Below are 72,089 nucleotides of genomic sequence, written 5' to 3' on the forward strand. Positions count from 1 at the left end.
ACATTGTTGGAAGATTGTAGTGATTTGGGACAAGAGCGCAATGCAGGCAACATTTTTCGTGGAATTTCTTCTTCTAAGTTGGTGTTGTCGACAATATTGCAACAAATGAGTACCATCAATTCATTCGAATGGTCTGAGGTTTCGGAAAACTCAAACTTCAGCACTTCCATATTCATATCATTTCGCTGAGAAGCTACAAACGTAGCTGTGAATAAATAATAAAATACAAAATAGCATTTCATAGAAATTTCCATGTTGAATGACAAATATTAACAATCCTCTTACACCGCATACCTTACTCCTCTTTACACCGCACAGCAATTGTTGTCCAATCAAATAGAATAGAGAGTGAAAATCTAATTTGTTACATCGATATAACTAAAATTTTGGATGAGACTTTTTGGAATATCGTATTTTTGGATTGATTGAATGATTGACTGGGATATTAAACTTTCAAATTGAATTATACCTTCACAATGGAATGACAAACGAATGAAGCATAGACAATGAAACAATTTACACTCAATTATATTTAAAGCTTATTTTTGGGGTGGGGGGGAGGGTGATATTCCATCCATGGACGCTTTATTTTCTACTAGTTGTTAAGAATTTGATGACAACAACTTGGTATTGGTTTGATTTCAATCAATGTAAATTCCATTTCATATGGAATTGAATCAAAAATTGAACAGTTAATTTTCATATTTCAAATATCCGACACATTTCAATATAAATACGGTAAGAAAATATACGTCATGTCATGTTTCCTTAAAACTATTAGTTACGATTAGGATAGTGATAGCCCAATATTTCAACCTCAATTAAATTAGATCAATCTATTCTGATACCACAGTGGTGAACTTCTCTCTTGTCAATGGGAGCTGCCCGATTCGATGGTTATCAAAACACCTCTTTTTTGGTGTTTGTCACAACTGGGTTTGAACCCATCACCTTTGTATGCAAGGTAGGTACGATAACTATTGCACCATAGGTTAGGTTAGGTGACAGCCCGATGTATCAGACTCACTTAGACTATTCAGTCCATTGTGATACCACATTGGTGAACTTCTCTCTTATTGCACCATGGTTACCACCTATAATGTTACAATTTTTGAACAATTGTTATACTAACGGCGATTTCGTTGCAGTGAAAAAGGGTGGCACTCACGGTTGCCACAGTTGGTACAATTTTACCAAAAATTTTAGATTTTTGGCTGTTTGGTAGATTTGAAGAATTCTTGATGTGTTGGTAGATTTTTCAGAAATTTTGACAATATTTTCTATAGAAATATAATAAAATTTTCCATAGAAATTATATTTTGACAAAATCTTCTATCGAAATAAATTTTTTACACAATTTTTCTATAAAATAAAATTTTGACAAAATTTTCTATACAAATAAAACTTAAAAAAAAGAAATTCAATACCAATCAATTTGAAAAAAATATTTTCTATAGAAATAAAATTTTGACAGAATTTTCTATAGAAATAGAAGGTTGACAACATTTTTTATATAAATAAAATGTTGGACAAATTTTCTATAGAAATAAAATGTTGAAAACATTTTCTGTAGAAATAAATGTTGACAAAATTTTCTATAGAAATAAGAATATAGAATTTTTTTGACAAAATCTTCAATATATATAAAATTTAAAAAAAATCTATGGGAATAAAATTTTTACAAAATTTTCTATAGATATAAAATTTTGACAAAAAAAATAATATTTTGACAAAATCTTCTATAGAAATAAATAATATATTGACAAAATATTCTATAGAAATAAACTTTTGGAAAAAAAAAAACAATTCTATAGAAATAAAATTTCAACAAAATTTTCTATACAGATACAATTTTGAAAAAAGAAATTCTATCGTAATAAATTTGTAAAAAACCATTTTTATTGAAATAAAATTTTGACAAAATTTTCTATAGAAATAAAATGTTGACAACATTTTCTGAAGAAATAAATCTTGACAAAATTTTTTATAGAAACAAATTTTTGACAAAATTTTCTGTAGAAATAAAATTTTGACAATATTTTCTATAGAAATAAAATTTTAACAAAATTTTCTATAGAAATAAAATTTTGACAAAATTGTCTATAGAAATAAAATTTTTACAAAATTTTCTATAGAAATAAAATTTTGAACATTTTGATAAAATTTTCTATAGAAATAAAATTAAAAAAAAAAATATTTTCTAAAGAAATAAAAGTTTGCCAAAGTTTCTATCGAAACACATTTTTGACAAAGTTTTCTACACTGAAAAAAATATTGTCGTGAGGTCAAAGATTTCATGTCTTTAAAATACGAATACAAATTTTGCTTAGCATAGAAGACGCATTTCTCTAAAATAAAGTTATTTTCCTTGTCCAAAAGTCGATAAACTTTTCAATGAAGTCGTATTGTCCTTACAATTAAGTGATTTGACTTACAAATGGGTATCTTAACATGAAAGAAAAAATTTATAAGGCTAAGGTCAACTTGACTTTAATAATTCAGAAAAATTCTTTAAATTTAATGAAATTGTCTTTAAATTTGTTGTCTTTTTGCATCTTGACAACAAAGCAAAAAATTCAAATATAGGACATGTTTTTCAAAACTTTATTTTAAAAAAGTTTTTTACTTCAAACATATCATAATTTCTACTGGAAGTCGAGTCCTAATTTGGAAAATAAAGTTGCCGTTAACTCGTTTTTAAAGGACTTTGATAGCATATGAAGAAAAAAAGCTGAGAAAGCGAAAAATTAAAATTGGCTTCCTAGAAGCAAGTATACAAAACCTAAATTTAAAAGAGAATTGTGTCTTAAAAGTATCCTTACTTGTATTCTCCGCTTCTTTGGCTCGGAATCAATACCAAATTTTTTAAAGTAAAGACAAAATCTTTGGAACCGAGTATGCTTTTCTTTCAGTGTATAGAAATAAAATTTTGAAAAAAAAGTCTATAGAAATTAAATTTTAACAAAATTTCCTATAGAAACAAGTTTAAACAAGTATATACGGCCGTAAGTTCGACCAGGCCGAAGCTCATGTATCCTCCACCATGGATTGCGTAGAAACTTCTTCTAAACACTGCCATCCACAATCGAATTACTTGAGTTGCGGTAACGCTTGCCGATGACAAGGTATCTTAGAACCTCCTAACACCGTCTTCTAAATTGTAAGTAAGTCCATACGTTGTCCATCAAATATTACCGATTAAATACATTTATAATTCAGTTTGACAACATTTTCTATAGAAATTAAATGTTGAGAAAATTTTCTATAAAAATAAAATTTTTGTAGATTATTTTTGGCTCGAGCGGCAACCATGATACGAACTGATATGGACCAATTTCTATGTGATTGGGGATCGGCTATATATAACTATAGACCGATATGGACCAATTCTGGCATGGTTATTAGCGGCCATATACTAACACCACGTACCAAATTTTAACCGGATAGGATGAATTTTGCTCCTCCAAAAGGCTCCGGAGGACAAATCTGGGGAGTGGTTTATATGGGGGCTATATATAAATATGGACAGATGTGGATTAATTTTTGCACGGTTGTTAGATACCATATACTAACACCATGTACCAAATTTCAGCCGGATCGGATGAAATTTGATTCTCTTAGAGGCTCCGCAACCCAAATCGGGGGATCGGTTTATATGGGGGCTATATGTAATTATGGACCGATGTGGACCATTTTTTGCATGGTTGTTAGAGACCATATACTTATACCATGTACCAAATTTCAGCCGGATCGGATGAAATTTGCTTCTCTTAGAGCAATCGCAAGCCAAATTTGGGGGTCCGTTTATATGGGAACTATACGTAAAAGTGGACCGATATGGCCCATTTGCAATACCGTCCGGCCTACATCAATAACAACTACTTGTGCCAAGTTTCAAGCCGATAGCTTGTTTCGTTCGGAAGTTATCGTGATTTCAACAGACGGACGGACGGACATGCTCAGATCGACTCAGAATTTCACCATGACCCAGAATATATATACTTTATGGGGTCTTTTAGAGCAATACTTTGATGTGTTACAAATGAAATGACAAAGTTAATATGGGGGTATGGTGGAGGGTATAAAAAAATCTATAGGAAAACAATTTTGACAAAATTTTCTATAGAAATATAATTTTAACTAAATCTTCTATAGAAATAAAATTTTGACAAAATCCTCTATAGAAATAAAATTTTAACAAAATTTTCTATAGATATAAAATTTTAAAAAAATTTTCTATAAAAATAAAATTTTGATAACATTTCCTATAGAAATAAAATTTTGACAAAATTTTGGTATAATTCTTGATGTTTTGGTACATTTTCAGAAATTTTTGACAATATTTTCTATAGAAATAAAATTTGACAAAATTTTTTATAGAAATATCAACAACATCTTCTATCGAAACAAATTTTGACAAAATTTTCTATAGAAATAAAACTTTGCAAAAGAAACAATTCTATAGAAATAGAATTTCGACAATATTTTCTATATGAATAAAATTTCGAAAAACTTCTATAGCAATAAAGTTTTCAAAAAATATTTTCTAAATATTGGCAAAATTTTCTACAGAAATAAAATGTTGACAAAATTTTCTGTAGAAATACGATTTTGAAAAAAAAATCTATAGAAATAAAATTTCGACAACATTTTCTATAGAAATAAACTGGTAACAATATTTTGTATAGAAACAAATTTTTGACAAAATTTTCTGTAGAAATAAAATGTTGACAAAATTTTCTATAGAAATAAAATTTTAACAAAATCTTCTATAGAAATAAAATTTTGAAAAAAAAAATCTGTAGGAATAAAATGTTGACAAAATTGTCTATATTAATAAAATTTTGACAAAAATTTCTGTAGTAATAAATTTTAACAAAATTTTCCATAGAAACAAATTTTTGAAAAAAAAAAATCTATAGGTATAAAATTTTGATAAAATGTTCTATAGAAATAAAATTTTGACAAAGTTTTCTATAGAATTAAAATTAAATTTTAACACGTTTTGCTTTTCAAACTAGCAAAATTAAAACTTATCTGATTAAATTTTAATATACTTCACCCGAGCGCAGTACTGAACTTGACTAAGAAAAATGGCATTTGATAATAATACTATGTCATGAATACATAACTCTTGTTAAAAAAAAAACGAAGTAATATATATATATATATAAAAAATCAATTATCATTCACAGATTTCATTATGTATTTCAATAACACCATCAAAATATGTTTGCGTAATGGCATAATATTAATAGTGCTGATTTTATTTATAAATTGGTTTATTATAATCAGCCACAATATCCCATCAGCTGCACTGCAGCATGAGCGCATATTGGTTTTTATTCGTAATTTGTTTTCGATATAATTTTGTCATTGATCCCATTATAGAAATCTCGACTGTTCCAACCATAACCATAATATTATCAAGCTTTTTGGTTTCAATCTTATTTAAAGCCTATTTAATATTTCAGTATATATTTGCAATTTTTATTTGTTGATATTAAACGAAAGCCTACTAAAGTGATGCACAGTGGAGGAATGAATGCTTTAGCATTTTCAAAGGTACAATTGAAAATTTTATGCTGAAAATTACATCTTGAATGACTATGCCATATGCCATTTACAAAAGTTTAGTGTTTTTTTTTTGTGCTTTTCTCTTGAACTGGCCCAGAAAGCTATGGGGACAATAAGTTTTAAATGAACCTCGAAGGCGATAATAGTTTGAAATAATTTAATTTAAGACAATTATATTGTTGGAAAGATCGTATGATTTATTCGTCATAATGGTTCTTATTCCCACCACTATTGTAACGCATCGAAATATTAGCCTCAGACCAATGTCCGTCCGACCATTCGGATAGCTTATCTAGTTCGGAACTTAGCATGATTTCAATATGTGGACTGGCGGAGATAGCTAGTTTTGACATATTTCGATTTTTATCGAAGAAACTTCTCAGAAATTCTCAGAAATCATAAACAAAATGTTCAATTAATAATTTCTAATTGGTTTCGATAATTTGAATTATTATTTCCATGATTAAAACAATTCCTATTAAAAACTCACTGTTATTGAAACTAAACAATATTTTTTTCTTCTCTTTTGATGGTGCGAGGGCTTATTAGGTTTGAGAAGTAGTGATCGACATCGCTTCGCCAATTAAAGCAAAACCACGGCTAATTATTCAAATAAATATATCACTTTTTTAGTGTAGTGTAGTTTATTTTATTTTTTTATTAGAATCGCATTCAAATAATATTTAATTCCAGCTCAATAATGGCCACAATATAAATATCGCACATTTGCTTTTAACACATGCACCCATAAATGTGGTTGTGACCGGGCATTTGTCTGTGACAAATTATTACACATTTAGTGGATAAACATTTCATTCGTATACGAGGATTTGAGAATATGAATGGATGTATTAACATCCATATGCATATATCACATTCAAATGCAATGTTTAATAAGCTGCACAGTATGTAACGTGGCATGAAAATAACTTAAAAACAGAGTAGAAATTAAAAAAATGCTAAATCCATTCTAGAAAATTTTTTTCAATATTTGAGGTCAACGGTTTTAGACAAGCATTAAAAATTATAGAAATTATTTATTTGACAAAATACGACATAATTTTTTAATTCACACTGAATTCGGATCACACATTAAGAAGTTTTGCAAATTCAGTGCAGCAGCTGTTGAAATGGTGGACATCCATCCTTTTACTTTTTTGGCTACGCTTTTTTTGTTGGCTAAATGTGAAAAAAATTTTACCAAGACATTACCCAATAAAAAATTTTATTTTTCTGTGTTTGTTAAATTTTTTGTGCTAATTATAAAAAAAATGTTTCTTCACAAGAATTGATTTATTCTTTTAGTTTAAAAGTTTATTTATAATTTTTGATTTGAGTGTAATTCGACTTGAAGTGTAAATTTGACGAAGATTTTTAATCTGCAGCATGAAGAGAAATTTACTATGTCTACAAAAGGGACATTTTGTAGTATGGCTTAAAACAAAAATTAAAATTGTTAATGATATTGACTTTGTACCAAATTTAGTAAAAAATTTATTTCTATAGAAATTGTTGTCAAAATTTCGATTCTATAGAAAAATTTCTCTTCTACAGAAAATGTTGTCACATTTTTCTATAGAAAATTTTGTTAAAATTCTTTTCTATAGATAATTTTCTCAAAATTTTATTTCTATAGAGAATTTTCTCAAAATTTTATTTCCATACAAAATTTTCTCAGAATTTTATTTCTATAGAAAATATTTTTTAAAATTTTAATTCTATGGAAAGTTTTGACAAAATTCTATTTCTATTAAAAATTTTATTTTTATAGAAAATTGTGTCAAAATTTTGTTTCTATAGAAAATATTTTTTTAAATTTTATTTCTATAGAAAAATTTTTTCAAAATTTTAATTCTATAAAAATTTTTCTCAAATTTTATTTCTATAGAAAATTTTTTTAAAATATTATTTCTTTCGAAAATTTTCTTAAAAATGTCTTTCTATAGAAAATATTCTCAAATTTTATTTCTATAGAAATTTTTCTGAAAGTTTTATTACTATCTTGTCAAAATTTTTTGTTCAAATTCTTCTCTATAGAAAATTTTCTCAAAATTTTATTTCTATAGAGAATTTTCTCAACATTTTATTTCCATAGAAAATTTTCTCAGAATTTTATTTCTATAGAAAATGTTGTCAACATTTTATTTCTATATAAAAGTTTTGTCAAAATTTTATTTCTATAGTTAATTTTCTCAAAATTTTTATTTCTATAGAAAATTTTGTCAAAATATTATTTCTTAAGAAATTTTTCTGAAGGTTTTATTACTATTTTGTCAAAATTTTTTGTTAAAATTCTTCTCTATAGAAAATTATCTCAAAATTTTATTTCCATAGAAAATTTTGTCAATATTTTATTTCCATAGAATTTTTTTTTAAAGTTTTATTTCTATAGAAAATTTTGTCAAAGTTTTATATCAATAGAAAATTTTGTCAAAATTTTATTTCTATAGAAAATTTTCTAAAAATTTTATTTCTATAAAAAAAATTATCAAAATTTTATTTCTATAGAAAATTTTGTCAAAATTTTATTTCTTTAGAAAATTTTGTAAAATTTTATTTCTATAGAAAATTTTGTTAAAATTCTTTTCTATAGAAAATGTTCTCAAAATTTTATTTCCATAGATTTTTTCAAAATTTTATTTCTGTAGAAAATTTTCTCAAAATTTTATTTCTATAGAAAATTTTGTCAAAATTTTATTTCTATAGAAAATTTTGTGAAAATTTTATTTCTATAGAAAATTTTCTCAAAATTTTATTTCTATAGAAAATGTTCTCAAAATTTTATTTCAAAAAAAAAATTCTCAAAATTTGATTTCTATCGAAAATTTTATTTCCATAGAAAATTTTGTCAATATTTATTTTTTTTCAAACTTTTATTTCTGTAGAAAATTTTTTCAGTATTTTATTGCCATAGAAAATTTTGTCAATATTTTATTTCTATAGAAAATTTTCCCAAAATTTTATTTCCATAGATTTTTTTCAAAATTTTATTTCTATAAAAAAAATTCTCAAAATTGTATTTCTATAGAAAATATTATTTCCATAGAAAATTTTGTCAATATTTTATTTCTATAGAAAATTTTCTGAAAATTTTATTGCTATAGAAAATTTTCTCAAAATTTTATTTCTATAAAAAATTTTCTCAAAATTTTATTTCTATAGAAAATTTTATTTCCACAGAAAATTTTGTCAATATTTTATTTCTACAGATTTTTTTTTAAAGTTTTATTTCTATAGAAAATTTTGTCAAAGTTTTATTTCTATAGAAAGTTTTGTCACAATTTTTTTTCTATAGAAAATATTCTCAAAAGTGACTTTCTATAGAAAATTTTGTCAAAATTTTAGTTCTTAAGAAAATATTAGTTCCATAGAAAATTTTTTCAATATTTTATTTGTATAGAATTTTTTTTCAACATTTTATTTTTGTAGAAAATTTTGTCAGTATTTTACTTCCATCAAAAATATTTTATTTGTATAGAATTTTTTTTCAACATTTTATTTTTGTAGAAAATTTTGTCAGTATTTTACTTCCATCAAAAATTTTGTCAAAATTTTATTTCTATAGAAAATGTTCTCAAAATTTTATTTCTATAGAAAATTTTGTCAAAACTTTATTTCTATAGAAAATTTTGTCAAAATTTTATTTCTATAGAAAATTTTGTCAAAATTTTATTTCTATAGAAAATTTTCTCAAAATTTAATTTCCATCGAAAATTTTATTTCCATGGAAAATGTTGTCAGTATTTTATTTCTATAGATTTTTTTTTTTTTTTTGAAATTCTATTTCTATAGAAAATTTTCTCAAAATTTTATTTCTATAGAAAATTTTCTCAAAATTTTATTTCTATAAAAAATTTCTCAAAATTTTATTTCTATACAAAATTTTATTTCCATAGAAAATTTTGTCAATATTTTATTTCTATAGATTTTTTTTTTTGAAAGTTTTATTTCTATAGAAAATTTTGCCAAAGTTTTATTTCAATAGAAAATTTTTTCAAAATTTTATTTCCATAGAAAATTTTCTCAAATTTTTATTTCTATAGAAAATTTTGTCGAGATTCTATTTCTATAATTTTTTTTTTTGAAATTCAATCTCTATAGAAAATTTTGTTAAAACTTTATTTATATAGAAAATTTTCTCAAAATTTTGTCAGTATTTTATTTCCATAGAAATATTTGTCAATATTTTATTTGTGTAGAAAATTTTGTCAAATTTCTTTGGAAAATTTGTCCAAATTTCTTCAAGAAATTTGTGAAGTACCTCTTAGTGGGTAAGAATATGTTGCAATATCTACCAAAACATCAAGATTTGTACCAATCTACCAAAAAGTAAAAGGCTACAATTTTTGATAGAATTCTAACAACTGTGGCATTTGTGCTGTGCGGAGGGCGTATGTTTGTTATAAATTGTTTATCTCGTATACGCACCAAGGTACGGCCTTAGAAAAAAGAGAATATATTTCATTAAAATTTCTAAAACAAAGTGATCACTGGAATTCATTGTTAAAACGCGGTATCAGCTGTCAGATTGTTCGAAGAATACGACCAAATACGTTTATAAGCATATGTAGGTTACAGTTCCCTATAAGGTGAATATTAGCTAGTTCGGTCATCCATTTTTTGTTTTTGCAGCTACCTATTCCATTTTTACATTTATAGGAACAATTAGGGCTATAATATAATATTCGAAGAGAATTCATACATATGTTATATTCAGATGACGTACCTATGTCCTATTTTATTTAGCACACTGTGCTTCTCAATATGAACATTTGGAGATGGACATATTGGATTAGAGCGTAATAAATTTTATTGAAAATTAAATTATTGCTTTATCGCTTCATAGCTTAAAAACCATGGTGAATATACAATGGTGTATTATTTTGAAATCTGTGCAAAAGTATGCAGCAGTCATTATGGTGTATTAACTCAATTGCCATATAAAATGCTGGTTGATATTTTCAAAACTATGTCAATGTTTGCAATAATTATCAAAACATAAAATGCATACGTATATATGTGCATAATGTATATTATTATTTCTGTCAAAATGATATCAACGAATCGAATATGAGGGACAGATTTGTTGAAAGGTTTTAGGGACATTATCAATTAAGACATGCGATATTGTAGAATTTAATAAGTTCACGATTTACGAGTAAATTAAATTCTCATGAATTTTTGAGCAGAAATTTTGCATAAATTCGTCTTTGGTGCAATGGACGAAATTTCGCCGATATATTCGGCTCGAATATCGTTTATTATTATTTTCTATAAAAATAAAATTTAAAAAAAAATCTATAAAAATAAAATTTTGGCAAAATTTTCTTTAGAAAAAAAAATTTTGACAAAAATTGTTACAGAAGTAAAATTTTGACAAAAATTTTTTATAGAAATAAAATTTTGATAAAATTTTCTATAGAAATAAAATTTTGAGAAAAATTTTTTATAGAAATAAAATTTTGACCAAATTTTCTATAGAAATAAAATTTTAACAAAATTTTCTATAGAAATAAAATTTTGACAAAGTTTTCTATAGAAATAAAATGTTGACAAAATTTTCTATAGAAATAAAATTTTAGCAACATTTTCAATAGAAATAAAATTTTGACAAAATTTTCTATAGAAATAAAATTTTGACAAAATTTTCTATTAAAATAGAATTTTGACAAAATTGTCTATAGAAATAAAATTTTGACAACATTTTCTACAGAAATAGAATTTTGACAATAAAATATTGACAAATTTTTCTTTAGAAATAAAATTTTGATAAAATTTTCAATAGAAATGAAATTTTGATAAAATTTTCTATAGAAATAAAATTTCAACAAAATTTTCTATATAAATAAAATTTTGACAAAATTTTGTATAGAAATAAAATTTTGACAAAATTTTCTATAGAAATAAAATTTTAACAAAATTTTCTGTAGAAATAGAATTCTGACAAAATTTTCTATATAAATAAAATTTAGACAAAATTTTCTGTAGAAATAAAATTCTGACAAAATTTTCTATAGAAATTATATTTTGACAAAATTTCGTAAAGACATAAAATGTTGACGAAATTTTCTATAGAAATATAAAATTTTGACAACATTTTCTATGGCAATAAAATTTTGGTAGATTGTTTTTTGGCTCGAGTGGCAATCGTGATTTTTCTGTTATTGGGTGTCGGTTTATTTAGGGGCTATATACACAGTCTTACACAAGTTTACATACGGTTTAAGAAATTGTATTTTATTTAATTAAAAAAATATAATAAAATATGCATATATATATGCTTTAGATTTTGTAAATTAATTTGAAAAACAAAGTATTTGTCCATTTTCAAGAAGATGTTTTTAGTCTGGATTATAAACAACAACAAGAAACATGTTTAGTTATAAGGTAAAAACCTCAAGGGTATGTAAACTTATGTGAGACTGTGTACAATATAGATCGATATGGACTAATTTGGGCATGGCTGTTATCGGACATACACTAGCAAAGTGTACCAAATTTCAACTGGATTAGATGAGTTGTGCTCCTTCAAGAGGCTCCGGAGGTCAAATATGGGGATCGGTCTATTTGGGAGCTATATATAATTATGGACCGGTAAGGACCAATTCTGGCATGGTTGTTAGATACCATATACTAACACCACGTACCAAATTTCAGCCGGATTGAATGAAATTTGCTTCTGTTAGAGGCTCCGCAAGCCAATTCTGGGGAACGGTTTATATGGGGGCTATATATAGTTATGAACCGATGTGGACCAATTTTTGCATGGTTGTTAGGGACAAATCTGGGGATCGGTTTATATGGGGGCTATATATAATTATGAACCGATATGGACCAATTTTTGCATGGTTGTTAGAGACCATATACTAACACTATGTACCAAGTTTCAGCCAGATCGGATGAATTTTGCTCCTCCAAGATGCTCAGGAGGTCAAATATGGGAATCGGTTTATATGAGGGCTATATATAATACGGACCGATATGGAGCAATTTTTGCATGATTGCTAGAGACTATATACCAAAACTATGTACAAAATTTCAGCCAGATCGGATGAAATATGCTTCTCTTAGAGGTACCGCAAGTCAAATCTGGGGAACGGTTTATATGTGGCTATATATAATTATGAACCGATGTGGGCCAATTTTAGCATGGTTGTTAGAGACCAAATACTAACACCATGTACTAAGTTTCAGCCAGATCGGATAAAATATGCTTCTCTTAGAGGTACCGCAAGTCAAATCTGGGGGCCCGGTTATATGGGGGCTATACGTAAAAGTGGCCCGATATGGCCCATTTGCAATACCATCCTACCTACATCAATAGCAACTACTTGTGCCAAGTTTCAAGACGATAGCTTGTTTCGTTCGGAAGTTAGCGTGATTTCAACAGACGGACGGACGGACTGACATACTTAGATCGACTCATAATTTCACCACGACCCAAAATATATAGTTTATATGGTCTTAGAGCAATATTTCGATGTGTTACAAAGGAAATGGCAAAGTTAATACGCCCCCATATAAATTTTGACAAAATTTTCTATAGTAATAAAATTTTGGTAGATTATTTTTGGGGATTGGCTATATACGTGTATATACTTTATGGGTCTTAGAGCAATATTTCGATATATTACAAACGGAATGACAAAGTTAATATACCCCCATCCTATGGTGGAGGGTATAAAAATTACTTAACCTTTTAGAAAAGACAATTATACCAATAAATAATTAAATATTTTACACTTTACTTTATAGTTCATAATAGTATTAATATTTTACGCTTTATTGCATACAAAAATAATATTAACATATAATTATTATTTGCTCCCATTTAATATACCTAAAAATAATTTTAAATTATTCAACCAACTAATTAGCATATTCAAATTAGCTGCTACTAGTAAAACAGTTTTGGTGAGAAACCTTTAAAAAACCTATCCACTAGTAATAAATTATATTATTACTCTATCAAGTTAACAAAAAAAAAACAAGAACTACTATATTTATGGAAATGACAAATCAATTAGTTTTATATATGTATATATAATTTTTTTTGCACTAAATTAGATTCCAACACTTACTAACAACAATGTCATAATTTTTTTTTCTATTTTTTTTTTTTTTGTTGCACAAAAAATTATCTTTTATTTTCACACAAATTTATTTAATTGCCACAATATAGTCTAGCTAATTCCATTAAATGCAATTTATTCTATTGTTATTTATGTATTAATATCAACAGAAATTTGTAAATTTATAAACCGATTATCAAGTCAGCAAACATGTTTAGCTCATATTGGATATATGACATCACGATAAGAGCATTTTCGAATATAGTCCTGGAAAAAAGTTTGACATTCAAATATTTGCCTAGTGTGACCATACCCTTAGAAAATACATATTATAAATAAATATAATATTTATTGATAAAATTTAAGAGAAAGAAATATTATTGCCAGAAACTTCAAACAGGCCAGGGAAGATGTAATTAACTAGAATCAAATGTAGAGCTAATCCTTTTTGCTATACTAATAGTTTTTTTGCCAAACGTTTTTTCATTGGGTTTTGCTGGTATATAAACCGATCCATCGGTTCATATTTTTTGATGATATAGAAGTTTTCACATATGTTACGTTGCATCGGTGATTCTTACCACAAGGCAAATAGCTATTGTTATTAGTCCAGCCTAATTTCCCACAGTGTATACTGCCACTGGTTAGCCTACTCTGCAAAAACATCCTAGACCCTATCCCAATAGACTACCATACCAGCACAACTAATACTATTATCAGTGTGCATAATGCCATATATCAAATTTCCAATAAATTTTTGTTATATAAATACAAATTCATACAATATTTGTAGATAGAAAGGCCAATATGAGTTGATCCTAAATGAGGGCAATGGCTTTATCTCAATAATAAACAGATGAATGCACATACAAACGAAGTTGGCAATATGGACTCAATTTGTGTCCTGGATGATGGTGGCCATAATTGTGTTCGAAGTATTAGCCTATTTTAAGATTACTTTATGCGAAATGGCTTTACTATTGGGTCAAATATGCTTACTTAACATATACCCTGCGCCACACTTTGGGACAGGGTATTACAAGTTAGTGCATATGTTTGCAACACCCAGAAGGAGACGATATAGACACATAGTATCTTTGGCAATAATGCTCAGGGTTGGTCCCTGAGTCGATCTAGCCATGTCCGTCTGTCCGTCCGTCCGTCTGTCTGTGAACACATTTTTGTGATCAAAGTCTAGGTCGCAGTTTAAGTCCAATCGCCTTCAAATTTGGCACAAGTTATTATTTTGGGTCAGAATAGGACCCTATTGATTTTTGAAGAAATCGGTTCAGATTTAGATATAGTTCCCATATATATATTTCGCCCGATATGCACTTATATGGACCCAGAAGCCAGAGTTTTACCCTGATTTGCTTGAAATTTTGCACAAATATAACATTTGGTCGTATAGTTAAGTATGCAAAATTTTATTGAAATCGGTTCAGATTTAGATATAGCTCCCATATATATATCTTTCGCCCGATATGGACTTATATGGACCCAGAAGCCAGAGTTTTAGCCCAATTTGGTTGAAATTTTGCACTAGGAGTACAATTAGTAGTGTAGTCAAATGTGCTAAATTTTACTGAAATCGATTCAGATTTAGATATAGCTCCCATATATATCTTTCGCCCGATTTTCCGTCATGTCACCACAGAGTTCAAAGTTGTAGCCCGACTTACGTGAAATTTTGCACAGGGAGTAGAATTAAAATACTAAGTATGCATGTCAAATTTGGTTAAAATCGGTTCAAATTTCTATATAGCTTTCATATATATGCTTTTCCGATTTGGGCAAAAATTACCAAAATACTCACATTTTCCTTATAAAATCGCCACTGCTAAATCGAAAACTTGTAAAATTGACTCAACTTTTCCAAATTGCCACAAAATTGGTTCTGATTAAAATGTTTCCCATATTTTTTTACAAACATAGTGTACCATCCCAGGGCATTAGACGACTTAAAAACAAAACATTGTTTTCTTGCTAATTGCATTTTCCCTCACATCCACGAGGTTTTTTAGTTCTTAACACCTTTTCCTGTAATACCAACAATGTAGAAGAAATTATACGATTTTATAAATTTTTACAATTTTTTTACCTTTCGCCTGGACGGAGAATCGAACCGCGGACCATGTACCTGTTATGGTTATCAATAGATAAATATCCATATAAGTTATATTTATATAGCATAGCTTGCGGCGCCCACGAACCGAATAAATAAAGTTTATTTAATAGAAACAAACATTTGGTTTGGCACCGTGGAGCAGTGGTTGCTACGTCCGACTTGCATGCCAAAGGTCGTGGGTTCGATCCCTGCTTTTGTTTTGTTTTACATATATTCCAGATATGTTCGGAAGATTCCGAAAAAATGTTCAACATTACATTGTAGTATATTAAATTTTGAACTGTAAAATGTGTTTTATTAAAGACCTAAAGTCAGAAAAGAACAGTGTTTGATATAAACGAAATGGACTGTGTTGTTATTTCAACAATAAGTTTTTTTATTGAAAAAATAAAAATCTTGTAACAAACGAATTTTTTTGGTGAAAAAAGTTTAAAATTTTCGAAGTAATTCAAAAAACTCTAACAAAAGAAAAACGTTTTCGGTACACGTTTTCCAAACGTTTTTGTTTTTCTTTGCGTGTATAGATTATACATTTCGTTCAGGTGAAGTCAGATTTAAATGTATGTATTTGGGACAAACCTTTATATATAGCACCCAACACATATGACGGATGTGAAATTGTATCGAAAATTTAGAAGTGGTGCAGGGTATAATATAGTCGGCCCCACCGACTTTAGAATTTCCTTACTTGTTGTTAGATGATATTTTGCAAGTTTGGTTGATATTACAGAAGATTACCTTGTGCTAAGTTTTAGTAAGATCGGCTAAGAAATGAGGGAATTATGGTCAAAAATTACCAAAATACTCACATTTTCCTTATAAAATCGCCACTGCTAAATCGAAAACTTGTAAAATTGACTCAACTTTTCCAAATTGCCACAAAATTGGTTCTGATTAAAATGTTTCCCATATTTTTTTACAAACATAGTGTACCATCCCAGGGCATTAGCCGACTTAAAAACAAAACATTGTTTTCTTGCTAATTGCATTTTCCCTCACATCCACGAGGTTTTTTAGTTCTTAACACCTTTTCCTGTAATACCAATAATGTAGAAGAAATTATACGATTTTATAAATTTTTAAAATTTTTTTTACCTTTCGCCTGGACGGAGAATCGAACCGCGGACCATGCACTTTGTAAGCCAGCACACTAATCACTGAGCTATGTACCTGTTATGGTTATCAATAGATAAATATCCATATAAGTTATATTTATATAGCATAGCTTGCGGCGCCCACGAACCGAATAAACAAAGTTTATTTAACAGAAACAAACATTTAGTTTGGCACCGTGGAGCAGTGGTTGCTACGTCCGATCCCTGCTTTTGTTTTGTTTTTTTTTGTTTTACATATATTCCAGATATGTTCGGAAGATTCCGAAAAAATGTTCAACATTACATTATATTAAATTTTGAACTGTAAAATGTGTTTTATTAAAGACCTAAAGTCAGAAAAGAACAGTGTTTGATATAAACGAAATGGACTGTGTTGTTATTTCAAAAATAACTTTTTTTATTGAAAAAATAAAAATCTTGTAACAAACGAATTTTTTTGGTGAAAAAAGTTTAAAATTTTCGAAGCAATTCAAAAAACTCTCACAAAAGAAAAACGTTTTCGGTACACGTTTTCCAAACGTTTTTGTTTTTCTTTGCGTGTATAGATTATACATTTCGTTCAGGTGAAGTCAGATTTAAATGTATGTATTTGGGACAAACCTTTATATATAGCACCCAACACATATGACGGATGTGACATGGTATCGAAAATTTAGAAGTGGTGCAGGGTATAATATAGTCGGCCCCACCCGACTTTAGAATTTCCTTACTTGTTGTTAGATGATATTTTGCAAGTTTGGTTGATATTACAGAAGATTACCTTGTGCTAAGTTTTTGTAAGATCGGCTAAGAAATGAGGGAATTATGGTCAAAAATAAGAATATTAGGGCGAAATATGTAAAAATCTGGCGATACATATATATGGGAGATATATCTAAATCTGAACCGATTTAGATGATATTTGGTAGGTTTATTTGACACAAGAGAAGGTTGCCTTGTGCAAATTTGAGTAAGCTTGGTCAATAAATAGGGCTATTATGGCCAATTTTTATACCCTCCACCATAGGATGTGGGGTATATTAACTTTGTCATTCCGTTTGTATCACATCGAAATATTGCTCTAAGAACCCATAAAGTATATATATTCTGGGTCGTGGTAAAATTCTGAGTCGATCTAAGCATGTCCGTCCGTCCGTCTGTTGAAATCACGCTAACTTCCGAACGACACAAGTTATCGACTTGAAACTTAGCACAAGTAGTTGTTATTGATGTAGGTCGGATGGTATTGCAAATGCGCCATATCGGATCACTTTGGCTTGCGGAGCCTCTTAGACAAGTAAATTTCATCCGATCCGGTTGAAATTTTGTACGTGGTATTAGTATTTAGTCTCTAACTACCATGCAAAAATTGGCCCATAACGGTCCATAATTATATATAGCCCCATATAAACCGACTCCCAGATTTGGTTTGCAGAGCTTCTTGGAGTTCTTGGAGTGGTGTTAGTATATGGTATATAATAACCACGCAAAACTGGGTCCGTATCGGTCCATAATTATATATAGCCCCCATATAAACCGATCCGAAGATTTGACCTCCAGAACCTCTTGGAGGAGCAAAATTCATCCGATTCGGTTGAAATTTGGTACATTGCGCTAATATATGGCAGCTAACAACCATGCACAAATTTGTCCCTATCGGTCTATAGTTATATATAGCCGATCCCCAATCACACAAAAATTGGTCCATATTGCCAAAAAAATCTACCAAACTTTTATTTCTATAGAAAATTTTATGAAAATTTTATTACTATAGAAAATTTTTTCAAAATTGTATTTGTATAAAAAATTTTGTCAACATTTTATTTCTATAGAAAATTTTGTCAAAATTTTATTTGTGTAGAAAATTTTGTCACAATTTTATTTCTATAGAAAATTTTGTCAAAATTTTATTTCTGTAGAAAATTTTGTCACAATTTTATATTCGTAGATAATTTTGTCAAAATTTTATATGTATAGAAAATTTCAAAATTTTATTTGTATAGAAAATTTTGTCAAAATTTTATATTTGTAGAAAATTTTGTCAAAATTTAATTTCTATAGAAAATGTTGTCAAAATATTATTTCTATAGAAAATTTTGTCAAACTGAATTATATACCCTCCACCATACACTGAAAAAATATTGTCGTGAGGTCAAAGATTTCATGTATTTAAAATACGAATGCAAATTTTGCTTAGCATAGAAGACGCATTTCTCTAATATAATGTTTTTTCCTTGTCCAAAAGTCAATAAACTTTTCAATGAAGTCGTGTTGTCTTTATAATTAAGTGATTTCACTTAAAAATGGGTATAAAAACATGAAAGAAAAAATTTAAGGTCAACTTGACTTTAATACTTCTGAAAAAATCATTAAAATTAATGAAATTGTCTTTCAATTTTTTGCCTTTTTGCATCATGACTACAAAGTAAAAAATCATTCAAATATAGGACATGTTTTTCAACACTTTATTTTAAAGACGTTTTTTACTTGAAACATAGCATAATGTCTACTAGAAGTCGAATCTGAATTTGGAAAATAAAGTCGTTGTTAACTCGTTTTTAAAGGACTTTGATAGCATATGAAGAAAAAAAGCTGAAAAAACGAAAACTTAAAAGTTGCTTCCTAGAAACAAGTACACAAAACCCAAATTTAAAAGAGAATTGTGTCTTAAAGTACTTGTATTCTCCGCTTCTTTGGCTCGTAATCAATAGCAACATTTTTAAAGTAAAGACAAAATCTTTGGAACCGGGCATGCTTTTTTCGGTGTAAGATGGGGGGTATATTAACTTTGTCATTCCATAAAGTATATAAATTCTAGGTCGTGATGAAATTCCGAGTCGATCTAAGCATGTCCTTCCGTCCGTCTGTTGAAATCACACTAACTTTTGAACGAAACAAGCTATCGACTTGAAACTTAGCATAAATAGTTGCTATTAACGTAGGTGGGATAGTATTGCAAATGGGCCATATTGGACCACTTTTACGTATAGCCCCCATATACACCGACCCCCAGATTTGGCTTGCGGAGGCTCCTAGGGAAGCAAATTTCACCCGATCCGGGTGAAATGTGGTACGTGGTGTTAGTATATGGTCTATAATAACCACGCAAAAATTGGTCCATCGGTCCATAATTATATATAGCTCCCATATAAACCGATCCCCAGATTTGATCTCCGGAGCCTCTTGGAGGAGCAAAATTCATCCGATCCGGTTGACAATTGGTGCGTGGAGTTAATATATTGCCTCAAACACCCATGTAAAAATTGGTCGAAATCGGTCCATAATTACATATATAGTCCCCATATAAACCGATCCCCAGATTTGAGCTCCGCAGCCTCTTGGATGAGCAAACTTCATCCGAACCGGTTGAAGTTTGGTACACTACGCTAGTATATGGCCGCTAATAACCATGCAAAAATTGGTTCATATCGGTCCATAATTATATATAACCCCCATATAAACCGATCCCCAGATTTGATCTCCGGAGCCTCTTGGAGGAGAAAAATTCATCCGATTCGGTTGAAATGTGGTACATTGCGCTAGTATATGACCGCTAACAACCATGCTTAAATTAGTCCATATCGGTCCATAGTTATATATAGCCGATACCCAATCACACAAAAATTGGTCCATATCGCCAAAAATTATCTACCAAACTTTTATTTCTATAGAAAATTTTGTCAAAATTTTATTTCTATATAAAATTTTGTCTAGATTTTATTTCTATAGGAAATTTTGTCAAGATTTTATTTCTATAGAAAAATTTGTCAAAATTTTATTTGCTTTCTGTAGAAAATGTTGTCAAAATTTTATTTTATTTCTGTTGAAAATTTTGTCAAAATTTTATTTCTATAGAAAATTTTGTCAACATTTTATTTGTATAGAAAATTTTGTCAAACTGAATTATATACGCATTTAATCGGTTTTGGTTTTTTTGTTTATAATATACCATGTATGGACTAACTTACAATTTAGAAGACGGCGTTAAGAAGTTTTAATATACCTTGCCATCGGCAAGTGTTACCGCAACCCAAGTAATTCGATTGTGGATATTTATTTTTCTTCATTTTTCAATGACGTTGTAAAATCACCCTATTAGCCGGATTTGGCTCAATGTAAATTCTTTGGTAATACATTCTGAATCAATTTGAAACCCGTTTTGAATGACATTATTCGTGAATCGAAGACTATACCCAAACAGAATTTACCAACTGTTACAAGAATTGAAAAAAACTTTATCATAAGTATATTGAGGCCGGGGGATTACTTTGGGGTTGCTGAAATATATTTACCAGAAAATATAAGAAATTGGAAATCTATTTAGAAATAAATGCTTATTATTTTTTTACCACAGTAATACATATTATGTAAACTATTTTCAGTTGATATGAAACATTCAATAAATCACTGCTCAAGCTCATATCTATCTAGGCAATAACATTTAATTACAATCTGATGAAAGATATGCTTATGGAAAAACAATTAAACCAATATATTGTCTCTTGCAACTACAGTATACTTTTAAATGTTCTTATATTTTCTACCATTAACTGCTGTTCAATATCATTTGCCCTTGTTGGAAAATAATATCCCATTTTTCTCATTTATTTATTTGCATAGATAGATCGAGGGTTATAAGCTATTTTTTACGATTACAAATGTTCTGTAAATAGAACATGCCATTGTTCCATTGTACGATTTGTCCTTCCATTTCCTTCCGTCCATATTGGAATATGCATTAACAATAAAATCCTCGTATATCATATACATACTGGGGGTATGTTTGAGAGTGTGCGTAAATTGCCCCAGTATAATAATCGTGCGTTTGTATTTGCTAAAGAATGCTGCCACAGGGTAACAAATGGACAATTGCATTGTAATATGTCTCCTTGTCCTGTTGGCATTATTGTAGTAGTACATGTGTTAGTGGTGGGGTTTAAATGCAATCTCAATATGCATGTGGCTTTTTTGGTTTTGTTTCAGATTGCAATAATTTCAAGAAAATGGATATAAATATTGACTAAGAGTATTCCATTATGAGATACTGCGTGAGTGGCCCGAGAACACTCAATATGTAGGTTATGGAAGAAACGAAAATTTTTTTTGTGCACTATTGCTTTTTTATGGTTATTTTACCATAGCCTTTCAAAGTATTTTCGGAAATAGGATAGAGCAATCTATTTTAAAAATCAACACCATAGGCTTGATTGATAGGAATACTAGAGTAAAAAATTTCCGACTTCCAAACTGTGCTATTTTTATAAAAAAAAGTAAAAAGATCCATATTAATTTTTGCGAAATATTTTGACCCGCAGACTTATATCCCAGCAAAAAAATAATGGAAGTTGTTCGAAAGGCACAACTTTAAAAGCACTTCCGAAAATATCCTCCCAAAGATGTTCTTTGTTTAACTACACAGGCAGTTCTTTTAATTCAATTTTTTATAACTCGCTTTTGATACCCTCCACCATAGGATAGGAGGTATATTAACTTTGTCATTCCGTTTGCAACACATCGAAATATTGCTCTTAGACCCCATAAAGTATATATATTTTGGGCCGTGGTGAAATTCTGAGTCGATCTAAGCATGCCCGTTCGTCTGTTGAAATCACGCTTCCGAACGAAACAAGCTATCGACTTGATACATGGCATAATTAGTTGTTATGGATGTACGTCGGGCCATATTGGACCACTTTTACGTATAACCCCCATTAAAACCCACCCTCAGATTTGGCTTGCGGAGCCTCTTAGAGAAGTAAATTTCATCCGATCCGGTTGAAATTTGGTACATAGTGTTAGTATATGGTCTCTAACAACCATGCAAAAATTGGTCCACATCGGTCCATAATTATATATAGTCCCCATATAAACCAACCCCCAGATTTGACTTTCGGACACTCTTAGAGAGGAAAATTTCATACAATCCGGTTAAAATTGAGTACGTGTTGTTATAACATAGTCTCTAACAACCATGCAAAAATTGGTTCATATCGGTTCATAATTATATATAGCGGTTCATAATTATATATAAATCGATCCCCAGATTTGAAGTCGGTAGCCTCTTGGAGGAGCAAAATTCATCCGATCCGATTGAAATTTGGTACATTACGCTAGTATATGGCCGCTAACAACCATGTCAAAATTGGTCTATATCGGTGCATAAATATATATAGCCCCATATAAATCGATTCCCAAATTTGACCTCCGGAACCTCTTGGAGGAGCAAAATTCATCCGATTCGGTTGAAACTTGGTACATTACGCTAGTATATGGCCGCTAACAACCATGCCAAAATTGGTCCATATCGGTCTATAGTTATATATAGCCGATCCCCAATCACACAAAAATTGGTCCATATCGCCAAAAATAATCTAACAACATTTTTTATCTATAGAAAATTTTGTCAAAATTTTATTTCTATACAAAATTTTGTCAAAATTTTATTTCTATACAAAATTTTGTCAAAATTTTATTTTTATAGAAAATTTTGTCAAAATAATATTTCTATAGAAAATTTTGTTAAAATTTTATTTCTATTAAAAATTTTGCAAAATTTTATTTTTATAAACAATTTTGTCAAAATGTTTTTTCTATGGAAAATTTTGTCAACATTTTATTACTATAAAAATATCAAAATTTTAATTCTATACAAATTTTTAAGATTTAAGATTTTATTTCTATAGAAAATTTTGTCAAAATTTTATTTCTATAGAAAGTTTTGTGAAAAATTTATTTCTATAAAAATTTTTGTCAAAATTTTATTTCTATAGAAAATTTTGTCAAAATTTTATTTCTATAAAAAATTTTGTCAAAATTTTAGTTTTATAGAAAATTTTGTCAAAATGATATTTCTATAGAAAATTTTGTCAAAATGATATTTCTATAGAAAATTTTGTCAAAATGTTATTACTATAAAAAAGTTGTCAAAATTTTAATTCTATAGAAAATTTTTTCAAAATTTTATTACTATAAAAAATGTTGTCAAAATTTTAATTCTATAGAAAATTTTTTCAAAATTTTATTTCTATAAAAAATGTTGTCAAAATTTTATTGTTATAGAAAATTTTGTCACAATGTTATTTCTGTAGAAAATTTTGTCAACATTTTATTACTATAAAAAATGTTGTCAAAATTTTAATTCTATACAAATTTCTAAGATTTAAGATTTTATTTCTATAGAAAATTTTGTCAAAATTTTATTTCTATAGAAAATTTTATTTCTATAGAAAGTTTTGTGAAAAATGTATTTCTATAAAAAATTTTGTCAACATTTTATTTCTATAGAAAGTTTTGTCAACATTTTATTTATATAGAAAATTTTGTCAAAATTTTATTTCTATAGAAATAAAATTTTGACAAAATTTTATTTTTATTGAAAATTTTGTCACAATGTTATTTCTATAGAAAATTTTGTCAAAATTGTATAAAATTTTGTGAAAAATGTTGTAAAAATTGTAATTCTATATAAATTTTTAAGATTTAAGACTTTATTTCTATAGAAAATTTTGTCAACATTTTATTTCTATAGAAAGTTTTGTGAAAATTTTATTTCTATAAAAATTTTTGTCAAAATTTTATTACTATAAAAAATGTTGTCAAAATTTTAATTCTATACAATTTTTTAAGGTTTAAGATTTTATTTCTATAGAAAATTTTGTCAAAATTTTATTTCTATAGGAAATTTTGTGAAAATTTTAATTTCTATAAAAAATTTTGTCAATTTTTTTTTTATAAAATTTTTGTGAATTTTTTTTTTATAAAAAATGTTGTCAAAATTTTAGTTCCATAGAAAATTTTGTCAAAATTTTATTACTATAAAAAATGTTGTCAAAATTTTAATTCAATACAAATTTTTATCAAGATTTTATTCCTATAGAAAATTTTGTCAAAATTTTATTTCTATAGAAGCTTTTATTTCTATAGAAAATTTTGTCAAAATTTTATTTCTATAGAAAATTTTATCAAAATTTTATTTCTATAGAAAATTTTGTCAAAAGTTTATTTCTATAGAAAATTTTGTCTAAATTTTTTTCTATATAAAAATTTGTCAAAATTTTATTTCTATATAAAATTTTGTCAAAATTTTATTCCTATAAAAAATTTTGTCAAAATTTTATTTCTATAGAAAATTTTGTCAAGATTTTATTTCTATAGAAAATTTTGTCAAAATTTTATTTCTATAGAAAATTTTGTTAAAATTTTATTTCTATAGAAAATTTTGTCAAAATTTTATTTCTATAGAAAATTTTTTCAAAATTTTATTTCTAAAGAAAATTTTGTAAAAAGATGAAAAGATGATGTACAGTGGGAGAAAAGATGATTCAATTTGTAAGAGGAAATTTCCCAAATGTTTTCTCCATAAGGAGTTAGCATAAAGGGCCCAAAATTGAGTCATCTCTCCCAGCCAGATCTATACTAAAGGCTGTGGAAAGGTTCATTCGCCCGAACCGAAACATGTACAGTCCAGGCGTGTATAGATTTGTATCTGGCGTTTTCTTTTCAATGGCTCTATTAACCATGTTCCTTAATCTATATCTGTCCATAAAGCTCGAAAAATAATTGTATAATTAGATATAATGCATTTGGACGTCAATTGCCTGTTTCGGTATCAGGCTAACATGTAATATAATTTTGTAAAAACTTTTTTGTTTATAAAAAATTTTGTCAAAATTTTATTTCCATAGAAAGTTTTGTCAACATTTTATTTCTATATAAAAATGTTGTCAAAACTTTATTTCTATAGAAAGTTTTGTCAAAATTTTATTTCTATAGAAAATTTTGTCAAAAATTTATTTCTATAGAAAATTTTGTCAAAATTTTATTTCTATAGAAAATTTTGTCAAAATTTTGTTTCTATAGAAAATTTTGCCAAAATTTTGTTTCTATAGAAAATTTTGCCAAAATTTTAATTCTATACAAATTGTTTTATTTTTATAGAACATTTTGTCAAACTGAATTATAGAATTTAATCAGCCTTTTTTCCATGGTGGTCGACCATTACCCAGAGTTCCACAGCTTGTTAAATATCCATCTAAAGAAATTATTACAATAATTCATTCAGTTATTTGTTTCTCTGTAAATGCATAGGCTATCCCTCTACAATGCATATGTATACATGTTTCAAATATTGTATATTTTCTGGTTGAATGCCAACAGTGGTTATCCAAAGAAAAGTCATATAATGTGTTGCTGTTACTGTGTCTGCATATCTATTTCACAAATGAAGAAATTCTTATTATAAATTCCTCCCATTCATTTTATAACTACAAGTGGTTGTAAATCCTTAGAATTCTTGGCATAAATCAATGAAAGTTCAATGGCATTTATTAAGTGCTATTGTGGAGTATACTCCACAATGGATATGTATGAAATGTTGCACTTGCAATACCCACAGATGATGGCAATCTTGGGTATGGAATCATTTGGCAAAGAAAATATATTGTTAAGAAAATGAGTATCTCTCTTATTCTCAAGCGAAAATGAAAAGAAGATTTTTAAGCATATGTTTTAAACAGCAAGAATTTTATTTTCAAAGAAGTTCCATAGAATTTGAATTGTTTTGGTAAAAAAATACTCTTATAAAAATGTATGCTACCATGCCAGAATAAAAACGGAAAGAAATTTTGGTAAAGTCAAGTTATCATCTTGAGTTTGCATTTCAAAGTGACTTAATCAAATGCTGAGAATGCAGCATTGAATTAAAAGCCCTTCTTGATAATATTTCAAAATATTTTAAATACGCAGAAGCAAGAAATTTTCTATCCATGTACTCAGAAGCAGGATGGAAAGTTTTGGGTAATTTTTAGAAAAATTTAATTAAACTTTATTAGAAATGCAGATGTCACGCCGATTTCACAAAAACAAGTAAATATTTTTTGACATATTTAAACAAATTTATTAGACATAATTATTTTTTCACTTGTATAAGAAAATTTTGTATTGTGAGGGAAAAAATTGGAGTTCAAAATGCAACACGTATATACGGCCGTAAGTTCGACCATGGATTGCATAGAAAGTTCTACTAAAGACTGTCACCCATAATCGAATTACTTGGGTTGCGGTAACACTTGCCGATGGCAAAGTATCTTAAAACTTCTTAACACCGTCTCCTAGATTGTAAGTTAGCTCATATGGGGTATATATTAAACAAAAAATGCCGATTAGATACGTATATAATTCAGTTTGACGAAATTTTCTATAGAAATAACATTTTGACAAAATTTTCTATAGAAACAATATTTTGACAAAATTTTCTATAAAAATGAAATTTTGATAAAATTTTCTATAGAAATAAAATTTTGATAAAATTTTCTATAGAAATAAAATTTTGACAAAATTTTCAATAGAAATTAAATTTTGACAACATTTTCATGTTGACGAAATTTTCTATATAAATAAAATTTTGTCAAAATTTTCTATAGAAATAAAATTTTGACAAAATTTTCTATAGAAATATGTTTATACCCTCCACCATAGGATGGGGGGTATATTAACTTTGTCATTCCGTTTGTAACACATCGAAATATTGCTCTAAGACCCCATAAAGTATATATATTCTGGGTCATGGTGAAATTCTGAGTCGATCAGAGCATGTCCGTCCGTCCGTCTGTTGAAATCACGCTAACTTCCGAACGAAACAAGCTATCGACTTGAAACTTGGCACAAGTAGTTGTTATTGATGTAGGTCGGATGGTATTGCAAATGGGCCATATCGGTCTACTTTTACGTATAGCCCCCATATAAACGGACCCCCAAATTTGGCTTGTGAGGCCTCTAAGAGAAGCAAATTTCATCCGATCCGGCTGAAATTTGGTACATGGTGTTAGTATATAGTCTCTAACAACCATGCAAAAATTGGTCCACATCGGTCTATAATTATATATAGCCCCCATATAAACCGATCCCCCGATTTGGCTCGCGAGGCCTCTAAGAGAAGCAAATTTCATCCGATCCGGCTGAAATTTGGTACTTGGTGTTAGTATATGGTCTCTAACAACCATGCAAAAATTGGTCCAAATCGGTCCATAATTATATATAGCCCCCATATAAACCGATCACCAGATTTGACCTCCTGAGCCTCTTGGAAGACCAAAATTCATCTGATTCAGTTGAAATTTGGTACGTGGTATTAATATATGGCCTCAAACACCCATGCAAAAATTGGCCGAAATCGGTCCATAATTATATATAGCCCCCATATAAACCGATTCACAGATTTGACCTCCGGTGCCTTTTGGAGAAGCAAAATTCATCCGATCTAGTTGAAATTTGGTACGTGGTCCATATCAGTCCATAATAATATATAGCCTCCATATAAACCGATCCCGAGATTTAGTTTTGGAACCTCTTGGAGGAGCAAATTTCATCCGAGTCAGGTGAAATTTGGTACATTGTGCTAGTATATGGCCGTTAACAACCATTCTTAAATTTCATCCGATCCGGCTGAAATTTGGTACATGGTGTTAGTATATAGTCTCTAACAACCATGCAAAAATTGGTCCACATCGGTCTATAATTATATATAGCCCCCATATAAACCGATCCCCCGATTTGGCTCGCGAGGCCTCTAAGAGAAGCAAATTTCATCCGATCCGGCTGAAATTTGGTACTTGGTGTTAGTATATGGTCTCTAACAACCATGCAAAAATTGGTCCAAATCGGTCCATAATTATATATAGCCCCCATATAAACCGATCACCAGATTTGACCTCCTGAGCCTCTTGGAAGACCAAAATTCATCTGATTCAGTTGAAATTTGGTACGTGGTATTAATATATGGCCTCAAACACCCATGCAAAAATTGGCCGAAATCGGTCCATAATTATATATAGCCCCCATATAAACCGATTCACAGATTTGACCTCCGGTGCCTTTTGGAGAAGTAAAATTCATCCGATCTAGTTGAAATTTGGTACGTGGTCCATATCAGTCCATAATAATATATAGCCTCCATATAAACCGATCCCGAGATTTAGTTTTGGAACCTCTTGGAGGAGCAAATTTCATCCGAGTCAGGTGAAATTTGGTACATTGTGCTAGTATATGGCCGTTAACAACCATTCTTAGGCATGGTTCCCAATCACCCAAAAATTGGTCCATATCAAGTTTATAATTGCATATAGCCCCCATATAAGCGACCCCCATATTTCAATTCTGGCTCTCTACCATGTATGGACTAAGTCGCAATTTAGAAAACGATGTTAAGAAGTTTTGAGATACCACAACCCAATTAATTCGATTGTGGATGACAGTCTTTCGTAGAAGTTTCTACGCAATCCATGGTGGAGGGTACATAAGATTCGGCCTGGCCGAACTTACGGCCGTATATACTTGTTTTCTGTTTTGATCTCAGCTTTAAAACCATTGTGTTGACTAAACTACAAGAGTAGCTTAACCAACAGAGGAAAATAATGTTTGTCAAATTTATTTGGACAAAGCCCCATAGACTGCAAGATGGTTGGATGGACGCACGTTTCGGAATTACCACATTCCTCATCAGCATCCTCTACTTGCAGCAAAACTATCAACCAATTATCAGAATAAATTCAGGCAGTTTATTAAACACAACAATGAACTACACTTGAACCCTCCGAAAAAAGGTTTTGTATGATAGCCGGCTTATGCCGAAATAAATTCAAAACAAACATATCTCTTTTCCTATGCCACTGACAAAATTTTCTATAGAAATAAAATTTTGACGAAATTTTCTATAGGAATAAAATTTTAACAAAATTTTGACAAAATTTTCTATAGAAATAAAATTTTGGCAAAATTTTCTATAGTAATAAAATTTTGACAAAATTTTCTGTAGTAATAAAATTTTGACAAAATTTTCTATAGAAATATAATTTTCGTAGATTATTTTTGGAGATATGGATCAAGTTTTGTGTGATTGGGGTCGACTATATATATCCATGGGATGGTAGTTAGCATATAGCAGCGCAATATACCAAATTTCGACCTAATCGTATCAATTTTGCTCCTGCAAGAGGTTCAGGAGGCCAAATCTGGGGATCGATTTATATGGGAGATATGTATAATTATGGCCCGATATGGAGCAATTTTTGTATGGTTCTTAGAGACCATATACTAACACCACGTACAAAATTTCAACCGGATCGGATGAAATTTGCTTCTCTAAGAGGCTCCGGAGTTCAAATGCGGGGATTATATGGAGGCTATATATAATTATGGCCCGATATGGACCAATTTTTGCATGGTTGTCAGAGACCATATACTAACGCCACGTATCAAATTTCAACCGGATCGGATGAAATTTGCTTCTCTAAGAGGCTCCGCAAGCCAAATCTGGGGACCGGTTTATATAGGGGCTATACGTAAAAGTGGTCCCATATGACCCATTTGCAATGCCATCCGACCTACATCAATAACAACTACTTATGCCAAATTTTATTTGGCTTAATGAATAATAAATTGGCTTTAATGGAATATGGGGTTCACTTTTTTAAGTGTGTATAAAATTTACATGGAAAGTAAGTAATTAAACTAACGAAATTAATTTCCTCTTATTTAAAAAAAAATGACTAACCTATTTCAAATATATTATTTTGTCTTCAGTATTGTACGTTGAAATATTGTATTTGAGTTAAGGTAAATTATATGTTCTTGCTCTTGAGTAACAAACGGACACTGAATTAATAGATCAGGAGGTTAACAATGCTTAAACATGCTACACTATCAGTGTATTAACATCCTACCTTTGGCAATGGAAAAATCTAATAAAACAAGAAGAATTATTTCCATTCCGACAAGTTGTTAATAAATTAAAGGCTATATTCTCACAAATATATAACAAAAAGAGCAATGTGTGCCTATCTACACCTAATACAAATGTGTACAACTTTTCCTTATATGTGTACCAGGTTCTTTCATTGAGTGGTACTTTATGGTTTTTGTCAAGAATAAGGGTTCTGATGACAGTGTTCAATGACCTTTGAATGAGTTTATTGCAATACACAAAAAAAATAAACACATAGTCACAATAGCCTTAATAAAACAACAAATTTATATCCTTCAATAAATCGTATAAATTTTCACATTTATGTCGAATTTCCGAGCACAACTAAGGATTAGGCAAAACTAACAGGGCCATAGCTATGGTTATTTAACATGAACGGGAAAACATGATAAACTCGCCGTATATAAACCAAACGACATCCATATTCTACACAACCTGAAGAAGAAGTTTCCACACAATACGTTGAATGTATATATATAGGTAAGCATAAACCTGTAAAGTTATACCATTTCATTAAATATAATCTATAAATATCAGGTACAAGTACAATGACAGGACAAAGGACACAAATAAAATGACCATAACTATAATTGAAGGTATTTCAGCGTGGTCGTACAATAAGTACACTTCAAAATCTATATTGGCTCGAACTTTATATTGAAAAGTTAAGCATTTTCCAAGGCTCATGAATAAAGTATCCCAGCAAAAACTAGGTAACCCCATCTCATTACAAGTTACATTACCAGGAGTAAAGCTGTCATTACACATTGCATTACATTGCGGTGAGTTATAATGACTAAATTGTAATGGCAATAATAAATACTTCTCGGTAGTTTTTGAATTGATATTCTCAAAATGTAATGCATTTGGCCGTTAATGACTTAATAAAATATAATAAATGACGGTGCCATTAGGTATAATTATTCACATAATTGAGCATTTACTTAAAAAAAAACTCAAAAAGAATATGTTATGTAACGGTAATTCTGAAGATTTTTCCGTTAAGGAATATTCTTCACGAATATTTCATAATAATTGTGTTTTAAATTAATGATATTACCATTTTAAATAAATGCTTTATTCTCACATTACACTAAATGCCTCATTCACATTACACTTTCAAAATCGACTTCACACTTTCAAAATCGACTTCAACTGTCATTTGCTTTATAAAAAAGGATATATGAAATCCACTTTTAGTAGATTTCGAACATAATGTGAATCTAACTCCCGACAACGACAACATTTATGTATATTTAGACTGTGAAAATAATTTGCCTGTAATCTTATTTAGATGATTTGTAACATTTTTGTTATAGGATGGGTGTATATTAACTTTGTCATTCCGTTTGTAACACATCGAAATATTGTTCTAAGACCCCATAAAGTATATATATTTTGGATCGTGGTGCGACTCTGAGTCGATTTGAGCATGTGCGTCCGTCCGTCCGTCTGTTGAAATCACGCAAACTTCCGAACGAAACAAGCTATCGACTTGAAACTTGGCACAAGTAGTTGTTATTGATGTAGGTCGGATGGTATTGTAAATGGGTCATATTGGCCCACTTTTACGTATAGCCCCCATATAAACGGACCCCCAAATTTGGTTTGCGGGGACTCTAAGAGAAGGAAATTTTATCCAATCCGGCTGAAATTTGGTACATGGTGTCAGCATATGACCTCTAATAACCATGCAAAAATTGGTCCACATCGGTCCATAATTATATATAGTTCCCATATAAACCGATCCTCAGATTTGGCTTGCGGAGCCTCCAAGAGAAGCAAATTTCATCCGATCCGGCTGAAATTTGGTACATGGTGTTAGTGTATGGTCTCTAATAACCATGCAAAAATTGGTCGAAATCGGCCCATATAAACCGATCTCCCGATTTGGCTTGCGGAGCCTCTAAGAGAAGCAAATTTCATCCGATCCGGCTGAAATTTGGTACATGGTGTTAGTATATGGTCTCTAATAACCATGCAAAAATTGGTCGAAATCGGTCCATAATTATATATAGCCCCCATATAAACCGGTTACCAGATTTGACCTCCGGAGCCTCTTGGAAGACCAAAATTCATCCGATTCGGTTGAAATTTGGTACATGGTGTTAGTATGTGGTCTTTAACAACCATGCAAAAATTGGTCCATATCGGTCCATAATTATATATAGTCCCCATATAAACCGGTGCCCAGATTTGGCTTGCGGAGAATCTAAGAGAAGCAAATTTCATCCGATCCGGCTGAAATTTGGTACATGGTGTTAGTATATGGTCTCTAATAACGATGCAAAAATTGGTCGAAATCGGTCCATAATTATATATAGCCCCCATATAAACCGGTTACTAGATTTGACCTCCGGAGCCTCTTGGAAGACCAAAATTCATCCGATTCGGTTGAAATTTGGTACGTGATGTTAGTATATGTTATCCAACAACCATGCAAGAATTGGTTCATATCAGTCCATAATTAGATATAGTCCCCATATAAACCGATCCCCAGATTTGACCTCCGGTGCCTTTTGGAGAAACAAAATTCATCCGATCTGGTTGAAATTTGGTACGTGGTGGTAGTATATGATATTTAACAGCCATGCCAAAAGTGGTCCATATCAGTCCATAATCATATATAGCCTCGATCCCGAGATTTGGTTTTGGAGCCTCATGGAGGAGCAAATTGCATCCGAGTCAGATGAAATTTGGTACATTGTGCTAGTATATGTCCGTTAACAACCATGCCTAACTAGGTCCATATCGGTCTATAGTTATATATAGCCCTCAGGTAAATCGATCCCCAATCACAAAAAATTGGTCCATATCAAGTTCATAATTGTATATAGCCCCCATATTTCAATTCTGGTTCTCTACCACGTATGGACTAATTCACAATTTAGAAAACGATGTTAAGAAGTTTTAAGATACCACAACCCAAGTAATTCGCTTGTGGATGACAGTCTTTCGTAGAAGTTTCTACGCAATCCATCGTGGAGGGTACATAAGATTCGGCTTGGCCGAACTTACGGCCGTATATACTTGTTTATTTCTACAATATTCGTTTCTATTCACGTAATGTTCATATTACAGCATTACTCGCCATATTTTGATCCATTGTAATCGGCTAGAGAAGTCAATATTTTCGAGATTTGGTTGCCTGAGACAATAAGTGGTTATTTTGTAAACTTTGGTATATCAACGAATAAGTGATTACATATTAGGTGATTATATGCTTTAAAAGCACTAATTATTTCATGGTCAAAGGTATGCCTGGGGAGAAGTACTTTCCTCCTAGGACATGCGTATGTAAATGTAATCCGGAGCGATGACAATTAATAAGTGGTTATTAATTTTTAAACAGGATTACCTAAAAGATTACCGGGTAATGAGAGTTTTTGCTGGGATTTAATTGAAATTATAGATATTTTCCGATAATCACAATCGTAAAAATTTGATTTTACAATTTTTTACAAACCACAAATGTTTTAATATATCATTATCATTACACTTCTAAAATCCACTTTAACTAGATTTCAATTGTAATTTAGCTTATAAAAAGGAATTCAAAACACAATTGCTACTCGAGCCAAAAATTTTTACCAAAAAAAAAAAAAAAAACTACCAAACAAATAAAATTTTATTTTTATAGAAAATTTTGTCAAAATTTTATTTCTATAGAAAATGTTGTCAAAATTTTATTTCTATAGAAAATTTTATCAAAATTTTATTTCTATAGAATATTTTATCAAAATTTTATTTCTATAGAAAATTTGGTCAAAATTTTATGTCTATAGAAATTTTGGTCAAAATTTTATGTCTATAGAAATTTTGGTCAAAATTTTATTTCTATAACAAATTTTGTCAAAATTTTATTTCTTTAATTTAGATTGTTGAAATATATAAATTTTATTTCTATAGGAAATTTTGTCAAAATTTTATTTCTATAGAATTTTTTTTTCAAATTTTTACTTCTATAGAAAATTTTTTTCTACAGAAAAATTTTTACAAATTTTATATCTGTAGAAAATTTTGTCAAAATTGTATTTCAATAGAAAATTTCGTCAAAATTTTATTTATATAGGAAAGTTTGACAAAATTTTATTTCTATAGAAAATTTTTACAAAATTTTATTTCTATAGAAAATTTTGTCAAACTTTTATTTCTATAGAAAATTTTGTCAAAATTTTATTTCTGTATAAAAGCTTGTCAAAATTTTATTTCTATAGAAAATTTGGTCAAAATATAATTTTTATAGAAAATTTTGCAAAAATTTTATTTTTATAAAAAATTTACCCAAAATATTATTTCTATGAAAATGTTGTCAAAATTTTATATCTATAAAAATTTACCCACAATTATATTTCTATAGAATGTTTTATCAAAATTTTATTTCTATAGAAAATTGTCTCAAAATTTTATTTCTATAGAAAATTTACTAACAATTTTATTTCTAATAAAAATTTTGTCAATATTTTATATCTGTAGAAAATTTTGACAAAATTTTATATCTGTAGAAAATTTTGTCAAAATTTTATTTTATAGAAAATTTTTAAAAATTTTTTTGCTATAGAAAATTTTGTCAAGATTTTATTTTTATTAAAAATTTTGTCAAAATTTTATTTCTATAGAAAATTTTTTAAAATTGAATTTCTATAGAAAATTTTTTAAAATTTGATTTCTATAGAAAATTTGTTAAAATTTTATTTCTATAGAAAATTTTGTCAACATATTATTTCTATAGAAAGTTTAGTCAATATATACCGAGCAGATATGACTTCTAGACCAAATTTCATCCGATCCAGTTAAAATTGAATACGTGATGTCGGTTCTCCATGTTAAAAATCGATCCATAATTGTATATCTATATATATAAAGTTCAATCTATGTTTGTTTGTTTGTTTGTTTGTATGTTCCGAGTTGGCCCCGAAACGGCTGAACCGATTTACTTGAAACTTTCAGAGATCGTAGGGGGCGTTCATGTGGTGAAAATAGGGTACCTCATTTTTGGACACCTGGTCGCGGAGGGGGACTTTGTCGGACTTTTTGAAAATTGAACCAAAGTTGACCGATTTGCTTGAAATTTTCATTGAATGTTGGGGTTTGCATCTAGACAAAGATCCGCTACTTTTTATTTCGATATTTGGTGGCGGAGGGGGGCTTCCCCTTTGTTCGACTTTTTTTTTAAGTACAGTGAAAAAACTAAAATTCTCTAACTTATTTGAGATTTACAGAGAACATGCGGTGAGGTTATGGAATTAATATGGGGTACCTGATGATTTCATATGTGGACGGGGAGGGGGACTTCCCCCTTGCCCTACTTTTTGAAACTTGGAACAAAATTATGCGATTTGCTTGAAATTTTCATTGAATGTTGGGGTTGCCATCTAGACAAAAATCCGCTACATTATTTTTCGATATTTGGTCGGGGAGGGGGACCACCCCTTTGCCCGAATTTTTTTGTTTGAAAGTACAAACAAAACTAAACTCCCCCAACTGAAATTTTACGGAAAAAATGGGTTATGAAATGTATATCAGGTTCTTGATTTTTTAATAAAAATAAAAGGGCATAGGGAGACATCCGCTTCTCTTAAGTACATACAGAGAAACAATTAAACTTTTACCGAGTTACTTGAAATTTACAGAGGACTGGGGAGAGGTTACGATATTAATAGTTGATACCTGGATGTGATATTTGGACGGAAGAGAGGCCGCCCTTTTAGGCGTATAATTTGCTTGATATTTTCTGGGACGTTTACAAAAGATACGCTACGTCACTTTTCGATATTTAGTCGGGGAGGAGGTCCTCCTCTAAAACTGAAAAAAAACAATTCTTAAGTTTTCTTGAAATTTACATAGGCAGTGGGGGAAGGTTATGAACGAAGAGGACACTTCCTTCCCCCCCCCACACTTGAAGGAAAGTTTCAAGAATTTTCAGGGAAGGTTAGGGGTGCTACTCACTACGGTGTTTGTCGATATTGTATCGGGGAAAGTGACGTCCCTTTAAAACAATAGAGGACAATTTAAACATCTTCGATCTACTTGAAATTTACAGGGAACGTGGGAGGAGGTGATTAAATTTATACATGATTTTTAAATTAGCATATGATTTTTCGATATCTGGTTGGGGAAGGGGAAAAGTGAAATAAATTTTGTTGATTTACTTCTATAGAATTTATAGGGACCATTGAGTAGTTTTTGAAATTAATATAGGGTATGTGATAGTCCGATATCAGGTCGCAGTGGAGCGAAGGTGGGGAGAGGGTTCCCTTTTGTTCGTTTTTTTGTTTTTCTTAAATTGAAAGTAGAGGGTTGTCCGTAAATGGGAACTCGGTACATAATTTTATGATTTTTGCACAGGCTTCTGCCAGACTTCTTTTTAGTAAAGAACTTAAATTTACATGAAATTGGCAGCCAACGTAGAGGGTGCATCATTTTCCAACATTTTAGCAAATGTTAATGTGGTAAAATTTTTTACTACTTTTGCTTTTTCCGATTTATTGGATGGGGAACAGTAATTTTTTTATGTTATTATAATATAGTGGTTAATTTTCAGATATGTTGAGGAGAAGGATACCTTTCCTTGACAATCCACACTTAAAATTCACAAGAAATATAGAAGAAGGTACACCCTCTCCCGCCGTATTTGTACCTATAAACGAAAAATCAAGTAGTCCGATTTGTTTAAAAGAATTCAAATCTTTTGTTTTCAGCACGAAGGATATAGTTGACTAAGTTAATGCAAAATGTCTCTCCAAATACGCTTCGGAAGGCGCAGCGAAGCGGGCCGGGTTACGCTAGTAGCTATATATAAATCGACCCCAGTTTTAATTTTGGGTGCTTCTTGGAGGAGAAAATTTCATCCGATCCGGTTCAAATATGGTAATTGATTTCAGTATATACTCTGGAGGAGTGGAGATTAGGTTAGGTATAGGGGCACCCCATTATTTCAGACCCATTAAGACTATTCAGTAGTGAACTTTTCTCACTGAGTGCTGCCCCATTCCATGTTTAACTCAATGACAAGGGACCTCCTGTTTTTAGCCGAGTACCAACGGCTCCGCTACAAAAACGTTTTTGGTTTTGGTTCATTAATCGATTTATAATTTGATCACTATCTAAAGTAAATAAGCTTCATACCAGAAAATTGTTACAAATTGTTTAAGTTCAAATTCGTAAGGTCAAAATTTATTCGTTAGATGGGGACTGAAAATCTTGTAAAATGACAATTTCCCACTCGTTAGAAAATGTACCCTAAGCTCTGGATGCAGCTCTGTGCTTTCAGCACAATTCGTTACATTTTTCTAACGAGTCGCGCCATCACTGTCTTGCGGCGTCTAAGCTTTTGTTATTATTCGTTACTGGATTTCGTCCGTCCAACGATTGTTTTGTAAAAGGTAAATTAATCTCCCAAAAAAATTCAATAAAATTACGTTTTATTGAAACATTATTGAAAAGAAAAACTAAATCCTTGTGTTTTTATTTATTTTATTTCTCGGTGCTACGCATTCATTGGTCCAATCGAGCCGGATACTTGCTTACAGCAATTAATAAAGGATTTTGTTTTGTCTTTTTTTCAAAGGAAAGTGCTGATATTGTGAAGCAACAACAAAAAAGCAGCCACTTTGCAGCCATATTTGTGGAAGATTTCATTTGAAAAATTATTTAAATAATTATTTATCAACACACAGGTGCGTATGTCAGTGTTTTATTAAAATAATTGAGCAAATCGCGAGTGTTTTTAAATTTAAACCGCGGTCGTTTTACAACATCGATACAATTATTTCGTTTTGCCGACGGCAAATTGCATTTCAAAAAACACACATTCGTTGCTACATACGTACGTACATTTCTTTCGTTTGTTTAATTTCGTTTTGTTAAATGATATTCAAGTGAAAGAATAATCAAAATAAAAAGTGAAAAATCTATTGTATATATTGGTGTTGTGTGGTGAATTTAAACGTTGACAGTGCTTATTTACTTCAAAACATTATTTGCAATTACGTTGCCTTTAACTTGAAGTAAATAAAACAATAACAAAATACACGCAGACTCTAAAGGCTCTGTTGGTCGTATTACCATTGTAAACAAAGATCAATCGTCACTGCAGTCAACGTTTGAATTACATACCTACGTATGATCAGTGATACACACACGTATATACATACATATTTTTTTTGAGCTGTGTTTCTTTGGTTTATTTGTTAACCCTCACGGGGCCGCGAGTTGTAAATATTTTGAAGAAAATTATAAAAATTTTTGAAATTGAGTTTTTTGGGTTATCGTGTTGTATGACCCATTAGCGTTACGCGCATTAGTAAAAATTATCGTTTTGGTCACTGTGCACCCTACAGGCGGTCCGGTACGATCGTATAATTTTTATTTTATCATATATATTACGTATATATTTTTATTTCTATATCTTTTATTATTTGCGATATTTGATTTTTTTTTGGGGAGATTATTTGGCGTGGAAGTGTAGAGGTGTATTTTACAGTCCGTGCACCCTACATTTGGTCTTACAGACATTTTTTTATAATTTCTTATAATTTGTTGAATTTTTTGATCATCTGGTTTTCGTGTGTGAAGTTTTGATACAGCGGCAGTATTCTTCGATACACTGAGCGTAATTTTCGTAAATTCATTCATACACTGAGAGAAATAGTTCGAAGATTTTAGTAGAATTTTGAGATTTTTAGAATTTGACTTGAATAATTTGCCCATTTTTTTGTACACGGGGAAAATATGTTGTGATTCGGTACACTGAACGAAAATTAATTGTTTCTACACTGAGAGAAAAATAGTCCAATAGTTTACAAATTGTTTGAAATTTTTGATTTTAAGTTTTGAAGTGGTTGTTTTACGAACAATTGTTTACACTTCAAGAAATTTTGTGGTAATTTCGGTGCAGTGTGAGAATTTGATACACTGAAAGAAAAATTTTGTAAATTTTTGTTTTTGCATTTTTGGGCATTTTGTGCAAATTTATTGATTTTTCGGCCAGTTTTCGCTGTCGATAAGTGCGTGTTCACATACTTTACGAGTTTTTGTGAATTTTTGTGACGCTAAATTATTTTCAATATGCCAGTTAATACATTCGCGCGATTCATTAGAGCCGCTGATGCGGTTGTGAAGTTTGGGACACGGGTTAGCTCTTTGAAGGAGGAGAATTTAGATGTTTATTCTCTAAGGGCTCAGGTCGAAGAGGCGAAATCACTCTGGGAGAAAGTGAAAGAGAGGTATGAGGAGTGTTTAGACGATCTTCAGGAGGATTCAGATAAGGGAAAGGTAGAATCTGCTGACGGCAAGTATGAGGCAACTTATGATGCCTATATTCGTATTGTTTCCTCTATCGAAAGGAAAATAGACGGTCTAAAAGCCGTTCCTAGGGCGTCAACTCCTATACAGCAGGCCGATGTGGCGGATATTTCTGCTCGTTCTGGTAATGTGGATGTATCGGGAAATTCTCTTTTGTTAGGTGTTGACCATGGTGCGGTCCATAGTTTGGCTTTACCACCATGCGATATTGAGGTTTTCGATGGTGACTTTCAGTCTTGGCCAACATTTAGGGATTTGTTTACTGCTGTTTATGTAAAAAATTCCCGTCTGAGTGATATTGAGCGCTTGTGTCATTTGCTCAAAAAGACTAGTGGCGACGCCCGTGAAGTTGTAAGAAGACTTCCTCTCACTGATAGGAGTTTCGAGTTAGCTTGGAGGACGTTAAAGGAAACTTATGACAACTTGAGAATTTTAGTCAGCAATCAGTTGAAGCTTCTTTTTGACCTTCCGGTCTTAGACACCGAGACAAGTTCTGGGTTGAAGAACTTGCAGCGTGGTATAAATGCATGTATTTCGGCGATGGCTGTGAATAACGTTCCTACGAACGATTGGGATCCGATTTTGATATATTTGTGTGTGCAACGTCTACCGAAAATTAGTGTTACTTTGTGGGAACAGGGTATAAGTGATAAGTCTGCGTTGTCGTCTTGGGTGGACATGGATCGTTTTCTTACGGAAAGGATTCAGACACTCACGTGTCTCCGCGATTTGAAGGGTATCGATGCTTCGAAGAAAACTGATGGCAGGAAACTGCGAACGCATTTTACGAATGCAGCTCCGAAATCTTCGCCATCTAGGTCGCGTAATTCGCAATACACTTCTCATTCTTCTAGAGATTCCGTCGATAAGATGTGTATTCTTTGTCCACGACAAAGCCATCATCTTCGTGTTTGTCCGAGATTTAGGAATCTTTCTGTGAATGATCGGTTGACTGCTGTGAAACGGTACCGCTGTTGTTTCAATTGTCTATCTCGTAGACATGACGTTAACAACTGTGCTACATCTCGCAGTTGTGAGAAGTGTCAAGGAAGGCATCATACTTTGCTTCATCGCGATTCTTCCCGTTCTACGAATGTGGCGACTACGTCCTCGACAGTTTCGGCCGCTCGTCCTACGGATTCTAGCGGTTTGATTGACCCGCAGCCTTCCACTTCGTCTGGAATCGTGTCTGGTACTTCGGCCAGGCAAGTGTTTCATGTTTCCCAGAACAGGTCGGTACTATTAGGGACGGCTATGGTGAACATCGTTCATCAGGGTATGACGTACCCAGCTCGGGCTCTTATTGACCCAGCATCGGAAGCCTCCTTTATTACCGAAAAGATGCAAAAGTTGCTTAGAATTTCGACAACGAGTGCGGTGTCTTCAATATCGGGCGTGAATCAATCGGTTTCGATAACTTCTCGCGGTATTTGCCCTCTGAGTATAGGGTCACCCATAGATGGATCGGTCTTGGTAGAGGCGACTGCGTTGGTCCTGCCTAAGATTTCTGGGAATTTACCGTCTTTCCAAGTGAGTCGGAATTATATGTCACGTTTGCCTAATTTACGTTTAGCTGATCCTAATCTGTTCGATAGTCGTCCGGTTGATCTATTGTTGGGGGCAGACGTGTATCCCAGAATTATATTACAGGGGGTTCGGTCTGGTATTTTAGGATCGTTGATTGCTCAACAGACAGTCTTCGGTTGGCTCATTACTGGTTCAATTCCCACTTCTAATGTGACGGTTTTTTCAACGACTGTTGAATTTATGGAAGAAGATGGTCTTGACAAGACTCTTCTTCGGTTTTGGGAATTAGAGGACTTACCAAGACGGGCAATTTGTTCTCCCGCAGATAAATTTTGTGAAGAAAATTTTAAGAATACCACATATAGGGATTCCGATGGAAGATACGTAGTGACTCTTCCGATAAAACCCGAATTAAAGGGACAAGTTTTGCTTGGACATTCGCGGACAAGTTGTTTGAAGCAGTTTATTCGTGGTGAGGCTTCGCTTTTACGAAAGCCTGAAACAAAATTAATGTATGACGGGGTGATTAAAGAATATTTGGACTTGCAACATATGAGACCAGTGTCGTCGACTTCTCCTGCAGATCAAACTGTGTGTTATTTGCCACACCACCCGGTAATCAATCCGGACAAATTGACGTCCAAACTTCGAGTTGTCTTTAATGCTTCGCATAAGACCTCAAATGGTAAAAGTCTGAACGACATTCTTTATGTGGGACCCACATTACAATTGGAATTGGTTCATTTGATTTTGAGGTGGAGATTTTTCAGATATGTTTTTAATTGCGACATCACACAGATGTACCGCCAAATTAGGGTAAATTCGGCCCATACTTCTCTGCAGCGAATTGTCTTTAGGGACTCCCCACAAAAAGATGTACAAGACTATGAGCTGCAGACCGTGACATTTGGAGTGAATTGTGCTCCCTATTTAGCCATACGGACGTTATTGCAATTGGCCGATGACTCCGAAGATGAATATCCCCACGCGGCACATATTCTACGAAGGTGCATGTACGTGGATGATGTTTTGACAGGGTACCATAACGTGGATACTGCTGTTGAATCTAGGGATCAATTGATTAGGGTATTATCATCGGCAAAGTTCGAACTGAGGAAGTGGACTTCTAATGAGCTAGCCATTTTGGAATCGCTTCCGGCTGACCATTTGGTTGACGCCAAATTACTGGCATTTGTTGAGGCCAGTAGTTCGAAACCGTTGGGTATTAGGTGGAATGCGCAGTTGGACTTATTTTATTTTGAGATGAAACCGATTGAGCGAAAATCTCGGTTTACGAAGAGAGAGGTTTTATCGGCTATAGCTAGGCTATTTGACCCTGTTGGCTGGCTGGGGCCAGTTATTATAGTGGCGAAGATAATTATGCAACAGGTTTGGTTGGATAAGATAGGATGGGACGAGTCTCTTCCGTTACAAACTGAGCGACAATGGCGAAAGTTTGTCGAGACCTATCAGGATGTGAATCACGTTCGTATTCCTCGATGGGTCAATTACTCCACAGACTGTGAAGTAGAATTACATGTTTTTTCCGACGCCTCGGAAAAAGCATACGCGGGGGTAGTATATGTTCGTGTGGTTACGCCGCAGGGACAAATCTTCACCCATTTGCTATCTTGTAAGACTAAGGTAGCCCCCATCAAATCTATATCTTTGCCACGATTGGAGCTTTGTGGGGCAGTTTTGGCCTCCGAACTTTACAAGTCTATAGCCAGGGAGCTAGATATTGAGTTTCGCCGTGTTTATTGTTGGACGGATTCTACGATCGTCCGCTCTTGGCTTCGAAAGACGCCATCTACGTGGTCTACTTTCGTTGCGAATCGCGTATGTAGGATTCAGGAGAATACTGGGGGACAGAATTGGTACCATGTTCGCTCTGAGGACAATCCGGCCGACTTGGGAAGTCGCGGAGTGTCGCCTGCAGAGTTGGCGGTTTCGTCGCTTTGGTGGCATGGACCAGAGTGGCTCTGCTCAGATAGTTCTCAGTGGGATATAAATGATTTCACCCCTCTTGAGACTGACGTTGAGGTACGGGCGGTCAAGACTCACGCATCGTTTTTTACGAACTATGAGGACATTTTAGAGAGATTTTCTTCGTTAGATAGGGCTCTACGAGTCATCGCATATATATTTAGCTTTTATCAAAGGACCCATTATTCACATGCTAGTCGAAATGTGTATCACGGCACGACGTTGACGGCAACCGAATTAAAGGCAGTGAGATTACGTCTAGCTGTTCTTTCTCAAAGGGCTCATTATCCAGATGAGTACGGTTGTTTGATGGAAAAGAAACCGTTACGTTCCAGGAGTTCCTTGTTGTCATTGAATCCATTCCTGGATGAGGAGGGGGTTATGAGGTTGAATGGTCGTTTGAGTAGGTGTCCTACCCTGTCGTATAGTGAGCGACATCCAATTATAGTGCCGTATAATAGTAGATTCGCTAGGTTACTAGTGAAATATGTTCACGACATATCTATTCACGGAGGGAACCAGTTGGTTCTACGTCTTATTCGGATTGAGTATTGGATTCCTCGTTTAACATCTTTGATTAGATCGACTATTAACCGGTGTAAACGGTGTCTGTTGGATAGGAAGAAGTCTTGTACGCAGATCATGGCGGCTCTCCCACCGGAGAGAACTGTACTTACCAGACCGTTTACTACGACTGGCGTTGATTTTGCGGGGCCTTTCGAAATTAAGTCATTTATAGGGCGCGCATGTAAGATAACAAAGGGTTATGTTTGCGTGTTTGTATGCTTTTCGACGAAGGCCATACACTTGGAAGCCACATCAGACTTGTCTACGACAACGTTTCTGGCCGCTTTTCACAGATTTATATCTCGACGCGGTTGTCCCAAGACCATTTTTTCGGATAATGGTACAAATTTTGTAGGCGCTTCACGCGAAATGGAAAAGGATTTGAGATGTGTTTTTAAAGAAGGATGTGATAAGGTGTGTTCCGCATACCAGTTTCAGCAGCTTTCCTGGCAGTTTATCCCTGCCGGGGCGCCACATATGGGTGGTCTCTGGGAAGCTGCTGTCAAAAGCTTCAAGACGCATTTTAGGAAGCATGCATCAGGATTCAAATTTACATTTGAAGAGTTTTCGACTGTTCTTTCGAGAATTGAGGCTTGTTTAAATTCTAGGCCGTTGTGCCCAATGAGTGAACGTTCTCAAGAATTGGTAGCACTTACGCCTGGCCATTTTTTGGTAGGATCTCCGATCTTGGCGCCTCCTGAACAGTTAGAGGAGGAATCACCACTTCATTTGGTGCATCGATTTAGGAAAATGAAGGCGCTGTCGCAACAGTTCTGCTTACGGTGGAAAGAGGAATATTTGAAAAGCTTACAGAAAAGATATAAATGGAAATTTCCGCAGCGTGATATCGGAGTAGGGGACTTGGTAGTAATTCGTGATGAACAATTGCCTCCTACATCGTGGAAATTAGGTCGTGTGGATGACGTCCACCCGGGATCTGACGGTCGCGTTAGAGTTGCAGACGTGAGAACGGCAAACGGTGTTGTAAGACGACCGGTGGTAAAATTGGTCATACTGACCGAATAGTTTTCGATCGTTCATATAGTAAGCGTCATCTTTCTTTTCGCAGTACAATGGAAAATATGAGGGAAATTGTTAAGACTCTCCCTGACTACGAGGATGACGTCCCGATGTCCGATGAGGAAAAAGAGATTTTAGAAAATAATGTTGCACCGGTTCTTCGCGAGCCGTTACCAGCCATCGAGCAGGTCCCTGACGTCGGGATGACCCCAGTCGTCGCCTCTTCACCAGGGGTAGTACCGACGCAGAAAGTTGTCCCTCCGTCGGGGGCTGATACGGCTCCTGCTGACGTATCCGCAACCAACGTAGCCAAACCATCGTCATCCCCTACGGGGACTGCCCAAAAGAATTCAGGTGTGAATAAAAGAGGGCACTCGAATGTCTGTGTGTTGTGTATGCGAAGTCACAATCTACGGTCATGTCGCAAATTTTTGAACATGCGTTTGGAGCAACGATTGCGCACTGTAGTGTTGCATCGGGTATGTTCAAACTGTCTGGGCAGGTCTCACATGCGATCGACCTGCAATAGTCGCGAGAGGTGCCGCGAATGTGGAGATAGCCACCATACGCTGCTACATTCATTTGACCAGCAACAACGTCCATCCGCTCAAACCTTGTCGACGAGAAAGTCCAAGTCAAGTTCGTCCGTTAACTCGTCCGCGTACTGTATCACGAATACCGCTCCCATATCTGGTCCGATGTTGGTTCTACAACCAACCGTCACGCTTGGTCCCACTATAGTCCTCTTGCTTGTCTTGTCCGATCGTCGAATTCCTGTCCGAGCTGTCCTCGACCCGTGTGCGGGGTACAGTATGATTTGTAGCAGTTTAGCTCTCAGCCTACGGCTTATCTCAGCGATGACGTCGCATGACGCATTTTGTCCGCTTGTTGCTGTCTCCCGACACAATGCAGAAAGTAAATTGGTTTTTTCTGCCCGGGTAACAGACCTGACCCGTGTTGTCACCCCATCGTCGTCGGCTCCAGATACGATACGGGAACATTTCGAGTGTCTTCAGCTGGCCGACCCAAGGTTTTACCGTCCTTCCGGGGTGGGGTTGGTTCTAGGGCCCGATGTCTACGCACGGGTTCTAAAGACACAAATATTTTCGAGTCCTGGATTCCCATTGGCGCAGCTAACGATGTTTGGCTGGATAGTGTCAGGTCAATGCCAACCATAAGTGTCGTAGGTCATCCTGGCCAATAACCCAGACACTGCAGACCCTCCGGGTCAACGGCTCTACGAGCATTTAGTTAAGAAAGAATGAAGTTGGAAAAGATGAATACATGAACTAATAAAAAAAAAAAATTGCTCAATTTGAAAATGAAACTGACATCGCATTTTATATTTATTTTGATATTAAAATATTGTATGTAATGTCTATGTATTAATGAATTTCAATTACAACATAGCTGGATGTTGCAAGGCGGGCGGAATGTTTAAGTTCAAATTCGTAAGGTCAAAATTTATTCGTTAGATGGGGACTGAAAATCTTGTAAAATGACAATTTCCCACTCGTTAGAAAATGTACCCTAAGCTCTGGATGCAGCTCTGTGCTTTCAGCACAATTCGTTACATTTTTCTAACGAGTCGCGCCATCACTGTCTTGCGGCGTCTAAGCTTTTGTTATTATTCGTTACTGGATTTCGTCCGTCCAACGATTGTTTTGTAAAAGGTAAATTAATCTCCCAAAAAATTCAATAAAATTACGTTTTATTGAAACATTATTGAAAAGAAAAACTAAATCCTTGTGTTTTTATTTATTTTATTTCTCGGTGCTACGCATTCACAAATGTTATAACGAATTTACCATACCCCTTCATTTAAAATAGTATTCATTACCAACAAAAGAGTAACATTCCACACATATTTATATTTAAAATGTTTGGTTATTGCTACAGGCATAGTGGGGTGAACGTTCAGTATTACACTTCTTGCAAAGCACTGAAGTTAGAGTTCCTTTCTTGTATATGCCCTCGGCTTTCTAGCATTACAACTTCTTGGCATTCCAGCATTATTGTAAGCTGCTCCTTGGTATAATTTTGCTTTACATTCATACTATACGCTTACATGAAATAAAAGAAATATATATTTTTTATGGTGACATTGTTATGGTCAAGTATGTGTTTTTCTATTGTTACCTCATAAAATGTTACATATTATGTGTTTCCTGTTGCTGGTTTTTTGATATCTTGTTACATTTACTGAAAACCCTGAACACTGAACCCTGAAGAAGTTTTGTAAATGTCTTTTGGTTGTCCTCCACACGATTCACACGTAGAGTAAAAATAATGGGCAACGATATTCCTGTATGACGCTTACAAAAGACTAAAAATGAACCAACGTCACACAGAAACGACATTAAAAGATATTACCTTGATCCAGAGAAGTATTAAGAAAATATATTACCGCGTTCCAATCGTTTTCATAGAAGCTGGCCTCAAGAAATGTGACATATTTTCGGAAAGTTTTGAAGTGTTTTATGAAGATTATAGAGGTACAACGTTACCACGGTTACCACAATTGGTACAATTCTACCAAAAATGCTAGATTTTTTACCGTTTGATAGACTGGTAGAGTCTTGATGTTTTGGTAGATTTTGCAAAATATTCCTCTCTAAAAAATTTTCTATAGAAATAAAATTTTGACAAAATTTTTTTAAGGAATAAAATTTTGACAAAGCTTCCTATAGAAATAGAATTTTGACAAAATTTTCGATAGAAATAAAATTTTGACACAATTTTCTATAAAAATAAAATTTTGACACAATTTTCTATAGAAATAAAATTTTGACAAAATTTTCTATAGAAATACAATTTTGACAAAATTTTCTATAGAAATAAAATTTTGACAAAATCTTCTATAGAAATAAAATTTTGACAAAATATTCTATAGAAATAAAATTTTGACAAAAAATTCTATAGAAATAAAATTTTGGGCAATTTCTCTATAAAAATAAAATTTTGGCTAAATTCTCTTAAGAAATAAAATTTTGGCCAGATTTTTCTATATATAGACAAAATTTTCCGAAGAACTAAGTTTTTTTCAAAAATTTCTTTAGAAATAAAATTTTGACAAAAGTTTATATAGAAATAAAATTTTAACAAAATTTTCTATAAAAATAAAATTTTGACAAAATTTTCTATATAAATAACATTTTGACAAAACTTTTTATAGAAATAGAATTTTGACAAAGTTTCCTATAGAAATAGAATTTTGAAAAAGTTTCCTATAGAAATAAAATTTTGACAAAATTTTCTATAGAAATAAAATTTTGACAAAATTTTCTATAGAAATAAAATTTTGACAAAATTTTCCGAAGAAGTAATTTCTTTTCAAAAATTTCTTTAGAAATAAAATTTTGACAAAATTTTCTATACAAATAAAATTTTGACACAATTTTTATAGAAATAAAATTTTGACACAATTTTCTATATAAATAAAATTTTGACACAATTTTCTATAGAAATAAAATTTCGACAAAATTTTTTATAGAAATAAAATTTTGACAAAATTTTTTATAGAAATAAAATTTTGACAAAATTTTTTACAGAAATAGAATTTTGACAAAATTTTCTATAGAAATAAAATTTTGACAAAATTTTCTATAGAAATAAAATTTTGACAAAATTTTCTATAGAAATAAAATTTTGACAAAATTTTCTATAGAAATAAAATTTTGACAAAATTTTCTATAGAAATAAAATTTTGACACAATTTTCTATATAAATAAAATTTTGACACAATTTTCTATAGAAATAAAATTTCGACAAAATTTTCTATAGAAATAAAATTTTGACAAAATTTTCTATGGAAATAACATTTTGACACAATTTACTATAGAAATAAAATTTTGGGCAATTTTTCTATAAAAATAAAATTTTGGGCAATTTTTCTATAAAAATAAAATTTTTGCTAAATTCTCTATAGAAATAAAATTTTAGCCAAATTTTTCTATAGAAATTAAATTTTGACAAAATTTTCCGAAGAAGTAATTTCTTTTCAAAAATTTCTTTAGAAATAAAATTTTGACAAAATTTTCTATACAAATAACATTGTGACAAAATTTTTTATAGAAATAAAATTTTGACACAATTTTCTATAGAAATAAAATTTTGACACAATTTTCTATAGAAATAAAATTTCGACAAAATTTTCTATAAAAATAAAATGTTGGCTACATTCTCTATAGAAATAAAATTTTGGCCAAATTTTCTATAGAAATAAACTTTTGACAAAATTTTCTAAAGATATAATATGTTGACAAAATTTTGATGAAATTTTGGCCAAATTTTCTATAGAAATAAAATTTTGACAAAATTTTCCGAAGAAATAATTTTCTTTGTTTCAAAACTTTCTTTAGAAATAAAATTTTGACAAAATTTTTTATAGAAATAAAATTTTGACAAAATTTTCTATAGAAATTAAATTTTGACAAAATTTTCAACAGAAATAACATTTTGATAAAATTTTTTATAGAAATAAAATTTTGACACAGTTTTCTATAGAAATAAAATTTTGACAAAATATTGTATAAAAATAAAATTTTGACAAAATTTTCCATAGAAATAAACTTTTGGCTACATTCTCTATAGAAATAAAATGTTGGCCAAATTTTCTATAGAAATAAACTTTTGACAAAATTTTCTAAAGATATAATATGTTGACAAAATTTTGACGAAATTTTTGCCAAATTTTCTATAGAAATAAAATTTTGACAAAATTTTCCGAAGAAATAATTTTCTTTTTTTCAAAACTTTCTTTAGAAATAAAATTTTGACAAAATTTTTTATAGAAATAAAATTTTGACAAAATTTTTTTTAGAAATAAAATTTTACGTATTTTTGTGTGTTGTTGACCTAATTTTGACAAAATTTTCTATAGAAATAAAATTTTGACACAATTTTCTATAGAAATAAAATTTTGACAGAATTTTCTATAGAAATAAAATTTCGGCAAAATTTTCTATAAAAATAAATTTTTGGATACATTCTCTGTAGAAATAACAATTTGGCCAAATTTTCTATAGAAATAAACTTTTGACAAAATTTTCTATAGATATAATATGTTGACAAAATTTTGACGACGTTTGGCAGTAAAATTTTGGCCAAATTTTCTATAGAAATAAAATTTTAACAAAATTTTCTATAGAAATAAAATTTTGGCCAAATTTTCATAGAAATAAAATTTTGACACAATTTTCTATATAAATAAATTTTTGACACAATTTTCTATAGAAATAAAATTTCGACAAAATTTTCTATAAAAATAGAATTTTGACAAAGTTTTCTATAGAAATAAAATTTTGACCAAATTTTCTATAAAAATAAAATTATTATTTTTGGCGATATGGACCAATTTGTATGTGATTGGCTATATATAACTATAGATCGATATGGACCAATTTTGGCATGGTAGTCAGCTGCCATATTTTAGCGCAATGTACCATATTTCAACCGAATCGGATGAATTTTGCTCCTCCAAGAAGTTCCGGAGGTCAACTCTAGGGGTTAATTTATGTGGGCGCCATATATAATTATAGACCGATATGGATCAATTTTTGCATGGTTGTTAGATACCATATAATAACACCACGTACCACGTAAATTTCAACCGAATCGTATGATATTTGGTTCTCTAAAAGGTTCCGCAAGCCAATTCTGGGTTCGGTTTATATGGGGGCCAAAGGGCCAAAGGGACCATTTGCAATACTATCCGACCTACATCAATAACAACTACTCTTGCCAAGTTTCAAGTCGATAGCTTGTTTGGTTCGGAAGTTAGTGTGATTTCAACAGACGGACGGGCGGACATGCTTAGATCGTCACAGAGTTTCACCACGACCCAGAATTTATACTTTATGTAAGACATGGAGTCTTATATATTTCGATGCCACCGTGGTGCACTGGCCGCCTTGCTTACACAAGGTCTTGGGTTCGATTCCTGCTTCGACCGAACACCAAAAAGTTTTTCAGCGGTGGATTATCCCACCTCAGTAATGCTGCTGACATTTCTGAGGGTTTCAAAGCTTCTCTAAGTGGTTTCACTGCAATGTGGAACGCCGTTCGGACTCGGCTATAAAAAGGATGTCCCTTTTCATTGAGCTTAACATAGAATCGGGCAGCACTCAGTGATAAGAGAGAAGTTCACCAATGTGGTATCACAATGGACTGAATAGTCTAAGTGAGCCCGATACATCGGGCTGCCACCTAACCTAACGTAACCTAACACATACACCATTTTATGGTGGAAGGTATAAAAAGGAGTTTTTTTTTCAACACTTCATTTTAAAGACTTTTTTACTTGAAACATAGTGTAAGTTATACTTAAAGGACTTTGATAGTACATCAACCAATACCAAGATCATTAGTGTAAAGACAAAATCATTGGAACGGGCATGCCTTTTGCATTGTAGCTAAATTGATTAAGAATTTCACCACGACAAACAATATGTATACTTTCGGGTCTGAGACCAATGTATGTTATTTATGCGTTACAATCAATATGACAAAGTTGGTGGAGGGTAGAAAAATATGCCAATATAGAAGCACCGAAATGATATTCTAATTAGATTCTGCAATTTTTATAACTTTCTCTTATTTTTATCATTCAAATCCATAAAAAAGTCATTTTCAAAAATTTGTCATTTATATTGATAACAGCTTGCTACTTTGTGTCTCAAACAAAAGATAACATAATAGTATTAACAACTTAATTTGAATTAAATACATTTCTTTACATCTTTGACCTGATTTTATGGGTAAAGCGACTTTTTGCTATCACACAAGCTACAAAGCTTGCCCTCAATCGCGTATTCAATAACAAGAGCAATACAAAAACACAACAACATTAATAACAAACGAAACAAGTGGCCTTTGTGTGAATCGAACAGGCGGAAACGGAACTCCAATCAGCCATAAAGTTAACAACACTATCCACGAACATTGCGATAACACATACGAATATGTGTTTTCGCCAAACACACGCACGCACACACATTCGTACCCATATTCATTCATTGTGGGTGCAATGCTTGTATGCTTATACACTAATACGTGTGGTTTTATTTTCGATGAGTGAAAATAGCGAATTTCACGCCCACTTTTCACGCACATCAGGTCCAGACTAAGACCTCGGTGAATTTATTTTAAAAATAAACTTTTACCACAGTGAATGGAATAGCACAAACCGCAAGTATAAAGCAAGAGAAGCTGTGTGGACGGTACTGGTACTACAGGAAAGTGTTAGAGTGAACAAAAAGAGACCGACAAAGCCAAAACTACGAGAGTAAAACCCCATTATACAAAATGTTCAATTAAAATTGCTTTTATTCCATATTCCACTTGACACAAACACAGTGGGAAGATCTTGATTAGAAAGCATTTGAACAACAAAATATTTTGTATATTGTAGTTTGTTTTAGTTAAAAGCTTGATTGAAAAAAAAATATTATAAAACCAATAGCGTTCAATCCCAGTTTCGACCGAACATCAAAATGTTTTTCAAAAGCAAAAATGTCAAAAATAAAATCAACTTTGGGAATCAGTTTAGCTTTGTTCGAATTGACTACATTTGGTCCATTTTATAGCCTTCAAATAGTTGAATGTGTAAATTTTCAGCTGACTTCTTTGGCAAGTAAGCCTGATTATTTAGCTTATTGACAAATTGTTGGAATGACTTCTCATCGGATAAAACCAAATGTGGAAACTGGCAAATCCTTGCCTCATTCCAGTCTAATAGTTTTTTTGTGTCGGAGATCTCTTGAGCTTTTGGGAAATCCCATGGCTTTAGTCCATTCTCATTTTGCAATATTGTATTCGTTCTCGCAATATTTTCAGCAGACGAGTACGTTTTCTACCAACGAGATGTGGATTTCGATGAATTTTCTCAAAATTTTATTTCTATAAAAAATTTTCTCAAGAGCTTATTTCTACAGAAAATTTTCTCAAAAGTTTATTTCTAAAGAAATTTTTTTTTCTATTAACATTTCTCTCAAAATTTTATTTAAATAGCACATTTTCTCAAAATGTTATTTCTATTGAAAATTTTCTCAAAATTTTATTTCTACAGAAATTTTTTCAACATTTTATTTCAATAGTACATTTTGTCAAACTTCGATTTTTATTAACATTTCTCTTCAAATTTTATTTCTATAAAAATTTCGTCACAGTTGTATTTCTATAGAAAATATTGTCAAAATTGTATTTCTACAGCAAATTTTACCAAAGTTTTATTTCCACAGCAAATTTGGTCAAAATTTTATTTATATAGCAAATTTTGTCTATTAACATTTTTCTCAAAATTTTATTTCTGTCGAAAGTTTTGTCAAAATTTTATTTCTATAGAAAATTTTTTCAAAATTTTATTTCTGTCGAAAATTTTATCAAAATTTTATTTCTATAGAAAATTTTTTCAAAATTTTATTTCTATAGAAAATTTTATCAAAATTTTATTTCTATAGAAAATTTTGTATAAATTTTATTTTTATAGAAAATTTTGTCAAAGTTTTATTTCTATAGAAAATTTTATGAAAATTTTATTTCTATAAAAAATTTTGTCAAAATTTTATTTCTATAGAAACTTTTGTCAAAATTTTATTTCTATAGAAAATTTGTTCAAAACATTATTTCTATAGAAAATTTTGTCAAAATTTTATTTTTATAGAAAATTTTGTCAAAATTTTATTTCTATAGAAAATTTTGTGAAAATTTTATTTCTATAGAAAATTTTGTCAAAATTTTATTTCTATAGAAACTTTTGTCAAAATTGTACTTCTATGGATAATTTTGTCAAAATTTTATTTCTATTGAAAATTTTGTCAAAATTTTATTTCTGTAGAAAATTTCCGTAGAAAATTTTGTCAAAATTTTATTTCTGTAGAAAATTTGGTCAAAATTGTATTTCTATAGAAAATTTTGTCAAAATCTTATTTCTATAGAAAAATTTGTCGAAACTTTATTTCTGCAGAAAATTTTGTCAAAATTTTGTTTCAATAGAAAATTTTGTCAACATTTTATTTCTATACAAAATTTTGTTAAAATATTATTTCTATAGAAAACTTTGTCAAAATTTTATTTCTATAAAAATTTTGTCAAAATTTTATTTCTATAGAAAATTTTGTCAAAATTTTATTTCAATAGAAAATTTTGTCAACATTTTATTTCTATACAAAATTTTGTCAAAATATTATTTCTATAGAAAACTTTGTCAAAATTTTATTTCTATAGAAAATTTTATCAAAATTTTATTTCTATAGAAAATTTTGTCAAAATTTTATTTCTATAGAAAATTTTGTCAAAATTTCATTTCTATAGAAAACTTTGTCAAAATTTTATTTCTATAGAAAATCTTGTCAAAATTTTATTCGTAAAGAAAATTATCTCGAAATTTTATTTTGTAGAAAATTTTCTCAAAACTTTATTTCTGTAGAAAATTTTGTCAAAATTGTATTTCTATACAAAATTTTGTTAAAATTTTATTTCTATACAAAATTTTATTAAAATTTTATTTCTATAGAAAATTTTCTCAAAATTTTATTTCTGTAGAGAATTTTGTCAAGGTTGTATTTCTATAGAAAATCTTGTCAAAATTGTGTTTCTATAGAAAATTTTATCAAAGCTTTATTTCTATAGAAAATTTTGTCAAAATATTATTTCTATAGAAAATTTTGTCAAAATTTTATTTCTATAGAAAAATTTGTCTACATTTTATTTCTACACAAAATTTTGTTAAAATTTTATTTCTATAGAAAATTTTGTCAAAATTTGATTTCTATCGAAAATGTTGTCAACATTTTTTTTCTAAAAAAAGTCTAGTCAACAATTTATTTCTAAAGAAAATCTTGTCAAAATTTTATTTCTATAAAAATTTTGTCAAAATTTTATTTCTATACAAAATTTTGTTAAAATGTTATTTCTATAGAAAATTTTGTTAAAATTTTATTTCTATAGAAAATTTTGTCAAAATCTTATTTCCATAGAAAATTTTGTTAAAATTTTATTTCTATAGAAAATTTTGTCAAAATTTTATTTCTATAGAAAATTTTGTCAAAATTTTATTTCTATAGAAAATTTTGTCAAAATTTTATTTCTATAGAAAATTTTGTCAAAATTTTATTTCTAAAGAAAATTTTGTCAAAATTTTATTTCTATAGAAAATTTTGTCAAAATTTTATTTCTATAGAAATTTTTGTCAAAATTTTATTGGTATAGAAAATTTTGTCAAAATTGTATTTCTGTAGAAAATTTTGTCAAAATTTTAGTTCTATAGAAAAGTTTGTCAAAATGTTATTTCTATAAAAAATCTTCTCAAAATTTTACTTCTATAGAAAATTTTGTCCAGAAATTTTATTCCTACAGAAAGTTTTATCAAAATTTTTATACCCTAAACCAAGGTATAATAAGTTTGATCGGCCAAAAAATGTGGCTACCAGAAATATTGATTTTAGACCCCATAAAATATATACCGATCGACTCAGAATCACCTCCTGAGTCGATCTAGCGCTTGGTGTCCGTCCGTCTGTCCATGTATTTGTTGTTCACAGGATTCCGATCGCAATTATTAATCGATTTTGATGAAATTTGGTACAGGGAGTTTTTTGGGAACAAGGACGAACGCTATTGAATTTGAAGAAATCGGATCAAATTTAGATATAGCTCCCATATATATGTATCGCCCGATTTCGACAAATGGGGTCACGTTGCGTTTGTTTTCAAACAGATCGTCACCAAATTTGGCAAAAGGTAATCTTTTTCATCGTTCTTCATGTCTGCAACATTTCATTTAAATCGGTTCAGATTTAGATATAGCTCCCATATATATGTATCGCCCGATTTTCCCAAATTTGGCCATAAAAACCTTATTTATTAAGCAATCTTACTAAAACTTGGCTTACTCTAATCTTTTATAGTACTGACAATATGTTCCAAAAATAATCGAAATCGGTTCAGATATAGATATAGCTCCCATATATATGTATCGCCCGATTTGGTCAAATTTGGCCGTAAAACCCTTATTTATCAACCGATCGTACTTAAAGTTGGCTAAATGTAATCTTCTATAGCTCTAACTGTATGTGCGAAATTTCATCGAAATCGGTTCAAATTTAGATATAGCTCCCATATATATTTATCGCCCGATTTTGAAAAATTTGCCCCTAATAACCTTATTTTTGACCATAGGGGCCTCATTTATTAACTGATCGTACTCAAATTTTACACAAAGTGACCTTCTGTGGTATCAATCATACCTGCAAAATATTATACAAATTGATTCAGATTTAGATATAGGTCCCATATATATGTATCGCTCGATTTTGTCATATTTGGCCATAATTCTCTTATTTATTAACCTATGTTATTCAAATTTCAAATTTCGATGTACTAGTTGATCGAATTTAGACTTACATGTAGTTCTTACGTAAATCTATTGCCCTATTTGCAGTAATTTGGATTTATTAACCACAACTAATTGACCGATTTCCTCTTTATACCCTGCTCCACACTGTGGAACAGGGTATTATAAGTTAGTGCATATGTTTGCAACACCCAGAAGGAGACGAGATAGACACATGGTGTCTTTGGCAAAAATGCTAAGGGTGGGCTCCTGAGTCGATATAGCGATGTCCGTCTGTCCGTGAACACATTTTTGTAATCAAAGTCTAGGTCGCAGTTTTAGTTCAATCGACTTCAAATTTGGCACAAGTATGTGTTTTGGCTCAGAATAGATCCCTATTGATTTTGGAAGAAATCGGTTCAGATTTAGATATAGCTCCCATATATATATATTTCGCCCGATATGGACTTATATGGCCCCAGAAGCCAGAGTTTTACCCTAATTTACTTAAAATTTTGCACAAGAAGAACAATTAGTACTATAGTCAAGTGTGCCAAATTTTATTGAAATCGGTTCAGATTTAGATATAGCTCCCATATATCTTTCGCCCGATATGGACTAATACGGTCCCAGAAGCCAGAGTTTTACCCCTATTTGGTTGAAATTTTGCACAGGGAGTAGAATTAGCATTGTAGCTATGCGTGCCAAATTTTGTTGAAATCGGTTCAGATTTAGATATAGCTCCAATATATAGCTTTCGCCCGATTTACACTCATATGACCACAGAGGCTAATTTTTTGCTCCGATTTAGTTGAAATTTTGCACAGGGAGTAGAATTAGCATTGTAGCTATGCGTGCAAAATTTGGTTGAAATCGGTTCAGATTTAGATATAGCTCCAATATATAGCTTTCGGCCGATTTACACTCATATGACCACAGAGGCCAATTTTTTGGTCCGATTTAGTTGAAATTTTGCACAGGGAGTATAATTAGCATTATAGCTATGCGTGCCAAATTTGGTTGAAATCGGTTCAGATTTAGATATATCTCCCATATATAGCTTTCGCCCGATTTACACTCATATGACCACAGAGGCCAATTTTTAACTCCGATTTAGTTGAAATTTTGCACAGGGAGTAGAATTAGCATTGTAGCTATGCGAGCCAAATTTGGTTGAAATCGGTTAAGATTTAGATATAGCTCCCATATATGTGTTTTTCTGATTTCGACAAAAATGGTCAAAATACCAACATTTTCCTTGTAAAATCGCCACTGCTTAGTCGAAAAGTTGTAAAAATGACTCTAATTTTCCTACACTTCTAATACATATATATCGAGCGATAAATCATAAATAAACTTTTGCGAAGTTTCCTTAAAATTGCTTCAGATTTAAATGTTTCCCATATTTTTTACTAACATTGTGTTCCACCCTAGTGCATTAGCCGACATAAATTTTGAGTCTATAGATTTTGTAGAAGTCTATCAAATTCTTCCAGATCGAGTGATATTTAAATGTATGTATTTGGGACAAACCTTTATATATAGCCCCCAACACATTTGACGGATGTGATATGGTATCGAAAATTTAGATCTACAAAGTGGTGCAGGGTATAATATAGTCGGCCCCGCCCGACTTTAGACTTTCCTTACAGGTTTTATTTAATATTAGACATTTCTGCTCAGATTGTGACAAGACACCCATAAACATGTACCCCCCTTTATGTTCTCCAAAACCTATACCAATGATACCCCACAAATGCTTATGTTTACTAATTCAGTAGGGGTGGTTTAGGGAATGATATAGTCGGCCCCGCCCGACTTTCTACTCACTTGTTTTCTATAAAATATTTTGGCAAAATTTTATTTTTATAAAAAATGTTGTCAAATTGATTTTTTTCTAAAGAAAATGTTTTTCAAAACTTTATTTCTATAGAAAATTTTCTCAAAAGTTTATTTCTATATGGCAGGCTCACTTAGACTATTATATAGCACAGTAATGAACTTCTATCTTATCACTGAGGGTTAAACTCAATGACTAGGGACCTACTTTTTATAGCCGGGCCCGAACGGCGTTCCACATTGCAGTGAAACCATTTAGAGAAGCTTTGAAACACTCAGAAATGTCACCACAATTACTGGGAGAGGATAATCCACCGCTGAATAACTTTGTTGTGTTTGATCGAAACTAGGTTTGAACCCCCGACCCTGTGTCTGCAAGGCGGGCATGCAAACCATTGCACCACGGTGGCTCTCATTTCAAAAGAAAATTTTGTAAAACTTTTATTTCTATAAAAAATTTGTGAAGTACCTCTTCGCTGGAGAGGAATATTTTGCAAAATCTACGAAAACATCAAAAATTCTATCAATGTACCAAACAGTCAAAAATCTATTTTTATTGGTAGAATTCTACCAACCGTGGTTGCAACTCTGCCTGTATCACGGTAAAGACAAATCACGAGGATTTATATATTGAATGTTCAGAAGCCTTTGTTAATATTTGATCATTGGCTATTGATTTTAATAGATCTCAAATTTGTTTTTTTGTTTGTCTTCAACGTAAATCAAATTCACCCCATTGTGCAATGCTAGTCACATACACACCACTGTTAATGTACCAAGGAAATTGGTAAAACGTGCCAAGAATTCGTTGGTGTCCCAACCAATTACATGCATTTCCTTTAACTGAATTGCCAAAAAGTTTTTGTCTTTTTCATTGAAGTAATGACACTGAATAATAACGAAAACAATAACTGGTTTTCAATTGCAAATATGTAGGGAGTCCTGCGAAATCTGACAACAAAGGAAGCGAATAATTTCCAAAGGACATAGTATTAGACAAAACTTTTATTGAAAAGGAAAACTCATATAATTAAATAATTGTTAACAAAAATAAAATTTAAAAATTAATTTAAGTTATATTTGTTAGCGAATATGAAGTCGACATGAAAGAAAAAAAAAGGTAATTGCAAAAATGTCCTTTAATTGAATTTATTGCGTATACTCCTATTTATAATTTATTGCGTATACCTTATAATATTTTCAATTTTTCTTATTATTCTGAAAGTTTTCTTCTTGATGTGGATAAAAAAAACACACAACCTCAAACACGCTCATAAACCCCATTGTAAGCTTTAAGCAATATTTCCATTTCACAATGAGTTTCAATAATATTTCCATGAAATTTTCCACTCAATTTAAGTACAATGGATTGACAAAGAATCCATTATAATGGAGCCGAGTTGCCATGACTGAAGCGTTTCGTAACGAATATTGATGACACAATTTGCAGCAATGGTATGGATAACAATATTACCAGCAGCATAAACCATGAAGTCGATGCCACTCAAGATTCTGGAAAGACGGGACAAAGGTGCCACAAAGAATATCGTTCTTATGCAACCGTTAATTAACTGAAATTGAGATATGAGTTTTGCAATTGTTAATGAAGGGTAAGAATATTCGGACAGTTCGAATTGGAGAAAACAAATTGAATTTTCAGAAGCGATTTCAAAGGAAATGAAATAATTATATGAAAATGCAAAAAAAAAAAAAATAAATGTCATTAATAAAATTACATACATAAAAAAAATTATATTGTCATAAGTCTAAAGATTTCGTGTACTCAAAATGCGAATGACTATTTATGGACAGATTTTTTCTGATACAATTGCAATACATATTGATAAATTAGCTTAAACTAATGAGCTTAGATTTAGACCCTTGAAGTAAACCCGATTATTTTGGAATTGCTTCCCACCGATGAAAATAAAATTCGGTAACTAACCACTTTCGCTCAAAACTAAATTAAACTGAAAAGAGCCAAGCAATTGCTTCTCTTGAGCGAAAGTGGCTTGTTACCGAATTTTATTTTCTTTGGTGGGAAGCCATAATAATCGGGTTTACTTGGTAAAGAGGTCAGCTGAAAATCACAACACCTTCGATGTTTAATGGCGCGTAAATGCAGAATATTATCGGCAAAATGACAAACATTTCGGCCCTAGACTAAGGACATTCTGACGGGACTCAGCACGCATCAAGTAAGAATGGCTTAAAAAGGTGGCTATTCACTTCAATCTTTGGATCTCAATCTGTTGGTCTTTTGGGGCATTCGCATTTTGGGGAGTAATGCTGGCACTAAAAAAATATCAAGGTATCGTTATCTCAAGATGGCGCTTCGGGAAAGGGGTACGAAGGGGAAATTGGCCAAACTATGGCTTAGCCACTTTCATGAGTGGCTCTGCGATATTTTGATTGACAGATTGGCCGGATCGGATTAAATTGTCTGCTCTAAGAGACTCCGGAGGTCAAAACTTGGGGTTCGGTTTATATGGGGAATATACATAATTATGGACCGATATGGATAATTTTTGCACAGTTGTTAGATACCGTGAGGCAATGGTTAGTATGCCCGCCTTGCATACACAAGGTCGTGGGTTCAATTCCTGCTTCAACCGAACACCAAAAAGTTTTTCAGCGGTTGATTATCACACCTCAGTAATGCTGGTGACATTTCTGAGTGTTTCAAAGCTACTTTAAGTGGTTTCACTGCAATGTGGAACGCCGTTCGGACTCGGCTATAAAAAGGAGGTCCCTTGTCATTGAGCTTAATATGGAATCGGGCAGCACTCAGTGATAACAGAGAAATTCACCTCTGTGGTATCACAATGAACTGTATAGTCTAAGTGAGCCTGATACATATAGTAACACCACGTACCAAATTTCAACCGGATCGAATGAATTTTTCTCCTTCAAGAGTTTCAATCTGGGTATCGGTTTATATGGGGGCTATATATAATTACGGACCGATATGGACCAATTGTTGCATGGTTGTTAGAGAACATATGCTAACACTACGTAGCCAATTTTAACAGGATCGGATGAATTTTCCTCCTCCAAGTGGCTCCACAATCCAAATCCGGGGGTCGGTTTATATGGGAGCTATATATAATTATGGACCTATATGGATCAATTGTTGCATGGTTGTTAGACACCACATACTACCACTACGTACAAAATTTGAACAGGATCGAATGAATTTTTCTCCTCCAAGAGGCTCCGGAGGTCAAATCTGTGGAGCGGTTTATATGGGGCCTATATATAATTATGGACCGATATGAACCAATTGTTGCATGGTTGTTAGAGACCACATACTACCACCACGTACCAAATTTCAACAGGATCGGATGAATTTTTCTCCTCCAAGAGACTTCGGAGGTCAAATCTGTGGAGCGGTTCATATGGGGGCTATATATAATTATGGACCTAGGTTAAAGTGGCAGCCCAGGTCCATAATTATATATGGTTGTTAGAGACCATATACTAACATCACGTAATGCTATGCTAATACTACGTACCAAATTTCAACCGGATCGGATTAAATTTTCTGCTCCAAGAGGCTCCGGAGGTCAAATCTGGCGATCGGTTTATATGGGGCCTATATATAATAATGGACCGATATAGACCAATTGTTGCATGGTTGTTAGACACCACATACTACCACCACGTACCAAATTTCAACAGGATCGGATGAATTTTTCTCCTCCAAGAGACTTCGGAGGTCAAATCTGTGGAGCGGTTCATATGAGGGCTATATATAATTATGGACCGATATGAAAAAATTTTTCTTGGTTATTAGAGCCCATATACTAACATCACGTAATGCTTTGATAATACTACGTACCAAATTTCAACCGGATCGGATTAAATTTTCTCCTCCAAGAGGCTCCGGAGGTCAAATCTGACGATCGGTTTATATGGGTCCTATATATAATTATGGACGGATATGGACCAATTGTTGCATGGTTGTTAGATACCACGTACTACCACCACGTACAAAATTTTAACAGGATCGGATGAATTTTTCGCCTTCAAGGGGCTCCGGAGGTCAAATCTGTGGACCGGTTTATATGGGGGCTATATATAATTATGAACCGATATGAAAAATTTTTTTCTTGGTTGGTAGAGACCATATACTAACATCACGTATCACATTTCAACCATTTCGTTCGGAAGTTAGCGTGATATCCACAGACGGACCGACGGACGTGGCTAGATTGACTTAGAATTTCACCACGACCCAGAATATACACAGTAATCCCTCGATTTACGTCGCCTCGGTTTACGTTGTTTCGATTTACGTCGTCAAATTTGTTGTTTCATTCAGCTTCGATTTACGTCATCGATTTTTTTGCCAACTTTATAAGAAACGGTGGATTATCCCACCTCAGTAATGCTGGTAACATTTCTGAGGGTTTCAAAGCTTCTCTAACTGGTTTCACTGCAATGTGGAACGCCGTTCGGACTATAAAAAGGAGGTCCCTTGTCATTGAGCTTAACATGGAATCGGGCAGCACTCGGTGATAAGAGAGAAGTTCAACAAAGTGTTATTACAATGGACTGAATAGTCTAAGTGAGCCAGATACCTCGGGCTGCCACCTACCCTAACCTAACCAAACCTAGAGGTTATATACTAACACCACGTACCAAATTTCAACCGGATCAGATTAAATTTTCTCCTCCAAGAGGTTCTGGAGGTCAAATCTGGGGATCGGTTTATATGGGGGCAATATATAATTATGGACCGATATGGACCAATTGTTGCATGGTTGTTAGCAACATATACTAACACCACGTACCAAATTTCAATCGGATCGGATGTAATTTGCGTCTCTAAGAGGCTCCGCAAGCCAAATCAGGGGGTCGGTTTATATGGGAGCTATATATAATTATGGACCTAGGTTATAGTGGCAGCCCGATTAAGATTCAGGCTCACTTAGACTATTCAGTCCATTGTGATAAATTATGGACCTATATGGACCTATATGGACCAATTGTTGCATGGTTGTTAGAGACCTCCAAGAGGCTCCGGAGGTCAAATCTGTGGACCTATTTATATGGTGGCTATATATAATTATGGACCTATATGGACCAATTCGTGCATGGTTGTTAGAGAACATATACTAACACCAAGTACAAAATTTCAATCGGATCGGATGTAGTTTGCTTCTCTAAGAGGCTCCGCAAGCCAAATCGGGAGGTCGGTTTATATGGGAGCTATATATAATTATGGACCTATATGGACGAATTGTTGCATGGTTGTTAGAGACCACATACTGCTACCACGTACAAAATTTGAACAGGATCGGATGAATTGCGTGATTTCAACAGATGGACGGACGGAAGTTGCTAGATGGACTCAGAATTTCACCACGAGAATATATATACTTTATGTGGTCTTAGAACAATATTTCGATGTGTTACAAATGGAATGACAAAGTTATGGTGGAGGGCATAAAAAACTACAGAATAAATTAAAATTTGTTTCCTAGAATCAAGTACGCCAAACTTAAATTTAAAATCGATTTGTGTCTTAAATCTTACTCCTATCGTTTGTCATTTTCTTTGGGGTGAGAGAATTATTTGTTTGCGTGTATACTTATAAAATACCTCTAACTCAAAATTTATGTTACAACAAAATATATCTCATTTTTAAAATACCAAAAAAAAAATCAAAATTTCAATTAAATAGGCAACGCTGCATCGCCACGCTTATAAATTCTAATTCATTCATTTTCCTCCATACTGAAATACAAATTTGTGCCAACATGTGATAATAGTTCGCTTAAATAACAACATCATTGTAAACTTTACCCAAACTTCAGTTTCGATTTTGTCTCTCTTACCTTTATCCGCTGGGGGAAATCACGTCCGAAAAACATTTTCCGGACCGCATCACACACATGTTGGGTTTATGTTAAGCCGAATTCAGCTTTACACATGCTATGGAATTTTTAAATTGGAACACTTTCATGGATTTCGTTTAATTGTGAATATGGTAAAAACGGTTGGCAGCAAACGTGAATGTATTTTTTTTAATGGAAAGTATTCCACAATAACATAGAAGCATTTGGTCCATGGGGGTTGGCCATTTCAATTTAAGAACGTCGAAACAACCCGTGAGACCAAATGGCATCAAGCCTTTGACACCCAACTCACATGTAATGTGCATATATTCAAAAGTACTATCGTTCAAAACACACATGTAACTAGTTTTTATTTGCCATAATTTGGAAAAATTTTTTGAACTTTAAAACTTTCATTTTTTTGTTTTGTTTTGTGAGTTGCCCCACAGCAGACTGGCGGAAACGGAAACACCTGTTTAAACTATTTGCCAATATTAAAAACTGTAATAGTTCTCTCAACTATTTTATAACACTTTCAAGTAAACTTTTCAATTTAAATTAATAACAACTAGAAACTACATTAAGCTCGGTTACGATTATACACACATTTACACCTTCTTTTATAAATCTCGAAAATTATATGGGATAAATTTTCACCGGAACGGATAAAAACGAGGATTACAAAAAATTATAGACAAAACATGTGGTCAATTAAAAAAGTAAGAAAGGGTTAATGGCGGGCGTAGTTTTCAAAAGAGAGTTGAAAGATGCTAAAACCCAAAAACCAAATATTATATTTGAATCGGTTTTATGTAGTTCATTCATTTGGTAGTTATCGTGGTGTAATGGTTAGCATGTCCGCCATACATAAAAAGGATCATGGATTCAATCCTAGTTTCGACTTTACGACGGTATAATACGTATGTCGCAAAAGACGTAAACATAATGTAAAAAACCACCTAAGTAAAAAACCATCAGCGAATGACTAGCTACAATTTTGAAAAATTTTAATTACTATGGAAATTGGCTCTAATAAGCCAAAACGTGATTTTATAAAATTCTCTCTAAACAAAAAATCACTTTTGCAAGACTCAAGTAGTCTTCCTTCCTTCCAGTTTCTGCAGAAATTTTGGAAAGAAAGGATGAGCGAATACCGACCGTCACGTTTACTGCACCATCAAGTACCCAGCAAAAAAATTTGGAAGTTCTTCCAAAGGCACAACTTTAAAAGCACTTCCAGAAGATGCACTCCCAATGATGTTCTTTATTTTAACTATTCAGGAAGTTATTTTAATTCATTTTTTTATAATTTGGTTTTTTCATACTTTTAATTGGTAATTTTAACTTTTTTTGTTTCAAATAGGTTAAAAACAGAGTAAGAATTCATAAAATGGTACAAATCATTTAAATTTTGTCAAAAAAATGCTAAATCCAATCTGAAAAAATTGTGCATTTTTGAAAATATTTGAGGTCAAACGTTTCCGACAAGCGTTAGTATCCATTAAAAATTATAAAAAATATAAAAAAAATTTTTATTTGACAAAATATCACAGATTTTTTTAATTTACATCCAAAACATTGAATTCGGATCACACCTAAAGAAGTGATGCAAATTCAGTGCAACTGCTGTTGAAATGGAGGACTTCCGTCCTATGACAATCCCATGCTAAATTCATAGCTTCTGCGTCAATTTTGCACCACTTCCGGATCCAAAAAGAACATTTTCATTACTTTTTTGCGACGCTTTTTTTGATGGGTAGTTCATTGTAATTTCGGCTTGGAGTCTCCAATTGAAATAACTCTATTCTCAAGTTTTTTTTAAATCGTTAATAACTTTATGAACATTCCTGGAATTCAAATTTCTTCGCACATATCATCATCTTGGATATCATTTTTTGTATTTATTGAGTTTGGTTCCTGCACAACAAGACTCAAGGTTAGGTTAGGTTAGGTTAAAGTGGCAGCCCGATTAAATTTCAGGCTCACTTAGACTATTCAGTCCATTGTGATACCACATTTAACTAAAAGTAACTATTACATATGGGCACTTCTAGTCTTAACCACTGAACCTTCTCTATTATTTACTTTTGTGGAACCAACCAGATTGCTCCAAAAACATTAACAAACTGCTTAAGTTAACGTTTTCCAGGTCAGCCAGTAATCTAAAGCTATATGCTCCTAAAATTCGCTTACGCCTTACACAAAAAGCAGGACACTCACACATGAGGTGTTTAATTGATTCCTTTTCCTCCACGTCATGACAGCTTATACAATAGTCATTATACTTCGCACCTATAGTTTTTGCAAATTCGCCTATCAGGCAGCTACCCGTTATAGCAGATATTAGGAGTGCTATCTGACGCCTTGAGAACACTAGCATATCTAGTGTGCGGTTTAAGTTTAAATGGGGCCATATTTGCTTGGTGTCGTTATAACCCTTGCAATTTTCCCATCGAATATTGGCCATCATAACAGCCTTCTCACGCAGTAAGAGCTTGCAGGTGGCCAGAGGCATACCAACAGATTCTAGTTCCCCTGGAATATGTAAGGTAGTTCCTAGCCTTGCTAACACATCTGCTTCACAGTTCCCCGGTATGTTCCTATGACCAGGCACCCATATTAGGTGAATATTGTACTGCTCAGCCATCTCGTTGAGAGATTTGCGGCAGTCTATGGCCGTTTTTGAGTTAAGGAACACAGAGTCCAAGGATTTTATTGCAGGTTGACTGTCTGAGTATATATTAATGCCAATATTTGTTGGAACATTACTTCTCAGCCAATTCACCACCTCTCTTATTGCCAATATTTCAGCCTGAAAAAACACTACAGTGATTAGGTAATCTTTTCGCTATTCGAATTTCCAGATCTTTAGAATATACTCCGAACCCCACTTGTCCATTCAATTTGGAGCCATCAGTATAGAAATCTATATATCTTTTATTCCCCGGGGTCTGTGTACACCACGCCTCACTGTTGGGAATTAGAGTTTCAAACTTTTTGTCGAAAAGTGGTTTTGCCAGGGTGTAATCCACTACGTTAGGCACATCTGGCATTACTTTGAGGACCGAACTATGACCGTACATTTTTTCCGACCACAGCGATAGCTCGCGCAACCGCACAGCCGTTGTTGCAGCTGACTGTTTGGCCAAAATGTCTAAAGGCAATAGATGTAGCATGACATTAAGGGAGTCTGTTCCTGTCTTACTAAATGCGCCTGAGATACATAAGCTCGCCATACGCTGAACTTTATCTAAACAAGTCGGTTTCAGAAGTGCCGGCCACCAGACTACAACACCATATAGCATTATAGGTCTAACCACTGCCGTGTATAGCCAATGCACAATTTTTGGTCTTAGTCCCCACTTTTTCCCTATTGCCTTTTTGCACGAGTACAAAGCTACCGTGGCTTTTCTCGCCCTCTCTTCAATATTAAGCCTAAAATTCAGCTTCCTGTCCAAAATAACGCCAAGGTATTTTCAACACTCACCAAAGGGAATTTCAGTACCCCCTAAGGAAATGGGCCTAACCGTGGGAGTTTTGCGATCTTTGCAGTACATGACTATTTCTGTCTTTGCTGGATTTACACCAAGACCATTATCTTTCGCCCATTTCTCAGTCATCCGGAGAGCTCTCTGTATAATATCTCTGATTGTGGATGGGAATTTTCCCCTGACTGCTAGCGCCACATCATCTGCGTATGCCACCACTTTTATCCTTTCTTTTTCTAGAGAAACCAGAAGGTTGTTTATAGCAACATTCCAAAGAAGAGGTGATCGAACTCCTCCTTGGGGAGTGCCTCTGTTCACATACCTTTGTATGTTTGCTTGCCCTAGTGTGGCTGAAATACGTCTCTTTATTAGAAGTTCGTCTAACAGCCTAAGTATACCTGGATCAACATTCAGAGTTGTCAGTCCATTTAATATCGAGCTCGGATGGACATTATTGAACGCCCCTTCGATGTCTAGAAACGCCACGATTGTGTATTCTTTGACAGATAGTGAGCTTTCAATAAAGCTGACCAGTTCATGCAATGCGGTCTCAGTAGACCTGCCCTTCGAGTATGCATGCTGTCGTTTCGAGAGCAAACTTGAATCCACGCTAGTTCTAAGATACATGTCTATCATCCTCTCCAGGGTCTTAAGTAGGAATGAGGATAAGCTGATTGGTCGGAAATCCTTCGCACTCGAGTGAGAGGCTTTTCCTGCTTTAGGTATGAAGACGACTTTTGTTTCCCTCCACTTTTCTGGAATATATGCTAAGTTTACACATTGTTTATATATCACCGTCAACCAGGGGATAATTCTTTCAGCCACTGCCTGTAACTCCGCCGGAGTAATTCCATCAGGTCCGGGGGATTTGAATGGTCCAAAGCTATTTAAAGCCCATTTTATTCTAGATTCCGACACAATTTCCTCGATAGGAAGTGATCGCCGAGCCTCTGTTACACCGCCGGAACATGGTTCAACCGTCTGATTTCCAGGGAAGTGTGTGTCCAAAAGTACCTCCAACGTCTCCTCACTGGACGTTGTCCAATTTCCCTCCGATGTTTTAATGAAACCTGGAGCGGTGTTAGTGGATGCTAGTACCTTCCGTAGTCTGGAAGCCTCTGACGTATTCTCAATAATGCTACAGTAATCATCCCAAGAGTTTTGTTGAGACCTTCTCAGTTCTCGTTTATATTCTCTCAGATTCATCTTGTAAGTGTCCCAATCCTCCGGAGCTCTTGTGGACTTTGCTTTGTTAAAGAGCTTCCTGCAGGATTTCCTCATATTACTTAACTCCGTAGTCCACCATGGCGGCCGATTTTTTCCCCTTGGCTTTCCTCTAGGGCAAGCAGCTTTCAGTGAAATGTTGAAGGCCTTCGTAATCCGCTCCACTGCGTGTTCGATATCTTGCACAGTGCTCATATTTGTCTCCGGCATTTCCGGTATCATCAAATTGAACGATTCCCTATACCTATTCCAATCAGCTTTCCTAACATTTGGCGGAAATATGGTCTTTGAAGTACGAACAGCCAATCTGAAACTGATGTAGCGATGATCTGAGAAGCTATGTTCCCTCAAAACTTGCCACTCAGATATCTTATCATTCAGTTCCGGAGAGGTCAACGTTACGTCCAAAACCTCTTGTCTGTTCCTGGTGACGAAGGTTGGTGCATCTCCCTTATTGCAAACTACCAGGTTAGTACGCAAAATAAACTCTATTAGCGACTCTCCCCTTGCATTAGTATCACTACTTCCCCAAATACTATGATGTGCATTTGCATCGCATCCCATAATGAGTTTTGTCTTTGTTTTTAGTGACTCCTCAACTAAGGTCTTAACGGCACAGGGTGGCATATCCCTATCATGTCCCAAGACTCAAGGTCCTATAATTTACAGTACAGGCATTTGATTGTATGCGAACAGATTTATATCATAACATCATATTTATATCATCATTCGCTGCCTAGCTGAATGGACTGACGTATTTTGAATTTGCGACGCTTGCTACTTTTCTTATATTTACGACGCGTATGTGACGTTTACAACTTTGCGACAATCACAAACCTAAAATAGCTTGATACAGACCATCTCTGCTCACAGTAGGGAACTGATCTCTCTTACTGATCTCACTTATCGTTATGTTTGAATTAAAACAAGTATATACGGCCGTAAGTTCGGCCAGGCCGAATCTTATGTATCCTCCACTATGGATTGCGTAGAAACTTCTACAAAAGACGGTCATCCACAATTAAATTACTTGGGTTGCGGCCAATGCCAAGGCATCTTAAAACAACTTAACATCAGCTTCTAAATTGTAAGTTAGTCCATGCGGGATATAACATATAGTAGACAAAAGAAAGGTCGTTTAAATACGTATGTATTCACTTCTTGACCAGTATATATAGGGAAGAAATAATTACGAACCGATATGAACTTTTGTGCTGTAATTATAGATCCAGAATAGAAATATGGGGGTATAAACACGAGTCTACCAAAAATGGCAGATTTTTTACTGTTTTTTGCAGTAAAAAATCTGCAGTAAAAATCCTCTCCAACTATGAAATGTTTCATAAATTTTCTATAGAAATAACATTTTGACAAAATTTTTTACAGAAATAAAATTCTGACAAAATTTTCTATAGAAATAAAATTTTGAAAAAATTTTTATAGAAATAAATTTTTGACAATTTTTTTTTTTTTTTTTTTTTTGATATTATATTTTGACAAAATTTCCTAAAGACATAAAATGTTGTCAAGATTTTCTATAGAAATATACAATTTTGACAAAATTTTCAATGGCAGTAAAATTTTGGTAGATTATTTTTGGCTCGAGTGGCAATCGTGATTTTTCTGTGATTGGGGATCGGTTTATTTGGGGGCTATATATAATATAGATCGATACGGAGGAATTTTGGTATGGTTGTTATCGGCCATACATAAGCGAATTGTATCAAATTTCAACCGGATCAGATGAATTTTGTCCCTTCAAGAGGCTCCGGGGGTCAAATCAGGGGATCGATTTATATAGGGGCTATATATAATTATGAACCGATATGGACCAATTTTTGCATGGTTGTTAGAGACCATATACTAACACTACGTTTCAACCGGATTGGATGAATTTTTCTCCACCAAGAGGCTCCAGAAGTCAAATCTGGAGATCGGTTTATATAAAGGATATATAGCCTGGACCGATATGGACCAATTCTGCCATGGTTGATAGAGACCATATACTAACACCATGTACCAAATTTCAACCGGATCCAAATTTCAAATTTCGGATCCAAATTTCAACCGGATCGGATGAAATTTGCTTCTCTTAGAGGCTCCGCAAGCCAAATCTAGGGATCGGTTTATATGGGGCCTATATATAATTATGGACCGATGTGGACCAATTTTTGCATGGTTGTTAGAGAACATATACCAACATCATGTACCAAATTTCAACCGGATCAGATGAAATTGGCTTCTCTTTTAGGCACCGCAAGCCAAATCTGGGGATCGGTTTATATGTGACTATATATAATTATGGACCGATATGGACCAATTTTTACATGGTTGTTAGAGACTATATACCAACACCATGTTCCATATTTCAGCCGGATCGGATGAAATTTGCTTCTCTTAGAGGCTCCGCAAGTCAAATCTGGGGATCGGTTTATAGGGGCTATATATAATTATGAACCGATGTGGACCAATTTTTGCATGGTTGTTAGAGACCATATACCAACATCATGTACGAAATTTCAACCGGATCGGATGAAATTGGCTTCCCTTTGAGGCTCCGCAAGCCAAATCTGGGGATCGGTTTATATGGGGGCTATATATAATTATGGACCGATATGAACCAATTTTTATATGGTTGTTAGAGACTATATACCAACACCATGTTCCAAATTTCAGCCGGATCGGATGAAATTGGCTTCTCTTTGAGACTCCGCAAGCCAACAACTACTTCTGCTAAGTTTCAAGTGGATAGCTTGTTCGGAAGTTAGCGTGATTTCAACAGACGGACGGACGGACATGCTTAGATCGACTCAGAATTTCACCAAGACCCAGAATATATATACTTTATGGGGTCTTAGGACAATATTTCGATGTGTTACAAACGGAATGACAAAGTTAATATACCCCCATCCAATGGTGGAGGGCAAAGGCCTGCACAAGCCTATTCGAAGTAATCGATGTTCTAGTGAAGACAATACACTCAACGAATACTTCGAATACTTCGATTAATAAATAAAAAAATAAAACAAATCCACTGTAAAGCGATTACAGTGTCAAGCATTGCAGAGCCATCACATTCAAAAGGAATCGTTGTACAGTTCTTTTCAATATTTTGGTTTTGAAGTAATCGCCACGATACGAGTAAATCAAAACAGTTTTAGTGAAGATAGAATACTTTGCTTTAGCAACGACGAAACTTCGTATGAGACACGAAGTAACTATCAAACAAAAGACAAACACAATCGTCGATCAGTTGATTGGCAGAAGTCAATGAATGCAGGCTGTGAGCCGGTCTGTGCTTTTTATTGTATGTGCCAACAATAAACA

General features: G+C 32.3%; 2 protein-coding genes across 2 annotated transcripts; both read left to right on the forward strand.

Annotated features, from left to right (window-relative positions):
• Positions 1–38,050: 38,050 nt before the first annotated feature.
• On the forward strand, positions 38,051–46,363 carry LOC142238852 (uncharacterized). Its single transcript, XM_075310579.1, has 2 exons — positions 38,051–38,309; positions 45,086–46,363. The coding sequence occupies exon 2, from the start codon at positions 45,090–45,092 to the stop codon at positions 46,212–46,214; it is 1,125 nt and encodes a 374-aa protein (XP_075166694.1). The 5' UTR covers positions 38,051–38,309; positions 45,086–45,089; the 3' UTR covers positions 46,215–46,363.
• Positions 39,700–45,042, forward strand: LOC142239614 (uncharacterized). The gene has a single exon (XM_075311406.1). It carries the CDS (start codon positions 39,700–39,702, stop codon positions 45,040–45,042), a length of 5,343 nt encoding a protein of 1,780 aa, XP_075167521.1.
• Positions 46,364–72,089: the final 25,726 nt, after the last annotated feature.

The sequence above is a fragment of the Haematobia irritans genome, chromosome 5 (genome assembly GCF_050003625.1).
Source record: "Haematobia irritans isolate KBUSLIRL chromosome 5, ASM5000362v1, whole genome shotgun sequence".
Taxonomy (NCBI): Eukaryota; Metazoa; Arthropoda; class Insecta; order Diptera; family Muscidae; genus Haematobia; species Haematobia irritans.

Bases quoted from the DNA above. Each gene is read 5' to 3' on its own strand.
- LOC142239614 (XM_075311406.1), top strand. From the start codon at position 39,700: ATGCCAGTTAATACATTCGCGCGATTCATTAGAGCCGCTGATGCGGTT.
- LOC142238852 (XM_075310579.1), top strand. From the start codon at position 45,090: ATGGAAAATATGAGGGAAATTGTTAAGACTCTCCCTGACTACGAGGAT.